The 72,089-nt window shown below is 36.5% G+C and overlaps 3 protein-coding genes and 3 non-coding genes across 6 annotated transcripts; 1 reads left to right on the top strand and 5 right to left on the bottom strand.

The window, feature by feature from the left end:
* Positions 1 to 23,516: 23,516 nt before the first annotated feature.
* On the top strand, positions 23,517 to 23,620 carry LOC127899555 (small nucleolar RNA R71). Its single transcript, XR_008051433.1, has one exon. It is a non-coding gene; the product is annotated as a small nucleolar RNA R71 (small nucleolar RNA).
* Positions 23,621 to 32,357: 8,737 nt separating this feature from the next.
* Positions 32,358 to 32,461, bottom strand: LOC127899516 (small nucleolar RNA R71). Its single transcript, XR_008051393.1, has one exon. It is a non-coding gene; the product is annotated as a small nucleolar RNA R71 (small nucleolar RNA).
* A 14,112-nt stretch (positions 32,462 to 46,573) lies between these two features.
* On the bottom strand, positions 46,574 to 47,008 carry LOC127899313 (uncharacterized). Its single transcript, XM_052432662.1, has one exon. The coding sequence runs from the start codon at positions 47,006 to 47,008 to the stop codon at positions 46,574 to 46,576; it is 435 nt and encodes a 144-aa protein (XP_052288622.1).
* A 79-nt stretch (positions 47,009 to 47,087) lies between these two features.
* LOC127899312 (uncharacterized) lies at positions 47,088 to 63,004 on the bottom strand. The gene is made up of 3 exons (XM_052432661.1): positions 62,102 to 63,004; positions 61,148 to 61,918; positions 47,088 to 48,158 (listed from the first exon to the last, which is right to left on the bottom strand). The coding sequence occupies exons 1-3, from the start codon at positions 63,002 to 63,004 to the stop codon at positions 47,088 to 47,090; spliced, it is 2,745 nt and encodes a 914-aa protein (XP_052288621.1).
* LOC127899554 (small nucleolar RNA R71) lies at positions 50,924 to 51,027 on the bottom strand. The gene has a single exon (XR_008051432.1). It is a non-coding gene; the product is annotated as a small nucleolar RNA R71 (small nucleolar RNA).
* Positions 63,005 to 63,813: 809 nt separating the features above from the next.
* On the bottom strand, positions 63,814 to 64,695 carry LOC107178176 (uncharacterized). The gene has a single exon (XM_015533046.2). The coding sequence runs from the start codon at positions 64,693 to 64,695 to the stop codon at positions 63,814 to 63,816; it is 882 nt and encodes a 293-aa protein (XP_015388532.2).
* Positions 64,696 to 72,089: the final 7,394 nt, after the last annotated feature.

Below are 72,089 nucleotides of genomic sequence, written 5' to 3'. Positions count from 1 at the left end.
TGAAGGATAGCTTGTAATTTATTTCTTGAAACTGAAAGTACTTCAACATTTTTTTCACTCTTTCTTTTTTTGTATGTTGGAAAAAGAGGAACATATATTCTGATCTTATTGCGGGTTTGAGCTTTCTCATTGACCTCACTAATTAATTTATTCATTTAGATTTCTTTAGTTTGATTTATTTTTGTGTTAGTACACCATATAATTATTAGTTTTACCTTTTTCATTCTTCTATAAACTTTTTCAGGCAAAACGTAAGGAAGCATGGCTCATTGAGAATTTGACCAAATTCGAGCTTACGAAAGCCCCGGCTGAAGCATATGATCCTGAAATTTTAACCGACGAAGAGAGGCACTACTTAAAACGTACCGATGAGAAAAAGAAGAATTATGTCCAAGTTGGAAGACGGGGAATATTTGGAGGTGCTGTTCTTAATATGCATCTTCATTGGAAGAAGCATGAAACTGTGAAGGTTGTTTCCAAACCTTGCGAGCCAGGGAAAATTCATGAGTATGCTGAAGTGCTTGCTCAACTGAGCAAAGGCATTGTGATTGACATCAATCCGAGCAATACTATAATATTTTATCGTGGAAAGAACTATGTGTAGCCAGAAGTTATTTCCCCTCCAGATACCTTATCTAAGAACAAGGTAAATTTCTTCTTTTTCTTGTGGATAGTCTTTATCTATTTACTTGCTGTATTTTTTATGTTTACTCGTCCTTTTTATCTATGGTCTTGGAGCTGTTAATTTTCATTTTTCTTCTAGATTATAGTTTGATTGTAATACCTTCGAAGGTTTAATTGTAAGACACCAATTTTTATACTGAACAGAGCTGCATCATTATAAGGATTCCTATTGGATAGCAATAGCACAATTTTCCAGTCAAAGAAAGACGTGAAAAACGTTTGTGCTGATAAATCAATACTTGTAAAAACTTAGCTCCTGAACACAAAGTTGCATACTTTCTTTCTTTTTTCTTTTTTTTCCCCCTCCTCGTTGGGTTAGGTAGGGCATTCTTTTTGGCAGTTTGTCCTTTTTCGCTTATTCTCTTTTGTCTCTGCCCCATTTGTCATGAAAATAAAATAGATGATTGAAAGATTCTTGTTTTACAACTTGCTTTATCAAATGAACATAGGCCTCGTTACTACTATGGAAAAGAAGGTATAACTATGAAATAAAAGTTGATAATGTATAGTGAACATGATTTTTAATAATTTTGACAAAGAAAATAAAGATATCATAGTTTTTCATCATACAAGTGTGAGATTAAATTAACTTAGCTTCCAAGTTACAATAGCTAGTATTTACCAAATACTTTAGGGTGCGTGTGGCACATTGTATTGTACTACGTTGTATTGCATTATGTTGTATTGTATTATCACTGTATTATAACAATCTGTACAATATTTGGTGCCACACCGTACTGTATTAATTTTTTTTGTGATTAATTTAAATTATATATTATATTAGTATATTTAAATTGTATTAATATTTTATATTATTATAATTTTAAATTAATATTATTCAAATTTATTCATATTCAAATATTTATTATTAGTTATAGTAAATTATAAATTTTTTAATAAATTATGATGTAAAAATAAAAAAATAAAAATATTATATTATAAAACAAAAGCAAAAAAAAAAAAACCTTTAACCCATTCCCATGTTCTTCCAAATGTAGCACTAGCATTAATTTAATGTGAGCAGTATTTGAATACCCCATAATGCAATGCACCAAACATATCCTTAGTGAAGTTATAGCTGTCCAACCTCAATACCAAATAGGGCCTTAATAGTGAAAGCAGTAGATTGGTAGAAAACTGTGATTTCTATTGGATATTTGTGTCTTCACATGAGGCGGGAACATATTTGGGTGTCTATTAAAGCCTATGTAGGTGAAGCCAATTTCTCTGTAGTTGTGCTCTAATTACAAATTAATGCTGAGTGAATATGAAAGAACAGAGGGAACGCTGAGAAAGAGCGGAGAGATAGAAACTATAGGAAAAGGTAAGAATTAAAAAGCAGAGATAATCATGGAAAACTAAGTGAGAAAGTCAATATGTATTGGTCCATAATTATCAAGTCTACCTGTAAAAATCCAATCGTCCCCAGTATAATTTTAGATACTAATAGAAAATGAAAAGCAAATCATTAAATAATTCAAGTCAAATGTATTCTTTTAGTCATTAGTGTTTGGAATTTGAGAATACGAAGTTAATTCAAGTCCCAAAAATCTCGAGTCTTATTTCTTAAATAGTCCTAAATTGCATGCTATTTTCCTACATTGCTAGGCCAATAATTGGGCATCTATGAGTGCATATAAGTTAGTTTAATTAGACCCCTACCCACATACTAGGGATGGGTAGTTATAACCCCTATACAAGGTTAGAATTAGTTATAACTTTCTATTTCAAAACCCTATCCCAATTTAGGTGTATAAAGAAAAAGGATGAATCTTGAAAATCGTGAGAAACTGAAGCCCCCGGTGAAGTAAGAAAATGAACTCTATCTCGCATCCACACTTTTCTCCTTAAAAATGTGAACATTTCCTTCCTCCCATCTTACCCAAAACAGTGCTTCCCCCTGCACATTTACAAAGAATTTTAGCCTTTTTCACTCTACCAAAAGCTAAGGGATTCTCCATAATAAGGGAATCACAAGAACCCAGAATGACCCATAAAAAATTAGGGTGCGTTTGGTAACGTTTTTAGTTTGCTATTTTTTGTTTTGTGAAAAGAAAAATGGATAAAACTTGTTTGGTGGGCTCATTTTTTAGGAAAATTTTACAGTAACTAGAAATGAATCATTTCTGTTCTTTAAAGTTTGTGAAGAAAACTAGAAAACACCATATTGGCGTTCTCAAATTTTTGTTCTCTGCCAGTGGTCTGACAAATTTGATTTTGTATGATCATTGCAATAATTTTCATGGGTCTCACAATAAAGATGTCTTCTTTGCATTATTATAATATATAATAAGAATATAACAAATGTAATATTATTATAAATTGATTTAAATAATCTTAAATATTGTTATGTTATAAATATAATTTATATACACAATCAAAAATACATTATTATTTTAAAAAATAAAATAACTATTTTTGGGAATATTTATAATAAATTAAAAAGTAATATACAAAAAATATAATTTTTAATGACATATTATATTACATTATGATATTTATATAGACACTTTTGTATTTAAATAATAAAAGACCATTTAAAAAATATAGACACTTTATGACAATAACTCAGTAAAAAAAATTTAATGCAACTATAAAAAAATCATTTAATAATAAGTAATTCATTACTCTCTCTCATTGTTCCAACTTTTTAAGACAAACAACCAAACATATTTTCATTGTTTTCATTTTCATATATTATTTTAGAAATAAGTTACCAAACACATTTTTGTTTTCAAAAATATCATGTCAAAAACACAATTTTCCTTCTCTAAAACAGATATAAAAAACATCAATTAGAAAACAATACCAAATGCACCCTTAGCTTCTTTGCACAACTTATACCACAACTTTGAAGCCACGAAATGGTGAAGGAAAAGATGGTTTGAAGTTTCTGCACTTCTTTTACACATCGCACACCAAGAAGGAGAGAGACAAAAATTAGGAAACTTTCTTTGCAACACTTCTTCAAAATTTAATTGTCCTTGTGCCAAGGCCCACAAGAAGACTTGAATTTTAGGGGTAATTCTAACCTTCCAAATCATTTTGAAGTCTAAAAACTCTCTAGCGGGCCAACATATGACTTGCAAGTATACTGTCCAGAGACCTTGTCTTTGCCAACTGATATGCCTTTAACTAACCTGGCTTCAACAGCTCTAGTTATCAATCTGCTCAAACCATCAACCGCTAGGGTAAAAAGAAAGGGAGAGAGAGGATCTCCTTATCTAATTCCTCTAGATGCACCAAACTTTTGTTTAGGCCTTCCATTTATGAAGACTGAGAAGTTACTGATTGTAGGTGGCCCTTTATCCATTGCCTTCGCCCTTTTTCTTGAAAAACAAGATCAACAAATTCCAATCTATGTGATCGTACTCTTTCTCAAAAGTAATTTTGATAACCATCCCCTCTTTTTTCTTCTTTCTGCAATCTTCTACAACTTCATTTGCAACCAAAATAGCATTAAAAATCTGGTGCCCATTAACAAACGCTGACTGGGATGAAGATATAGTTTTGGATGGCACCTCCTTCAAACTCCTTCAATCTCAAAGAGAGAACCTTAACTATTATCTTGTATAGACTTGTCACCAGACTAGTAGGTCGAAAATATGTGATCTTGATGGATTAGGCAGATGAAAGTAGCATTGGTGATTTTATTGATAACCCTTTGTCATAAAAGTCATCAAAACTTTCTTCACATCTTCTTTGATTGTATCCCAACAACTCTAAAAAAAAAGCCAAGGAAAAAACATCTGGACCTGGAGCCCTATCCGGGCAGCATTCAAACACTGCCTTCTTAATTTCATCTTCATCAAATCTTCCCCCCAACTAGCTTGCCTGCTCTTCTTTAATAGGTACCTAATTTAGCCCTTCAATAAGAGGCCTTGAAAATCCTCCATCTGAGTACGAAACAGAAAAATATATGATTATTTTAGCTTTTGTGCCAGTATCATCTTCAATAATGTTTCTTTCCCAAGATTCTAGCTTCAATCTGTGTACCTTTCACGGATTAGACAGAATGCCAGAACAGGAAGCTAACATGTGGACTATAGTTTTCATCATCCACAAGCCCTACTTCCAGTACCCAGAAACATGAGACTACTGGACACAAGACATGGCATATGAATGGAGAACTTACCCTCATCCTTATACCCTCATCCATGATACATCGGTCACCTCCATTCTCAAAGCCTACCTCGTGGAACTTAACAATGTTACTCCACCTCTATTGGACCATCACACACCCTTAAAATAATTCCAAAAACACAAGGCTGTACCCCGGGTTCAAGTTCAAGTCCTAAAGGAATCCTTGTCATGGAACAACGCCCTGATTACACCAACATCTTATTCCAAGACGCTCAGGACCCATGGGAAGATTTTCAGTCCCTTCTCCATACTGAAAATCCCCATTATACCGTCACCAACCCCGACTCTCCTGCTGCCTCTACATCATAGCACATGACTGACGCTGATGAAGACAAATATCAGCAAGCTGAGGCGTATCTAGACTAAAGACATATACGTCGGCACAAGTGCCAATATGAGACAGAGACAGGACACGTGTCATCATCGCGCTATCCATCCACTCTATAATGACAACTTGTCGCCATCACACAACTTTTAATGCAATAAGCCCATGTGTCTCCCGTTTGCTTTGAATGCTTATGTAAAAGTCTTAGTCGGTGTGCTTTACTTTCTGTTTTACTTTGTCTTATGTAAAAGTCATAGTCGGTGTGCTTTACTTTCTAAAAAGGTGTGCTTTCCTTTTCTAAAAGCATGTGCCTATTTGTCGATTATAATCATTCAAGGGGTCCTATCCTTGATGATTTTCTATATAAGGCACCTTATGCTTCAGTTGTAGGCATGAGTTAATCAGAAATAAACATTAAGTTTCCTTACATCATGTTTCTCTAAATCTTTTCTCTCTTCTAGGGCTCAAAGAAATTATTTGGGTTAATAATGATACGCTCGCCTCTCATTTTCTATACTGAGTATGCTCTGCACTTGCCTTAAGCATACCATTTAGGTACGTGACTTGTTATTCGACAGTGCAAACCAGACTAGTGCCTATTCAGGATCACCTCTGGAATTTATGTCATCGGTTTCCCGTCGATATACTCAAATGGGGAATCAGAAAAACCTTTAAAACATTTTTCATCTCGGGCTATACAACCCAAAATAGACTTTCCTTTAGTCTAAAACAGGGTACCAAACCAGATAAGAAAACGATCAAAAGTTTTTTGATGCACAGGATCCTTGCAAAAGGCAAGTGCAGAGCATACTTCCTTAGGTTTCAAAATGAACAAATTTAATTCTTTATTCTTTTTCTTTCTCTAGAGAGCTTCATTTGCAGAGAGAGGAGAGAGGTTTAGAGATTCATGGTGATAAAACACACGAGAGTTTATTGCTTCAAACTTCTATATTCTATCTCTCTTACAAGCGAGGGGAGAATCCTTTATATAGGAGAATTCTCAGAGAAGATAGGACAGGACCCCTATCTTTTTTTCAAGAGTAAAAACAAAAGATACGACAACATGGGTCCTTGAGATCATGACTTCTCAAGTGATCATGACCTGTAGCACACCTTTTTAGAAAGCTAAGCCCACCGATCAAGACTTTTGGACAAATGGACAAAAGATAAAGCAGGCTTACAAAGACTTTTACAACTGGCAAAAACTAAAGCGTAAGGCAAGCCAAGACAAAACCATAAAGTAAAACATTATTACAACAAGACAAACTACTTTATTGAAAGCAACAAGACAAACAACTTTATGGAGAGCGGAGATTCATGTAATCGTCTTCGGATGAGCTTTCGGTTTCATCGGGGTCAGTGTCACGGTTGGATTTTGGGAAAAAGGTCTTGGAGAGCTTTGGATGCTTATAGTGGGGACCACGGCAAGGGGGATAAGGACAATCTCGTCGGTATCCTGGCCTTGGTGATGTTTGAGTGGCTTTGTCAACTTTGGAGGGTGTAGCGGTCGTGTCAGCATTGGGAGGTTGGGATGAGGATCCTAGTTCATTCATGGATGGTTGTGGAAACTATTGGAGATGTTGGCTGAGGGGAAGGAAATCTTCCCAGGGGTCTTGGGAGTCCTGGAAAAGGAAATCAGTGTAGTCTGGCTTTTCTTCTTTGATAATGATTCCTGTGGATTTCGGTTTGGATATGGCGGATGGAGTGGGGATCATGACGAGGTCATGTTGTGGGCCTAAGGAGGTGTGGAAGATATCTTTAAGTGGCGGAGGTTGATGGTTTAATTGACAAAGGTAGTTGTGAAGGACATCTTGGATTTCATTTTCAATGACAGCTAGATGTGGTGCAGTGAACCATTCATATACCTGGTCTTGAGTCCAAAAGAGTTTTGTGTCTGGATGTTGAAAGTATGGCCTGTGAACGATAAAGACTGAGGTAAATATTTGTGCTTCCGAGGCAAGCATACGTTCAAGGTTGTAAATTTCTGACAGTTGTTGGAGCTTCTTTCTCCACCATGGTATTGGGGAGAACCATTCAAATAATGTCCAGGTAAGAGAGGTGGCTTTGTCTGGGTCAAAAAGATGTTCCAATGTGGGAGTAATTGGTAGGACTAACTTAGTGGCATAAAGGACTGTTAGGCACCAGATGTACCGTAACACATCTTCAGTGGTTTCTCTGGATGGATCAAGGGTTAAACCTGTAAGGAACAGATTTTCTGGGTGGAAGGAGGAAAATGGAAAGGGTTCTGTTACAAGGTAGGCTTTCATGAAGAAGCGAAAGAGAGCTTTCTTTGCAAATTCTTGGATGGCAAAGACAGAAGAGAAGTTTTTGTTAAAGGGAAAAGTTTTCTTAGTGAGAGCTTCTGGGGGTAGTGATGTGGCCATGGAGATGATCAGAAAGTGGTATGTAGTGGAAAACAGGGTGAGAGGTTTTTCTGGTTTTGAGAGTCTGGATAGCATATCAGGGATGAGGTTCTGGGATCCCTTTATATGCTTGACCGAAAAGTCATATTTGGAAAACCAATCTTTTAATCTGAGTAACATTTTTTCGGGAACAATTTTACCTTTGAAATTGAGAATATTGGGGAAGGCTGAACTGTCCATACGGATGAGAAAGTGGTGTCCAATCAGATGATACTCAAATTTTTTGATGCCATTCTTTACCGCTAAGATTTCTTTGAACACGCTATGGTAATGCTTCTGTGTGTCAGAAAATTGTCCACTAGCGTAAGCGATAAAGTGTTCTTTTCCATTGATCTTCTCAAGGAGGATGGCACCCCATGAGTCATCACTTGCGTCTGTCTGCAATATGCGCTTTCCATCAGTGATCAACTTTAAAGGAGGCGGATTTTGCGCAATCCACTTGAGAGTAGTGACAGCATTTGTGTGGTCAGCATTCCATTCTAGGGGTTTCTTTTTCAATAAAGCTGAAAGGTGATGAGTGTAGTGATCCACATGTGGGATGAAGTCTCTGATGTAATTGATGATGCCGAGAAACTGTTGAACTTGCTTTTTGGAAAGTTGCTGATCTGGAAAATGAAGCAATTCTTGGGCAATGTGTTTTCCTGGCTGATAATGGCCATCTTTTATGATCATACCAAGGAATTCAATATTATCGGTAGCAATGATGCTTTTCTTGGCCGATAACATAATTCCATTACTTTGGACAATATCATAGAATTAAGTTAACAGCTGACGATGTTCATCATGTGATCCTGAAAAAAGCAAAATATCATCACTATAAATTAATGCATGATGCAGAATAGGCTGAAAGATGTTGACCATGGATTTTTGGAAAATGGATGGGGCAGTTTTGAGGCCAAAGGGTAGGACGGTCCATTGGAAATGGACATTTGGAATACAAAAGGCAGTTTTGTAACGCTCATAGGGTTCAATGCCTAATTGCCAGAAACCTGATTTTAAATCGAACTTTGAAAAGATCTGGGCATTTTTGAGAAAAGTAAACATGCTTTGTCAACAGGGCAAGGGAAACTTGTCATCTTGTAAAAACATGTTTAATGGCTGGTAGTCAATAACTAGGCGTTTCTTGCCTCTGATAATTTCAGAATGCTTTTCAACATAAAAGGCTTGGCAAGCCCATTGAGAATTTGTGGGCTCAATAAGACCTTGGGCTAACAGTTGGGAACATTCTTGTTGGGCTAGGAGTAAATCAGAAGGACTCATTCCTGGGTGAGTAGCTTTGGTTGGGTTAATGTCTTCATTGAGTTTGAAAGGTAACCTAATGAAGAAAGACTTATTTTTCCACAATGGGGTTGGATGGGTGAACTCAAAATGGGACTCTGGACAGAAGCTCAAAAGCTTGTGGGAAATATCCTGGTAGGGTTGAGGGGTTTCAGACAGATTGTAGAGTTTTAGAATGTCTGTGAAAGGCTTGAACATGGACTTGACTAGAATTCCATTGGGAAGGATTTGGAGGTGTTTGATCTGGTGAAGGATGTCAAAACCTAACAAGAGATCCTTATTAGGAAGGGTTGAACCAATAACTTTGGTCCAAATGACACAATTTGGGAAGATTTGGATACCAATGGGTTTTTTGGTAATCAAAGTGGTGGTGAAGAGTTTTCCATTGACAGTTTTGAAATGTTCTTCATAGTCTGTCCAGTATTCTGGTGGAAGAAGATGTGGGTTTAACATGCTGCGTCGGGTACCAGTGTCGATGAGACCAATTGCTGGAATGGGCCTTTGAAACTTTGAGGGCAAGATTTGGAGTTTGATGGATGGTATAGGAATAGTAGTGTCAAGGGACAGTAACTGTTGGTGGAAAATGAGTTGGGACTGATCACTGTCTGAATCATCAGAGGAGTTCTGCAGTGCGAACACTGTTTCATCATTGGGTTCATCTTGTTCAGAGAAATAGAATTCCAGTTCATCCTTTTCTGGAGAGTAATCTGTAGTTGCTTGAAGATGCTCAACTAACCGAATAGATTTTTCTCGCTTGTTGGGACATTCTTTAGCATAATGACCTTTTTTCTTGCAGATGAAACATCTACTTGATTTTCTCCGTTTAAAGTCTCTGGAAGAAGATGACTTCTTTCGGAAGAATCTGTAAGGCTTTCTGGATCGGCGAGGTCTGGTTGAAAATTCTGGATTTCTAAATTTCTTAAAATGCCTTTTCTTTTTAGGACTACAATCACAATCCTTTTTCTTTTTGCATTTGATCTGTAAATAAGGCTTTTTGCAAGCACTCCGAAATGGTTCTTTGAAAAACTGTTTCTGCTCGCAGAGTTTATCGAGACAAGTTTTGGCAAGCTGGAAGATTTTGCCAAGGGAGATGTTGTCAAGGGAAAGATTGGATGCTGTGAGTTGTCGCTGGATGTCGGGTTGGAGTTCATCTGGAAGAGAGGCTAGAAAGACATGCTTTAATGTCGGTTCATTGAATCCATTAAGCTTATAAAATAGCAAAGACATCCACTTGTAATGGAAGTCAAGATCCTTAGCATTAAGGGAACAACATTTCATGTTGAGATAGTCTCGTCATGCAGCTTCAAAGACTGCAGAGGGGTCTCCAAGGAATTGATCATGGATAACTGCACGGGCACTTGAGACTTCTGGTAATTGAACAAACTGCAATTGTCTGTAGTTGCCTAAAGAATCAAACCAATCTCTTAGGGCACCCGTAAAACGAGTAGCAAACTCTCTAAGGACTGATTGAGTTGTGGCTCCTGGACGTAGTATTTGAAGGTCAATCCAGGCAAACATTTCATTAAGGCGATCACGCCATTTATGAGATGGAAGATCATCAAATGTGAACCATGGGCCATTTGAAGATTTTTGACTAGGTGAACTGGTATGGGCTTGAGCTGGAGGGGGTTGGTTTGTGGCAGAGGATTCAGGCATTTCTTCTTCAACTTCTGAGGGAATATCAACATATGGTTCTGTATGGGAAGTTTGGCCTTGAGGAGGTTGATCAGGTTGGGCCATCAAGATTCTGGTGATATCAGCATAGGACTTTTCAGAATCACTAGTGGATACTGAGGATTCTGTGTCAGTCTCAGTATGGCTATCAGAGACAGCTAGATTTAAATCGGAAGTTGGGTCATCTGTAGTAGAAGAGTGGGCGACTGTATAGGCACTAAACTGGTGCATTGGTTGTTTATCTTTGGATTGAGATGGTGGTTGGGATTCAGTTGGTGGAGGAGGTACCGGTGGCGATGCCGGAGTATGACCAGGAGAGTGTTGGCCAGGGATGGTAATAGATGACTGATGAAATGTAACGGGTCGTGGTTGTGGTTTAGGCTTAGGTAGTGGTGGTAAGGGATTGTCTCTGAAAAGAGTAAGGGTCATGCAGAATAACTTGGAAGGATCATACTGTCTGATGGGTGAAAGCATAGAGGCAAAGGGGTGATAAGTTGGACCTATGGAAGGGATAGGCAGTGACGTGGTAAAAAGGGTAGGTCTTTGTTTTTCGGATTCAATCTGAGCAAGTTCAGCTTTTAAGCGTCTGATCTCCCTTTCCTTTTGGTCAAATTCTGGGCCATAATAGCGCTGGGCAAGCATAGCTCGTAACTCAGAATCGAGTTGGGTAACTCGGGACTAGAGATTTTGGTGGATCTGCTGCATCTGTTCAGAGATGGAGTCAACTTTTGTCTCAAGTTGTTCAGTTCGTAAACTGATGTTCTCAACTTTGGAGTTGATATTCAACAAATTATCATTCTGTGCTCTGGCATTTTGGGTTTGCCAGTTGAGGACTGATTCAAAAGGTTTGGGAGGTTCTAGGTGGCCAGATGAGATAATTAGTGAAGGGACAAAGGGTTTGGACACAACATTTCGTTGGGAATCGGTGTGGGTGTCTAAAGGAGGAAAGAGGAAGAATAGTCTGAAGAAGTGGATGAAAACATCATACAAGCCAGTGGTGGTGTTGGAAGTGGGATTGGTGATGGAGTCTCAGATTTGCAATGCTTTGCAATCCATTTGAATTCTTTTTGATAAAAGGGTAATGGAGCTGGTGGAGGTGGAGGATCTTGTGGTGGTTTGGGGTCACAGTGGTGACATGAGACAGGAGATTTTTTCTTTTTGGGTTTCTTTTTCCTTGTGGTGGCATAATCATCATCCTCTTCCCAATCATCCCAGCAGGGACAATTTGGGTCACACATGCCTGAGCCTGGGACATCCCATAGGAAATGTCCATTTTGCTTTGCTGGATATACAGGGTAGCCGTCAGAATTGAACCCTGTAATGGGCAGATCTTCTTAGGCTGTCTGGACAGCTGTGATCATTGAAGAATAGGTAAAAGAGAGCCGAGGAGGCTCTTGTGGAGCACTTGGAGGTGGTTTAAAAGTCATTCGCACTGTGCCATCTTGGCGTCTTTCAAACATGCTTTCAGAGGTCTGAATTGGAGCTGTATTGTTATGGAACTGTTCATAGTTGGAGATCCAGTCAAGAGGCATAAGCTTGATGAGCTCATGACGGGGAATTTGTCTTGGGATCTAGATTATGGTTGGGATCTGGTCAGATTCGGCTAAGACCATAAGGGTATCAGAATAATGTTCAGGAGTGGGTAGATTTAAGGCATGATTTTGAAGCCTATAGACCAATTGGTGGTGTAAGGTGGCAATTTTGGCAGAAGAAATTTGTTCAGCACCTTGGATTTGGACTTGGACTTTCAAGGTTGTGGGCAAGTTGGGATCTTGGAGAGAAAGGTTGAAGTTTGGATAAAAGGTAAGTAAAACACTTCCTGCATGGAGGGTTGTAAGAACAGTGCCAATAACAGCATCTTGGTACTGTTTAAACCGGGTGTCGAGCATAGCAAGGCGAGCTGTAACCGGTAATCCTTTTCTCCCGTGAAGGGTAAGGATTAATCTGATGCCTCTAAGATGAAGATGAGTATAACCTTCTCGTTTCCAGTTGGAGAGTAACTCGGAGGGAATCTCCAGAGTGACATATTGCTCAGCAGAGGTGGCTTGAAGAGCACACTGATCCAGGCGGGAAGACTGGATATATTCTTTAGGGTGAGGGCGTCGGGTAGAGATGAGGGTGCGGATACTGCGGGTAAAGGAGCTAGGTCGTTTGTACAACTGATAAGGGCTAATAAGAGGGTAGAAAGACTCACTGATTTGGGCTGATTCAGGGATATCTTATGCATGACGTGCTCAAATTAGCTAAGGGACTAAAATAGTCCTTAAATGGCCTCTCCTGTGGTGCTTGTAAATCCATTTTATTTTTAACGTGTTTGTGTGTGCGAAGTGTTTTTTCTAATTCAAGGTCTATAGGTTCAAGATTAGGTAATAATGACCTACGACCATGCATGCAAATAAATAAAATAAAAATAAAGATGCAAACAAAACAAAAAATAAAGATGGGAACAAAACAAATAAAAATAAAGAAGAGTGAGAAATTACGATACTAACCTTATTGCGCTATTACAACCTTTCTATAAAATTACACAAAAATAAATACGTGAAAGAAATTAACTAAAAATTAAATTAATAAGATAAACAAAAAAAAATTACAAAGAAAAATAAATGGAAAATTAAATTACAGAATTTTAAAGAAGAGAAAAAGAAAAGAAATACTAACCTTTAAATGTAGATTCACTTTTTTTTTCTTTTTTTTTTAATTTAATAAAAAAATACAAGAAAACAAATAAAAGAAATTATTCAAAAAAAAAATTAATTCTATGAATTAAAATTACTTACCTCCCCGGCAACGGCGCCAAAAACTTGTTGTGCAAATTTTAATGTACTCGCAAGCGCACGAATCTATTGTAGTATAGACTAATGGTGACGAGTGTCGATCCCACGAGGAGGTGGATTTTAATTGTGTAGAATTAATTTTGTAAATGGGTTGTTGGATTTATGGTGGAAATGATTTGGTATATGCTAAAACTTAAATTAAAATGGCGAGAATAAATTCTAAAATTGGAATTGCAATGGCGAGAATAAATTGAAGATAATTCTATTGAAATGACGTACTTGGGTATCTGGATCCGTATCAACATGCATCATGGGCTAAATAATCCGTATTAATGCCAATTAAATCATGAGGGGGGAATCCACACCTCATGAACCACGCTCTAATCAATATGGTGCTAAGGGCTTATCGTGCCAAATAATAATAACCTTATACTAGAGAGCCGGTGTAACCAAGGCGGTACTAGACAAGATTAGTATTATTTGTCGACGAGAAGTCAAAACATCCACAAAAACTAGAGGGGAAGAGAAAGTAAATTTACCAAATTAAGCCCATGACACATGTTGAGACTTCATCTTCAACCCAAGCTTGAAAGAAAATTAGCCACTCATAATTGAACTAGGGGCAAAATGGGAATTTATTAAAATACGAAGAAAATACAAGATGGAGAGGGAATTACAGAAAATGGATCCCAAAAATGGATTCAGAGATATCAAATTAGGGGGGGAGGCCCCCTTTTTATAGATACATGGAGTAAATCATGGCCATCGGATTAAAAACAGTTTGGACGCTCAGGATTGCGCCACGTCATCAGTCAACAGTCCACGGTTTGACCACGCGGATGAACAGTAACACGGTTTGACCCGACTTTGAACAGTAACGCGGTTTGACCCGGATGAACAGTAACGCGGTTTGGTTGAAAATAATCCTGTGTGATGCATGCACCGTACACGAGATTTTTCGTCCACTGATATGCTGCCACGTCACCATCAACAGTACATAAGAATTTTAGCCCAACAGGATCGTGACACCTCATCAGTCAATGCCACATCATCGGTCAATGCCACGTCATCGATCCGTCTATGTGAACAGTGTCGTGAACAGTAACGTAGACAGTACCGTATACGTGAATAGTACCGTACATGTGAATAGTGCCATTTTTCCTTTTATGCTCCTCCTAAGGTTTTCGACCGTCCTGAGTTCAAAAGTGATGTCCGTTTTGCCGTTTGATCTCTCCTTTATTGTGAAATGACTATAATGCCCCTAAAATACATAAAATACTTAATTAAAATAAAACACATGTAATTAAATCACAAGAAAGTTAAATATATAAAAGTAAGGGTTGTTAGTAAGACTTAAAATGTAAAATGACGGTTTTCTCCTTTATAAATATGCATTTTCTAATACTCAACACACCCCCCAACCAGCTTATTGCTAGTTCCTAGCAAATAAAGCGAAAACAAAATTCAAATTCAAAATAATTAATTTTTTTTTTGTTTTAATAGAAACACTCGTATTTATTCCATCAGATTAATGATAACACTCAAATAAAAGTATAAGCATTATCTCCAGTCTAAAGCAACATCACACCCACATCAACCATCCACATGAATTAGCCCAGTAGACTTTGTTTTAGCTACTCTCAAGAATGACATGTCAAACCCCAAAATCTCACTGGAAGTAGTGACACTCTCACAAATAAATTAATCCCAATAAAAATAGTCACTCCAATGAATGGTAATTGAGAGAGAAAATAATAAAGAAGTGATATCACATGCTCTCACCAAGATGAAATAAATATGCCCTCAGCTTAGAAATAATACGATCTCAAGTCAAATAAAATGTTAGTCAACCCACTTTATTTATCTTTTTTTTTTTTTTTTTTTATGCATCACTACATCTTTTTAGCCCATATAACTAGCTTCTACTTCAAACTATAGTTCCCTAAAATCAAGAAGGACTTTTATTAGGATGAAACGTAGGCTAGGGACATGGCTAACAAAGAAGGAAAATAAGGAAAACAAAGTGTATGTTTGAGAAAAATGCAGAGAAATTTTTTTTTTTTTTTTTTGGAAGTTGCAAGGTGGATTTCACCTATTTTTATTCTTTTGAAACAACAACTTTTGTTTTTGTTTTTTGTTTTTTGTTTTTTTTTTTTGGCATAACTTCACTGAACAACATAATTATTTACATTTTCTCAAACATAAATAGGTGATGGAACTTATAAGACATTGGGTAATACTCCAAATCGGAGTGGGTCAAGATAATAAGTTGACAAAGAAAATGTTTTTTTTTTTTTAAAGGCTCAAAAGGGTTAACTATGGATATTTAATAAAAGGGATGGCTAGAAAGGCTCAAACGGATCAAAGATGGCCTTTCCATCGTCTTTTAGGGCTCTGAATAACCTTCCATATCTACTAGTTAGATGGGCCTCCAAATGTAGCAACACACTCTTTTTTCTTTTTTTTTTTATTTTACAAATTTTTTTTTTTAGGGTTAACTCAAAAGTAATTTAGAGATCGTGTATAAAATAATAAACTACTAAGCTGTATAAAGAGTGGGCAAAAGGGTTATTCTCCAAGAAAAATAATAGGCTCAAAAACTCACTTGGTACTTATTATGACATGTTCATTCCTTCAAGCAACTCATATATGTCTCCGACATCAACATGTAGAGTAGCAAACATAATGTAACATCACTTAAGACCAAAGATAATACAAATACTAAAATTTAAAATTAATCATGTCACCCAATGTTAAAACAAATCACACAAAATTTTTTTTTTTTTTTTAAACAACATTCTACCCCCCAACCTATTCTAAACATAAAAAAAAAATAATATGCATGCAGAAATGTGAAAATGATGTAGAAAAATTAATTTAGAAAAGTTACAAAAATGATAGAAAAGAAAATGATTTTTTTATTATTTTTTTTAAAGAAGATGCGTTTCTAGAGGAACTACACTCCATATTCAGCCATCTTCGACTCAAAAGTTGGAAAATGTATATTTATAGAGGAGAAATTAAAAAGAAGAAAAATAAACATAAACACATAATAAAGAAAAAGAAAATGTCTGAATTTTTTTTTTTTTTTTTTTATAAACGATGAAGATGCGTTTCTAGAGTCACTACACTCCATATTCAGCCATCTTCAACACAAAAAGTTAGCAACAGTTAGTTTCTACAACAAAAATTAGTAAAAACTTAACCAAAATTCTACAATTGTCGACTATTCCCTCCCCCCAACCAGAACGAAACATTGTCCTCAATGTTTGAAAGGAAAGAAGTAGAGTTTAGAAGACATCACCTGGGTGGTGCAACACAGAAGAAAATATTTATAGGCGGAGAGTTAAATCTAATTTGTACTTCTTACTGCTGCTACTGTTACCATCATTATTTGGACGCTCCAACACGAAGGTCCAGGGGTCTGGCTCCGGTCTATAAGCTTGTAACAGATCAAGTAGCTCATTAGCAGTGTGAGCACAAATAAAAAGTTTTTTCACATTAGCGGGAATGAAATAGTTTTTTATTGCATGGTTAAGAAATGCGATAAAGCCATCATAAAAGTTATTGACATTTAACAAACCGATGGGCTTTTGGTGGATGTGCAGATGGGCCCAAGATGCTAGTGTCATAAGTGCCTCTAGTGTTGCAAGATCTCCTGGAAGGAAAATAAAAGCATCAGTATGATTAAGCATTTCAGTTATTCTTTCTTGCATACCTGAGACGACTAACTCTTCTCCAGTTGATGAGTCAGACGAACTGCCCAATGGTTTTAGGACTCTTGGGATGATGCCTAACACTTGACTTCCTCTGATAAAAGCTGCTTCTGAGACCATTTTTGATAACCCTCAGTTACCTCCTCCATACACCAAATGTAATTTTCTCGCTGCTATGCTTCGACCAAGATCTATAGCTGCCTCAACGAACTCTTTATGTTTGCCATAGGTAAATCCAGAAAACACACAAATGTTCTTGAATTGTCTATTGGGAGTAGCTGCCATTGTGATACTTCTCGAAAACAATTTGTGAGTGCTTGACAAAAAGGAAATCACATTTAAGAATCTTGGTGACAGTGGATCACAGTTATGTATGAGGTAACATGTCAGTGTCAAATAACGCGTAAAGCACGTGGCTCGCTAGTCAAAAAGGAAACAGTAAAAGGGAAAAAGAAAACAGTAATAAGGAAAAAGCAAACAGTAATAAAATTTTTAAAGACAATAATGCACACAATAAAACAATAGTGAAATAAAATAACAGTAAAGTGAAAGGATATTTACAGGTAGTTGCGACTGTGGCTCACATCTTCCTCTGGTTCTACGTCCAGAAACGGCTTGAACGCCCTCTATGGGTCGAGGATAGGCTTCCTATCCAGTTTTCTTATAAACTGGCAAACAGGGTCGTTTATAGTCAGATTCCCGAGACTATATCGTGCATGCTCTTTCTGGAATAATGGCCATAACTGGAGAATCGCTCCTTGCACATATCCACTGGGATGCGTTTCAAGAGACAAAAGGATATCATCCAATGACTCCTTATTCAAGCCATCCCTAATGAATTGAATCTTATCTTCCCTGTTATCAGACACCATTCCTAAAGAACATGGGTTTTTATTGCAACTCATTCTGGCACACTTATGACAAGCAACAGAAATTCTTCGAGCTCGTCGTTTTCTTGCATAATTTCCTTTACCACAACCAGGCATGTATGCAATAAATTTTGGAGGTAACTCACCTGCCGATCGTACTTTAGCCTCGATTAACCAACGGATGTCAGCAGGTATGTTATTCCTCATGAGTAATCGCATGCGTTCGGACCGAGCTTTATAGATCGTAAGGAGGGCATTCTGAGGAAGTGAAGGGAATCGCTTGTGAAGTTTCGCTAGAATCTCGTTTTTGTCCATACCTTCGCCTCAGAATATCAGTTATTATGGGAAACTGAAGTAACCGACTTGATTGTCACGGAGTACCGTTATCCGCCACTTCACCGGGGTAATAAACTAAAGCACACAAATAGAAAAACAAATTAAAACACACAAAGAAAATTAAAATCGTCCTCTTATTGAATTTACCTCAAGCTCCAACTGGATGTCGTAAACACTTCTCTCAATGTCTCTGAGTTGGTGTTCTAAACCCTCAACATAGGCTACTAACTCTGGTGGTTGTAGAGCCCAAATGCGATGTGTTTTACAAAATTGAATCTGTCTTTTGAGATGAGTTTTGACACGTTGAAGTGGTTTAAGAATGTTCAGGAGGAACGGTCTAAGTATGAGACTCATGATTAAAAATGATAAGAGAAAACTTAATGGTAAAATAAACACACTTATGCAAAAACAATTTCAATTAGCAAAAGAATAATAATAAAAAGAAAGAAAGAAAAATCAAATCAACGAAAAGAAAAAAAAATCAATTCAAATTTGGTGGGTCACTCAAATTTATTTCGGTGTCTTCTTCATGTGGTTGGTACTCTAGATATGGCTTTAATCTTTAACCATTAACTTTAAACGTGACACCATTCTTTGGGTCTTTAATTTCAATTGCCCCATGTGGAAAAACAGTATGAACAATAAATGGGCCAGACCAACGAGAGCGTAACTTACCTGGGAATAGGTGCAAGCGAGAATTGAATAAAAGCACTTTCTGACCTGGAGTGAACGATTTTCTCATAATTTGCTTATCATGGAAGACTTTCATTCGTTGCTTGTAAATCTTGGCATTTTCGTACGCGTCATTGCGAATTTCTTCAAGTTCTGCCAGCTGTAATCTTCTTTCTGAGCTGGCTTGCTGCATGTCAAAATTGAATTTCTTGATGGCCCAATATGCACGATGCTCGAGTTCCACAGGTAGGTGGCAAGCTTTTCCATACACTAGCCTGTAGGGTGACATCCCAATCGGGGTCTTGAAAGCCGTTCTATATGCCCATAAGGCATCATCAAGTCTTAATGACCAATCTTTTCTGTCCGGCCTCACCGTTTTTTCTAATATGTGCTTTATTTCTCGATTGGAGATCTCAACTTGGCCACTGGTTTGCGGATGATACGGGGTCGCCACTTTGTGTGTGATTGAATACTTTGTCAAAAGAGCTTTGAATGCTTTGTTACAAAAGTGGGCACCACCATCACTGATTATCGCTCGTGGAAATCCAAAGCGTGAAACAATGTTGCTTTTCAAAAATGCTATCACCACCTTGTGATCATTGGTCCTACATGGAATTGCTTCTACCCATTTTGAGACGTAGTCAACACCAACCAATATGTATTGATGGCCAAAAGAAGGGGGAAAGGGTCCCATGAAGTCGATACCCCATACGTCAAAAATCTCAACCACTAAAATTGGATTTAGTGGCATCATGTTCCTTCGTGTAATGCTCCCCATTCGTTGACACCTATCACATGAAGAACAAAAAGTGTAAGCGTCTCGAAATAGTGTTGGCCAATAGAAACCACATTGTAAAACTTTAGTCGCTGTTTTCTTAGCACTGAAATGGCCTCCACAAGCTTGTTCATGGCAGAATGAAAGGATATTCTGAATTTCATTTTCTGGGACACATCGTCTAACAATTTGGTCTGCACAATACTTGAATAAATACGGGTCATCCCAAAAGAAATTCTTTATTTCCGCAAAGAATTTGATCTTGTCTTGCTTGGTCCAATGCTCTGGAAGTTTACCTGTAACAAGATAATTAACTATATCAGCATACCAAGGTAATACTTCCACACTCATTAATTGTTCATCTGGAAATGACTCATTTAATATTAATGGCTCTGTAATTGTGTCAAAGTGAAGACGAGAGAGATGGTCCGCCACAACATTTTCTGACCCTTTCTTATCTTTGAATTCCAAGTCAAATTCCTGCAAAAGTAACACCCAACGAATTAGTCTAGCTTTTGCATCTTTCTTTGTGAGAAGATATTTAAGAGCAGCATGATCTGTGAACACAATTATTTTACAACCAATGAGATAAGATCGAAATTTTTCCAATGCAAACACTACTGCTAGCATTTCTTTTTCAGTAGTTGAATAGTTCAACTGTGCATCATTCAATGTCATACTAGCATAGTAAATAACATGGGGAATTCGATCAACTCTTTGTCCTAATACTGCTCCTACTGCATAATCAGATGCATCACACATGAGCTCAAATGGTAAGCTCCAGTTTGGGGCCTGAATGATGGGTGATGATGTCAACAACTGTTTTAATTTTTCAAACGCCATGAGACATGAATCATTAAAGATAAAAGGTACATCCTTAGCAAGTAAATTGCATAAGGGTCTAGAAGCTTTGCTAAAATCTTTAATGAAACGTCTATAGAAACCAGCATACCCAAGGAAAGATCTTACTTCTCTGACTGTTTTGGGTGGAGGAAGATTAGAAATGAGATCCACCTTGGCTTTGTCAACCTCAATACCTTTGCTCGAAATGATGTGACCGAGGACAATACCTTGTTTTACCATAAAATGGCACTTCTCCCAATTTAAGACCAAATTCTTCTCGATACATCTCTGCAGAACTAGCGTTAGATGATGTAAACATTGATCAAACGAGTCACCAAAGACAGAAAAGTCATCCATAAAGACTTCAAGGAATCGTTCAACCATATCAGAAAAAATGCTCAACATGCATCGTTGAAATGTAGCAGGTGCATTACATAATCCAAATGGCATTCTCCTATATGCAAATGTGCCAAAAGGGCAAGTGAAAGTAGTTTTCTCTTGATCTTTTGGTGCTATGGGAATCTGATTATATCCTGAGTAACCATCTAGAAAGCAATAAAATTCATGGCCTGCTAATCTATCAAGCATTTGATCAATAAATGGTAAAGGAAAATGGTCTTTACGTGTGACAGAATTCAATTTTCTATAATCAATGCATACACGCCATCCTGTAGTCACTCTAGTGGGTATCAATTCATTATCAGCATTGGTAACTACTGTGACTCCTGACTTTTTAGGGACAACTTGTACAGGACTGACCCATGAACTATCAGAAATTGGGTAAATGATACCTGCATCTAATAGCTTAAGGACCTCAGTTCTAACAACTTCTTTCATGTTAGGATTTAACCGACGTTGCATCTCCCTAGTAGTTTTAGCATTTTCATCAAGGTGAATGTAATGCATGCAATCTGCAGGGTTTATACCTTTTATGTCTGCTATGGTCCATCCTAATGCCCCTTTATGCTCTTTCAAAACATCCAACAACTTATCTTTTTGTTCGTCATTAAGGGATGATGAGATGATTACCGGCAGAGAACTTTCTTCTCCCAAAAACGCATATTCTAATGTGTTGGGCAATGGTTTGAGCTCGAGTTTCGGTGGTGATTCTGATGATGTGATGAGTTTCTTCTCTGATGGTGCTAGTTGTTCAACTCTTGACTTCCATTTATTAGTGTCCATAGATGGTGCTGAGTCAAGCAGGGCGTTGACCTCATCAACCGATCTGTCAATATCAAAATCAAAACCAAAGTGAGTTAAACATGTTTGTAAAGGATCATCACTAAGGTTTGAAACAAAAGTATCATCAACTAATGCTTCAATTAAATCCACATCAACAATTCCATCATCTGCACTGTGAGGTTGTTTGGCAATGTTGAAGATGTTCAGCTCCATAGTCATGTTGCCGAAAGACAACTGCATATTTCCAGTCCTGCATTGAATGTGAGCATCCGCAGTTGCCAAGAAAGGTCGGCCTAGAATAATGGGGATGTGCTTCCTTGAATCCTGTATTGGTTGAGTGTCAATTACAATGAAGTCAACAGGAAAATAAAATTTGTCTACCTGGATAAGCACGTCCTCCACAATACCACGAGGTATTTTCGTGGACCGATCTGCAAGCTGTAACACCACTGGAGTTGGGTGTAATTCTCCCAGTCCAAGTTTCACGAATACAGAGTAAGGCAAAAGATTTACACTAGCTCCTAAATCCAACAAAGCATTCTCAATTGTGTGGTTCCCTATACTACATGAGATAGTGGGGGAGCCTGGGTCTTTGCATTTTAAAGGAATTTTATGTTGGAGTATAGAACTAACGTTTTCTGTTAAAAACGCCTTCTTTTGAACATGCATATTTCTCTTTTTAGTACAAAGGTCTTTAAGAAACTTGGCATAAGATGGAACTTGCTTTATAGCATCAAGTAAAGGGATGTTAACACTTACCTGTTTGAAGATTTCGAGAATCTCACCTGTAGATTTTCCCTTTTTTCCTTTCGCTAACCTCTGAGGAAATGGAGCTTTCGGAACATATTCTCGTGGGTTAGTTTCTTCTTTCTCCTCCGGTGATGATTCCTCAACATTCACAGGTACAATTTGATTTTCTTTTGTCACCGGCATCTCCACTTTGTTGTCGACTTCTTTTCCTTTTCGCAAGGTCATTACTGTTTTGACTTCTCCATGCTGCTGTGGTGAACTGGTACTCGCTTCATGCACTCCTTTAGGATTAGGCACTGGTTGACTTGGAAATTTTCCTTTCTCAACAGTCATTGCCAAGGTCTGAACTGAAGAAGCGAGTTGTCCCACCATCTTCTCGAGGCTTGAAACTGATTGAGCTTGTGAGTTGAAGCCCGCTCTCAATTCATTTCGTAGTCCATCAATGGTGCGGTTCTGTTGCTCAATCGTGGAGTGAGTAACATTCCTAAAATTCTGGAATGCATCCTCCCATGGTCTAGGTTGAGAGTGGTTCTGGTTCTGATTGAATGGTCTAAATGGGGGCTGAGAGGCTTGAGGATTTTGAGGAATTTGTTGCATTGGTGGAGCTGGAGCTGCTGGTCCATTCTGTTGGAATCCTTGAGACCATGAAAAATTGGGGTGGTCTCTCCATCCAGGATTATATGTGTTGGAGTATGGGTTGTAATTCGATGGTTTTCTCATTACACCTATGGCATTGGCTTGATCTGAGTATGAGTCATGGTCATGTGGCTCTGTTGATTTAGCAGTCGATAATGATGCTATTTGTCGAGAGAGACCTTCAATTATCGCTTTGACTTCTTTAATTTCTGAACTTGATTCGCCAATTTGAACCTCATTCACTCCTTTAATTCTTCTAGTAGTCCTGAGTGATCGACTCCGTTGTTGGGAATTATCCGCTTGTCGCTGGAAGAATTCCCAAATCTCTGATGCACTTTTTGACATTAGCTCTCCTCCACTTGTTGCCATTAGCCATTCTTGCACATTTGGTAGTAATCCCTCCAAAAAGTATTGGCATTGATGCCATTTCTCGTACCCATGATGTGGACACTTCAAGAGTAGCCCATTGAATCGCTCCCATGTTTCGAAAAATTGCTCGTCCTCTCTCTGGGTAAACTCCGAGATTTCCCTGCGAATAGCGTTGGTTTTATGCACTGGGAAATATTTATTCAAAAATTTCGTTACCATTTGTTCCCATGATGAAATGCTATTAGCAGGTAAAGTATTTAACCATGAACGAGCTCTATCTTTTAAAGAAAATGGGAATAGTCTAAGTTTAACATCATCATCTGAAAAATTCTCATATTTGAATGTTTGACAAATGGCATGAAAATCATTCAAATGATTATATGGATCCTCATTTTCTAGGCCATAAAATGTAGGGAGACAATTTAACACACTAGGTTTTAATTCAAAACTCCTAGCAGCTACATTTGGGTATCTTATGCATGACGTGCTCAAATTAGCTAAGGGACTAAAATAGTCCTTAAATGGCCTCTCCTGTGGTGCTTGTAAATCCATTTTATTTTTAACGTGTTTGTGTGTGCGAAGTGTTTTTTCTAATTCAAGGTCTATAGGTTCAAGATTAGGTAATAATGACCTACGACCATGCATGCAAATAAATAAAATAAAAATAAAGATGCAAACAAAACAAAAAATAAAGATGGGAACAAAACAAATAAAAATAAAGAAGAGTGAGAAATTACGATACTAACCTTATTGCGCTATTACAACCTTTCTATAAAATTACACAAAAATAAATACGTGAAAGAAATTAACTAAAAATTAAATTAATAAGATAAACAAAAAAAAATTACAAAGAAAAATAAATGGAAAATTAAATTACAGAATTTTAAAGAAGAGAAAAAGAAAAGAAATACTAACCTTTAAATGTAGATTCACTTTTTTTTTCTTTTTTTTTTTAATTTAATAAAAAAATACAAGAAAACAAATAAAAGAAATTATTCAAAAAAAAAATTAATTCTATGAATTAAAATTACTTACCTCCCCGGCAACGGCGCCAAAAACTTGTTGTGCAAATTTTAATGTACTCGCAAGCGCACGAATCTATTGTAGTATAGACTAATGGTGACGAGTGTCGATCCCACGAGGAGGTGGATTTTAATTGTGTAGAATTAATTTTGTAAATGGGTTGTTGGATTTATGGTGGAAATGATTTGGTATATGCTAAAACTTAAATTAAAATGGCGAGAATAAATTCTAAAATTGGAATTGCAATGGCGAGAATAAATTGAAGATAATTCTATTGAAATGACGTACTTGGGTATCTGGATCCGTATCAACATGCATCATGGGCTAAATAATCCGTATTAATGCCAATTAAATCATGAGGGGGGAATCCACACCTCATGAACCACGCTCTAATCAATATGGTGCTAAGGGCTTATCGTGCCAAATAATAATAACCTTATACTAGAGAGCCGGTGTAACCAAGGCGGTACTAGACAAGATTAGTATTATTTGTCGACGAGAAGTCAAAACATCCACAAAAACTAGAGGGGAAGAGAAAGTAAATTTACCAAATTAAGCCCATGACACATGTTGAGACTTCACCTTCAACCCAAGCTTGAAAGAAAATTAGCCACTCATAATTGAACTAGGGGCAAAATGGAAATTTATTAAAATACGAAGAAAATACAAGATGGAGAGGGAATTACAGAAAATGGATCCCAAAAATGGATTCAGAGATATCAAATTAGGGGGGGGAGGCCCCCTTTTTATAGATACATGGAGTAAATCATGGCCATTGGATTAAAAACAGTTTGGACGCTCAGGATTGCGCCACGTCATCAGTCAACAGTCCACGGTTTGACCACGCGGATGAACAGTAACACGGTTTGACCCGACTTTGAACAGTAACGCGGTTTGACCCGGATGAACAGTAACGCGGTTTGGTTGAAAATAATCCTGTGTGATGCATGCACCGTACACGAGATTTTTCGTCCACTGATATGCTGCCACGTCACCATCAACAGTACATAAGAATTTTAGCCCAACAGGATCGTGACACCTCATCAGTCAATGCCACATCATCGGTCAATGCCACGTCATCGATCCGTCTATGTGAACAGTGTCGTGAACAGTAACGTAGACAGTACCGTATACGTGAATAGTACCGTACATGTGAATAGTGTCATTTTTCCTTTTATGCTCCTCCTAAGGTTTTCGACCGTCCTGAGTTCAAAAGTGATGTCCGTTTTGCCGTCTGATCTCTCCTTTATTGTGAAATGACTATAATGCCCCTAAAATACATAAAATACTTAATTAAAATAAAACACATGTAATTAAATCACAAGAAAGTTAAATATATAAAAGTAAGGGTTGTTAGTAAGACTTAAAATGTAAAATGACGGTTTTCTCCTTTATAAATATGCATTTTCTAATACTCAACATCCATCACCAATCCCACTTCCAACACCACCACTGGCTTGTATGATGTTTTCATCCACTTCTTCAGACTATTCTTCCTCTTTCCTCCTTTAGACACCCACACCGATTCCCAACGAAATGTTGTGTCCAAACCCTTTGTCCCTTCACTAATTATCTCATCTGGCCACCTAGAACCTCCCAAACCTTTTGAATCAGTCCTCAACTGGCAAACCCAAAATGCCAGAGCACAGAATGATACTTTGTTGAATATCAACTCCAAAGTTGAGAACATCAGTTTACGAACTGAACAACTTGAGACAAAAGTTGACTCCATCTCTGCACAGATGCAGCAGATCCACCAAAATCTCCAGTCCCGAGTTACCCAACTCGATTCTGAGTTACGAGCTATGCTTGCCCAGCGCTATTATGGCCCGGAATTTGACCAAAAGGAAAGGAAAATCAGACGCTTAAAAGCTGAACTTGCTCAGATTGAATCTGAAAAACAAAGACCTACCCTTTTTACCACGTCACCGCCTATCCCTTCCATAGGTCCAACTTATCATCCCTTTGCCTCTATGCTTTCACCCATCAGACAGTATGATCCTTCCAAGTTATTCAGCATGAACCATACTCTTTTCAGAGACAATCCCTTACCACCACCACCTAAGCCTAAACCAAAGCCTAAACCACAACCACGACCCGTTACATTTCATCAGTCATCTATTACCATCCCTGGCCAACACTCTCCTGGTCATACTCCGGCATCGCCACCGGTACCTCCTCCACCAACTGAATCCCAACCACCATCTCAATCCAAAGATAAACAACCAATGCACCAGTTTAGTGCCTATACAGTCGCCCACTCTTCTACTACAGATGACCCAACTTCCGATTTAAATCTAGCTGTCTCTGATAGCCATACTGAGACTGACACAGAATCCTCAGTATCCACTAGTGATTCTGAAAAGTCCTATGCTGATATCACCAGAATCTTGATGGCCCAACCTGATCAACCTCCTCAAGGCCAAACTTCCCATACAGAACCATATGTTGATATTCCCTCAGAAGTTGAAGAAGAAATGCCTGAATCCTCTGCCACAAACCAACCCCCTCCAGCTCAAGCCCATACCAGTTCACCTAGTCAAAAATCTTCAAATGGCCCATGGTTCACATTTGATGATCTTCCATCTCATAAATGGCGTGATCGCCTTAATGAAATGTTTGCCTGGATTGACCTTCAAATACTACGTCCAGGAGCCACAACTCAATCAGTCCTTAGAGAGTTTGCTACTCGTTTTACGGGTGCCCTAAGAGATTGGTTTGATTCTTTAGGCAACTACAGACAATTGCAGTTTGTTCAATTACCAGAAGTCTCAAGTGCCCGTGCAGTTATCCATGATCAATTCCTTGGAGACCCCTCTGCAGTCTTTGAAGCTGCATGACGAGACTATCTCAACATGAAATGTTGTTCCCTTAATGCTAAGGATCTTGACTTCCATTACAAGTGGATGTCTTTGCTATTTTATAAGCTTAATGGATTCAATGAACCGACATTAAAGCATGTCTTTCTAGCCTCTCTTCCAGATGAACTCCAACCCGACATCCAGCGACAACTCACAGCATCCAATCTTTCCCTTGACAACATCTCCCTTGGCAAAATCTTCCAGCTTGCCAAAACTTGTCTCGATAAACTCTGCGAGCAGAAACAGTTTTTCAAAGAACTGTTGAAAGACAAAGAACCATTTCGGAGTGCTTGCAAAAAGCCTTATTTGCAGATCAAATGCAAAAAGAAAAAGGATTGTGATTGTAGTCCTAAAAAGAAAAGGCATTTTAAGAAATTTAGAAATCCAGAATTTTCATCCAGACCTCGCCGATCCAGAAAGCCTTACAGATTCTTCCGAAAGAAGTCATCTTCTTCCAGAGACTTTAAACGGAGAAAATCAAGTAGATGTTTCATCTGCAGGAAAAAAGGTCATTATGCTAAAGAATGTCCCAACAAGCGAGAAAAATCTATTCGGTTAGTTGAGCATCTTCAAGCAACTACAGATTACTCTCCAGAAAAGGATGAACTGGAATTCTATTTCTCTGAACAAGATGAACCCAATGATGAAACAGTGTTCGCACTGCAGAACTCCTCTGATGATTCAGACAGTGATCAGTCCCAACTCATTTTCCACCAACAGTTACTGTCCCTTGACACTACTATTCCTATACCATCCATCAAACTCCAAATCTTGCCCTCAAAGTTTCAAAGGCCCATTCCAGCAATTGGTCTCATCGACACTGGTGCCCGACGCAGCATGTTAAACCCACATCTTCTTCCACCAGAATACTGGACAGACTATGAAGAACATTTCAAAACTGTCAATGGAAAACTCTTCACCACCACTTTGATTACCAAAAAACCCATTGGTATCCAAATCTTCCCAAATTGTGTCATTTGGACCAAAGTTATCGGTTCAACCCTTCCTAATAAGGATCTCTTGTTAGGTTTTGACATCCTTCACCAGATCAAACACCTCCAAATCCTTCCCAATGGAATTCTAGTCAAGTCCATGTTCAAGCCTTTCACAGACATTCTAAAACTCTACAATCTGTCTGAAACCCCTCAACCCTACCAAGATATTTCCCACAAGCTTTTGAGCTTCTGTCCAGAGTCCCATTCTGAGTTCACCCATCCAACCCCATTGTGGAAAAATAAGTCTTTCTTCATTAGGTTACCTTTCAAACTCAATGAAGACATTAACCCAACCAAAGCTACTCACCCAGGAATGAGTCCTTCTGATTTACTCCTAGCCCAACAAGAATGTTCCCAACTGTTAGCCCAAGGTCTTATTGAGCCCACAAATTCTCAATGGGCTTGCCAAGCCTTTTATATTGAAAAGCATTCTAAAATTGTCAGAGGCAAGAAACGCCTAGTTATTGACTATCAGCCATTAAACATGTTTCTACAAGATGACAAGTTTCCCTTGCCCCATAGACAAAGCATGTTTACTTTTCTAAAAAAATGCCCAAATCTTTTCAAAATTCGATTTAAAATCAGGTTTCTGGCAATTAGGCATTGAACCCTCTGAGCGTTACAAAACTGCCTTTTGTATTCCAAATGTCCATTTCCAATGGACCGTCCTACCCTTTGGCCTCAAAATTGCCCCATCCATTTTCCAAAAATCCATGGTCAACATCTTTCAGCCTATTCTGCATCATGCATTAATTTATAGTGATGATATTTTGCTTTTTTCAGGATCACATGATGAACATCGTCAGCTGTTAACTCAATTCTATGATATTGTCCAAAGTAATGGAATTATGTTATCGGCCAAGAAAAGCATCATTGCTACCGACAATATTGAATTCCTTGGTATGATCATAAAAGATGGCCATTATCAGCCAGGAAAACACATTGCCCAAGAATTGCTTCATTTTCCAGATCAGCAACTTTCCAAAAAGCAAGTTCAACAGTTTCTCGGCATCATCAATTACATCAAAGACTTCATCTCACATGTAGATCACTACACTCATCACCTTTCAGCTTTATTGAAAAAGAAACCCCTAGAATGGAATGCTGACCACACAAATGCTGTCACTACTCTCAAGCAAATTGCGCAAAATCCGCCTCCTTTAAAGTTGATCACTGATGGAAAGCACATATTGCAGACAGACGCAAGTGATGACTCATGGGGTGCCATCCTCCTTGAGGAGATCAATGGAAAAGACCACTTTATCGCTTACGCTAGTGGACAATTTTCTGACACACAGAAGCACTACCATAGTGTGTTCAAAGAAATCTTAGCGGTAAAGAATGGCATCAAAAAATTTGAGTATCATCTGATTGGACACCATTTTCTCATCCGTATGGACAGTTCAGCCTTCCCCAATATTCTCAATTTCAAAGATAAAATTGTTCCTGAAAAAATGTTACTCAGATTAAAAGATTGGTTTTCCAAATATGACTTTTCGATCAAGCATATAAAGGGATCCCAGAACCTCATCCCTGATATGCTATCCAGACTCTCCAAACCAGAAAAACCTCTCACCCTGTTTTCCACTACATACCACTTTCCGATCATCTCCATGGCTACATCATTACCCCCAGAAGCTCTCCAAAACCTTTTTCCCAAAATCCAACCGTGACACTGACCCCGATGAAACCGAAAGCTCATCCGAAGACGATTACATGAATCTCCGCTCTCCAAAAAGTTGTTTGTCTTGTTGCTTTCAATAAAGTAGTTTGTCTTATTGTAATAATTATGTTTTACTTTATGGTTTTGTCTTGGCTTGCCTTACGCTTAGGCTTTTGCCAGTTGTAAAAGTCTTTGTAAGCATGTTTTATCTTTTGTCCATTTGTCCAAGTCTTGATCGGTGGGCTTAGCTTTCTAAAAAGGTGTGCTACAGGTCATGATCACTTGAGAAGTCATGATCAATGTTGTCGTATCTTTATCTTTTGCTTTTGAAAAAGATAGGGGTCCTGTCCTATCTTCTCTGAGAATTCTCCTATATAAAGGATTCTCCCCTTGCTTGTAAGATATAGAATATAGAAGTTTGAAGCAATAAACTCTCGTGTGTTTTATCACTATGAATCTGTAAACCTCTCTCCTCTCTCTGCAAATGAAGCTCTCTAGAGAAAGAAAAAGAATAAAGAATTAAATTTGTTCATTTTGAAACCTAAGGAAGTATGCTCTGCACTTGCCTTCTAGTAAGGATCCTGTGCATCAGAAAACTTTTGATCGTTTTCTTATCTAGTTTGGTACCCTGTTTTAGACTAAAAGAAAGTCTGTTTTGGGTTGTATAACCCGAGATGAAAAATGTTTTAAAGGTTTTTCTGATTCCCCATTTGAGTATATCGACGGGAAACCGACGACGTAAATTCCAGAGGTGATCCTGAATAGGCACTAGTCTGGTCTGCACTGTTGGATAACAAGTCACGATTTACTCAATGTATCTATAAAAAGGGGGCTCTCCCCCCTAATTTGATAGCTCTTAATCCATTTTTGGACTCCATTTTCTGTAATTCCTTCTCCATCTTGTATTTTATACATATTTTAATAAATTCCCATTTTACCCCTAGTTCAATTATGAGTAGCTAATTTTCTTTCAAGCTTGGGTTGAAGGTGAAATCTCAACATGTGTCATGGGCTTTATTTGGTAAATTTAATTTCTCTTCCCCTCTAATTTTTGTGGATGATTTGACTTTTTGTTGACAAATAATAATAATCTTGCTTAGATACCGCCTTGGTTTCACCGACTCCTTAGTACAAGGTTATTATTATTTGGCACGATAAGCCCTTAGCACCATATTGATTAGAGTGTAGTTCATGAGGTGTGGATTCCCCCCTCATTATTTAATTGGCATTAATAAGGAATATTTAGCCCATGGTGCATGTTGATACGGATCCGGATACCTAAGTGCTTCATTTCAATAGATTTATCTTCAATTTATTCTCGCCATTTTAATTTAAGTTTTAGAATATTCCAAATCAATTTCATCAGAAATCCAACCACCCATTTACAAAATTAATTCTACACACAATTAAAATCCACCTCCTCGTGGGATCGACACTCGTCACCATTAGTCTATTCTACAATAGATCCGTGCGCTTGCGAGTTCAATAAAATTTGCACAACAAGTTTTTGGCGCCATTGCCGGAGAGGTAAGTAATTTTAATTCATAGAATTAATTTTTGTGAATAATTTCTTTTAATTATTTTCTTGTATTTTTTTATTAAAAAAAGAAAAAAAAAGTGAATCTGCATTTAGAGGTAATAATTTCTTTTCTTTCTCTATTCTTTACAATTCTGCAATTTAATTTTTAAGTTATTTTTCTTTGTAATTTTTGTTTATCTTATTAATTTAATTTTTAGTTAATGTATTTCACGAATTTTTTTTAGTGTGTTTTTATAGAAAGATTTTAATAGCGTAATAAGGTTAGTACCATAATTTCTCCTTCTTGTTTATTTTTATTAATTTTGTTCCCATTTATTTTTGTGTTCTTTGCATGCATGGTCGTAGGTCATTATTACCTAATCTTGAACCTATAAATCTTGAACTAGAAAAAACACTTCGCACACACAAGCACGTTAAAAATAAATTTGAAATAGATTTGCAACAACAACAAGCACCATAGGAGAGGCCATTTAAGGACTATTTCAGTCCCTTAGCTAATTTGAGCACATCATGCATAAGATACCCAAATGTAGTTGCTAGGAGTTTTGAACTAAAACCTAGTGTGTTAAATTGTCTCCCAACATTCTATGGCCTAGAAAATGAGGACCCATATAATCATTTGAATGATTTTCATGCTGTTTGTCAAACATTTAGATATGAGAATTTTTCAGATGATGATGTTAAACTTAGACTATTTCCATTTTCTTTAAAGGATAGAGCTCATTCATGGCTCAATACATTACCTGCCAATAGCATCACATCATGGGAACAAATGGTAACTAAGTTTTTGAATAAATATTTCCCAGTGCGTAAAACTAATGTTATTCACAGGGAAATTTCAGAGTTTACCCAGAGAGAAGACGAGCAGTTTTTCGAAACATGGGAGCGATTCAATGGGCTACTCTTGAAGTGTCCACATCATGGGTATGAGAAATGGCACCAATGCCAATACTTTTTGGAGGGATTATTGCCGAATGTGCAAGAATGACTAATGGCAACAAGTGGAGGAGAGCTAATGTCAAAAAGTGCATCAGAGATTTGGGAATTCTTCCAGCGACAAGCGGATAATTCCCAACAACGGAGTCGATCACTCAGGAATACTAAAAGAATTAAAGGAGTGAATGAAGTTCACATTGGCGAGTCAACTTTGGGAATCAAAGAAGTCAAGGAGATGGTTGAAAGTCTCTCTTGACAAATAGCATCGTTATCGACTGCTAAATCAACAGAACCACATGACCCTGACTCATATCCAGATCAAGCCAATGCCATAGGTGTAATGAGAAAGCCATCAAATTACAACCCATACTCCAACACATATAGCCCTGGATGGAGAGACCACCCCAATTTTTCATGGTCTCAAGGATTCCAACAGAATGGACCAGCAGCTCCAGCTCCACCAATGCAACAAATTCCTCAAGTTCCTCAAGCCTCTCAGCCACCATTTAGACCATACAATCAGAACCAGAACTACTCTCAACCCAGACCATGGGAGGATTCATTCCAGAATCTCAAGAATCTTACTCACTCCACGATTGAGCAATAGAATCGCACCATTGATGGACTACGAAATGAGTTGAGAGCAGGCTTCAACTCACAAGCCCAATCAGTTTCAAGCCTCGAGAAGATGGTGGGACAACTTGCTTCTTCAGTTCAGACCTTGGCAATAACTGTTGAGAAAGGTAAATTTCCAAGTCAACTAGTGCCTAATCCTAAAGGAGTACATGAAGCAAGTACCAGTTTATTACAGCAGCATGGAGAGGTCAAAGCAGTCATGACCTTGCGAAAAGGAAAAGAAGTCAACAACAAAGTGGAGATGCCGGTGACAAAAGAAAATCAAATTGTACCTGTGAATGTTGAGGACTCACCATCGGAAGAGAAAGAAGAAACCAAGCCACGAGAATATGTTCCCAAGGCTCCATTTCCACAGAGGCTAGCTAAAGGAAAGAAGGGAAATCCACATGTGAGATTCTTGAAATCTTCAAACAGGTAAGTGTTATCATCCCTTTAGTTGATGCTATTAAACAAGTTCCATCTTATGCCAAGTTTCTTAAAGACCTTTGTACTAAAAAGAGAAACATTCATGTTCGAAAAAAGTCATTTTTAACAGAAAACGTTAGTTCTATACTCCAACACAAAATTCCTTTAAAATGCAAAAACCCAGGCTCCCCCACTATCTCATGTAGCATAGGGAACCACACAATTGAGAATGCTTTGTTGGATTTAGGAGCTAGTGTAAATTTGTTGCCTTACTCTGTATTCATGAAACTTAGACTGGGAGAATTACACCCAACTCCAGTGGTGTTACAACTTGCAGATCGGTCCACGAAAATACCTCGTGGCATTGTAGAGGACATGCTTATCCAGGTAGACAAGTTTTATTTTCCTGTTGATTTCATTGTAATTGACACTCAACCAATACAGGATTCAAGGAAGCACATCCCCATTATTCTAGGCCGACCTTTCTTGGTAACTGCGGATGCTCACATTCAATGCAGGACTGGAAATATGCAGTTGTCCTTCGGCAACATGACTATGGAGCTAAACATCTTCAACATTGCCAAACAACCTCACAATGCAGATGATGAAATTATTGATGTGGATTTAATAGAAGCATTAGTTGATCAACATAACGTCTTTGTGAGGCAAGTGCAAGTCCCCTTAAACTCTCGAGTTATTAATGCCTTCTATGACTTAGCTACTGCTGTTGAGTGTGAATATACAAAATTTGCTGAGAAAATGACGATAAAGAAATAAGGGGAGGTTTTTAAAACCTTGACTGTTCTGGGTAGTGAATGGATTAATAAAGAGGGGCGAGTGGTTAGTAGGATGGATTTAAAACCTATTGCCAAGGTTTGGATAAAGTTCTTAAAAGCTATATTAATGCCAACCACTCACACTATCATGGTTTTCCAAGATAAACGTGTACTTCTTTATGCTATAGTCAAGGGTTAGCCAAAGATGTAGGTAAGATCATTGAGAAAGAAATTAGAGAGTGTGCAATGAAAAAATAAAAATTTGCTACATTGCTATTCCTGTCTTTTAGCATGGGAATTTGTGAGGTCTTGGGAGTGCAATTTAAGGAAAGTGATGAAAGAATTAAGAATGAAAAGGCCATTACAGTGCAACCGTAGAACGGCTTGCTACAACTACAGAACAATCTACAGGGATTGAGAATATGCTTTAGGAACTCAGTGAAGCCGTGAAGGCATGTGTCCAAGCGCAAATGGAAGAAAATCAAAGATTTTGGACTTACTTACGACATCTGGAAGCACAAAAGCACTAATTTGCCGAGTACATGAAGAGTAAAGATGCATATTTTCCTGAGTCATTACTGTAGCAGTTTAATTTTAAAAAGAGCTAAAGAAGCTGCTCTAGTAAAAGGGAGTGAAGATGTAGAGGCTAAAAGAGAGTCTGGGGATGAATAGTAGCCAAAGCAAAGGGAAACAGAAGATACTGAGGCAGCAGAGGAGTCCAAAGGTGAAGAGTGCGAAACAAAGAAAGAGAAAGAGAAAGCACAAAAGAGAAGGAAATGGAGGCGAAACCTCCAATGGTGACTCCCACAAGCAAAAGAAAAAAGAAACTTTTGGTAGAAGAAGAGTCAGAGTCAAAGTAGGAAGAGGATATTGAGGCAGCCATAGAGGAAGCCATTAGTAGAGTTGTTAGGATAGAAGAAGCAAGAAACAAATTGAGAGACCTTATTGCAAGTATCATTGTTGTGGAACCAACAACAACTCATACACAAGTTGTTGCCCAATAAAATCCTTAGTCCCAGCTCTTAGGGCTTCCAACAAAATAAAAATGGCATGACCTTCTGGAGGTGTTACAGCACCGGTAAAGCCAGAACACAAGAAAACAAAACAAACTCAGCCCAAAACTACTGAACCTACTAGAACCCCTCCAATTAGTTGAACTCAGAGCCGAAAAAAGAAACAACCAGTAGTTGTATCAGTAGGTTCTCCTAAAGAACGTTTGCGAAGTGGATCTAAGAAGAAGTGAACATTTTCAGCAAGTGCTGCAGTAGAACATCCAACACAAGGGAGTATCCCCTACCTGCCCAATTTGATTTTCACATTTTTAAAAATTTTCTTTTCTTTTCTTTATTTCATGTTGTTTATTTTTCTATTATAGTAAGATCAACGCAACATCTTTGTGAGGCAAGTGCAAGTCTCTTCAACTCTCGAGTTATTAATGCCTTCTATGATTTATGTACTGTTGTTGAGTGTGAAAATACAAAATTTACTAAGAACATGACGGTAAAAAAATGGGGGACTGTTCTGGGTAGTGAATGGATGAATGAGGAGGGCCGAGTGGTTAGTAGGATAAATTTGAAACCTATTGCCAAGGTTTGGGTAAAGTTCTTGAAATCTAGATTAATGCGTACCATGGTTTCCTAAGATAAACTCGTACTCCTTTATGTTATAGTCAAGGGTTGAGCCATAAATGTAGGCAAGATCATTGAGAAAGAAATTAGAGTGTGCAATGAAAAAACAAAAAATTACTGTATTGTTATTCCTTTCTTTTATCACGGGAATTTGTGAGGTCTTAGGAGTGCAATTTGAGGAAAGTGATAAAAGAATGAATAATGAAGACAATTGAGAGGATTGCTGGAGAATCTACAGCTGTAGCAACCCCAGACCAACTTGCTACAGCTAAGACAGAACAAGCTACAAGGATTGATAATATGCTTTAGTAACTCAGTGAAGCCGTGAAGGTATGTGTCCAAACATAAATGGAAGAAAATTAGAGATTTTAGACTTACTTACAGCATCTTTAAGCACAAAGCACCAGTTCGCCCTGTATATAAAGAGTAAATATACAGATTTCCTGAGTTATTGCTGCAGTATTTTAATTTTAGAAGAGCTGAGGAAGTTACTCTAGCAGAAGGGAGTAAAGATGCAGAGGTTGAAGGAGAGTCCAAGGAAAAATAACAACCAAAACAAAGGGAAACAGAAGATGTTGAGGCAGCAGAGGAGTCTGAAGATGGAAAATGGGAAACAGAGGAAGAGCAAGAAGAAGAGGTGGAAAGAGAGAAAAAGCCTTGAACAAAGAAAATCCAAAAAAAAAAAACAAAGATTAAGAGAGATTTGAGAGCTGCAACAAATGATTCAAGGAGGAAATAGTGGAGACATAAAAAAGACCAAGCGAAACTAAATTCTTCTTCGTATTTTCTTGTTTTTATTTGTTTATGGGAATGTATTTGATGGCTAAATCTATTTTTGATTTTGTTCTATCACAAATCATGAACTAAATTTTATTATGGCTGAGTGATAAACAAGTTTAATGAATGTTTGACTAATATACATGTGTTGCTCGTGATTTGTTACAACATTTTGACTTAATTTTACTTTTTTCAATTCCTTATTTTGGTTGACTACGCATTTAGTGGATACTGTTAGCATTTATGTATCCATAATGTTGATTTTGATGATAACAAGACATTTAGGGAGAGTAATTTGTGCAATCATTCTTTAAATACAGGCAAGGTTTGTAAACATAAAAAATGGGGAGCTTGTTAGCATTTATGTATCAATAATGTTGATTTTGATGATAATAAACAAAATTAAGAATGATTAATTTTTTAGAAGCTCAAATTACTTTTTATACATTTTAAATGTTTTTCAAAATAAAGCATTCATGGCCTTGGAATTTAAAGTCATATTCTTCCTACCCAACTCACTTAAAGCATTCTTCCTAATGAATGAACCATCACAAACCATTTCCCATATTTCATAGTCTAAGGCTTGTAAAAAGACTCTCATCTTAGTTTTCCAATAAGAATAGTCATTACCATCAAAGAATGGAGGTCTAGTGGTAGATTGGTTTTCCATGAAGGTTGAGCTAATTTGGGTTGCTATGAATCTTTAACTCTAGACGGTTAAGTCTACACAAGAGCACCCCGCTCTGATACCAAATGAAATACTATCTAAACAACCCAAGAGGGGGGTGAATTGGGATTTTAAAACTTAAGTTAAACAAAACACATAACAATTCAATCTATTCCCTTAATGAAATAAAAAAATTTAATAAAGCATAATAATAAAAGATAAGGGAAGAGAGAACAAACACAATGATTTTTACGTGGTTCGCCAATCCCCGCCTACATTCATGCCTCCAAGCTCATCGGGCTTCAGGATTTCACTAAGCAAGCCTCCAAGGCTTCAAATACTTACAATTGACTTTCAAGGTGTCAATGGACCTTCTCAACAAGAGATTATCCTCAATCTCTTAACCCAAGTGTATCCCAACACTTACAATCTCTTAACTTGATTTTACAAAAAGGATTACAAATAAATTTCTCTCACACAATGTGTTTGATCACAAATGAAAGCCCAATGTGTGAATGAATGAGATTAATACAAGGATTTAAAATTCAATGAAAGTTGTATACTCAATATTTTGTTCAATGATAATCGTCGGAATTGTTTTTGTTTGAATTTGATTGAGCTTATTTATAGTTGGACCTGAAATATATAGCCGTTGTTGACTTTCTGCTCATTGTCGAATCACCGTTAACTAGATGTGGGATCGCCGTTTTGACTTTGATCAAGTTACCGTTGGACAAAATTTCAAATTGTTGGATCGCCATTTTCAAGATGTCGGATCGCCGTTAGTGTCCAGAGGCTAAACTTTAATTATGTTCAATGTCGGCTAGCCATTATCAAGATGTCGGTTAGCTGTTTGCTACAGTGATTGCTACAGTGAACTATTTTTCATAATTATACTTTTATCCCAAAACTTTATAAAATTATTTTGTGGCCCAAAACTATATGAAACTTTTCACATAAGTCCTTCTCCAGAATTCCAACCAATACTTGTTGATTTCAAAGTTCTCAAAACTCTTTCAATTATACCATAAATTTGAAAAACAACCAATTTCATAAAATCATTTTTCCATTAAATAAAAAACCTTTATAATGTGAAAATAATGATTTATTTAAAATGTATAAAAAGTAATTTGATCTTCTAAAAACTTAATCATTCTTAATTTTATTTATTATAATCAAAATCAACATTATGGGTACATAAATGCTAACAATCTCCCATTTTTTATGATGACAAACCTTGCATGTATTTAAAGAATGATTGTACAAATTGCTGCCCCTGAATGTTTTGTTATCATCAAAATCAACGTTATGAATACATAAATGCTAACAATCTCCTCATTTTTTATGATGACAAACCTTGCATATATTTAAAGAATGATTGCACAAATTGCTCCCCCTAAATGTAAGCTCTCCTTACAATTTGAGCTTAAAAGATTAATCATTTTTAATCTTGTTTGTTATCATCAAAATCAACTTTATGGAAACATATTTGTTAAAAATTTCCCCATTTTTTATGATGACAAACCTTTCATGTATTCAAAGAATGATTCCACAAATTGCTTCCCTTAAATGTAAGCTTCTCTTATAATTTAGCTAAATTAACAAATTTAAATACATGTATTCTTCTCCCCCTTCATCATCCAAAAGAAAATTTAGTGGAAAAGAAGAAGAGTAGCAAATTTGTTACCCATGTTGTCAGAGTAGAAATTTCAATAGAATCTCCCTCTAACAACAAGTATCACTTCAAATACAAGTTTAATAATATTACTCTCAAATTATTATAAATCATGATACAAGCCAACTCCATATACAAATCATCACACAATCCATCAACCATAAAAAGATCATGAACCATCATTCTATCAATTACCAAATTAGCAACTCATAACATAAAATCATCATATAAAACAACCATGTAATTAAATCATCATCATATCTCAAATTCATCATAATCACATATCAATCATCAAAACAATACTCAAAGTGCATATTATTCTCCTCCTTTTGATAACATCGAAATGATATATTACTTTGTCTCCCCCTTTGGACAACAAAAAAGTTCAAAATGCATATTATCCAAAATCATATTATATGTTTCCCCTAAATATATGGCCAATTTAAAATTTTAACCAAAATGATTTTATCCAAAAACATATTATATTTATCTCCCCCTTCATCGTAGAAAAGAAAAGATAGATATATGCAATCGAAACATAATCATTAAAAATAATTCGATGAAGATATTACCCATTTTGTGCACATAAAAATTTCGACAGAGTTTTCCCTTAAAAATGAACAAATCCTCAAATACAAAAAATGGTTAAAAACACTTCCATATAAGCTTAAATAATTCTAACAAATCAACAACTCCATCAATTCATCAAGCAACGCACATATAATCATCAATCATCAAAATCATCAAGAAATCAAATCATCCCAAGTTCATACCGAATTTTTGAAAATTGCTCTTCGCAAAGAAGTTTTGATTTGTTTACCAAATTGGCATGCATATTATCAACTATCTAAGCTCCATAATTACTAATCACATTTTAGAAATCAAGACAACTAAACTCATCAAAGATCTAATGTGACATTTCAATATAACTTAAAAAATCTTATATGCTTAAAATTCTTGAAATATATGTATTTTTCCCCTTTTCGATATCATCTAAAACAAATAATGCATATTCAACAATACATCAATAAAGTACAAAAAAATACATCCATTCACCAATCATAAATTGCATAAGATCAAAGCTTCATCAAATACAATGTAATCATCAAGGCATATTCTTTATCATCAAAACTTAAGTAAAGCATAAGTACATAATGACAATATATAGATCATCAAAATCAACATAGCTATTAAGAAAAGCCATCATTATAAGTAAAAAACAAGTGATCAAATCCATTATTACAAATGCTCACATAGGCCAATTTAATGAAATGATGATATAATACAATAAATGACATATGATACATAAGTGATGAACAAATAAGGAAGATGAATAAATGACATGAAACATGATGATAGACAATTAAAAAAAATGAAATCAAATATCATACAATCATCAAAATTAAACAAAGGCATCATGATTACACACATTAATAATTCAATTATGTAAACATATGAGCATGCTTTCGCAAATTCAATCTATTATCGATCCATCATGATCAACTCAACATAATCAATAGGCAAGATAATCTTATCCACATCATGCTAATGCACTTAATGTTATGATGAAATATGAAATACTTACTAAGATTAAAAGACCACCACTTATAATTAATAAGGCAATAATTGTTACCAAAACAATTAAATTATCTTGTCTCATCATTTTCACTTAAACAATGATCAAGTGATTATTCTCATAAGCTTTCATCAAGGAACTCTCCATCATTCGTTGATTGTGGTACCTATAAAAAAAACATTCACGTTGTGCCCTTTGGTACCCAAATACTCTTGGGTCCTTGAGTTTTAGATTTGATTCCTTTTGGAACCCAAATACATTTGACTCCATAATATACATTTCTCTTAACTGGATATATAAAACTCATATGACCATTCTGATTGCAATAATGACATACAATTTGATCTTTAATGGTGGTACTCTTTACAAAGTAATTCTTATAATACTTTTTTTTTTCAAATTAGGCTTCTAGCCAATAACTCCTTTGTCAAATACACATTTTTGTAAATTAAGCAAGTTATCTAACATCTTTTGCCCATTTATAAATTTTTGGACAATCTCATTTAACTTATTGCTCTTCTTCTTAAGCACTTCATTTTCTTTCATTAATTCATCAACATGTGATTTCTCATGCTTATATGAAGTACTTTGTTTACATTTAAATGATGCAATCCTATCATGTAACATTTCATTATCTAATTCCAATTCTTTGATCTTTTCATTTAGTGAAACATCGCATTTTTGCAGGGAATCTTTTTCATTTTTCAAGTCATCTACATGTGATTCTAAATGCTTATGCGAAGTGTTAGGTTTCTCATTTGATTATGCAACTCTATCATGCAATGTTTAATTTTCTAATTCTAGGCATGTAATCTTTGCACTTAGAGAATCATTTTTATTTGTGAGCTCCACCGTTTTCTTTTTAAGACATGCATTCTTTTTACCAATTTTTATCCACTCATCATGTGATTCTTTAAAAGCATCATGTAATTCATCATAGGTAGAAAGATTACTTACCTCATCAAGTTCATCATCCGATTCATCTCCAATTGCTATAAGTGCCAAATTTGACATTTCATAAGATTCCTCCTCGTTTGTAGTCTCCTCATACACAACTTCAAGTTTTCTCCAAATTTCATAAGCATTAGAATAATTTGAAACTCTATGAAATTCCTTTTTATCTAAGACAAAATAAAGCATTCATAACCTTAGAATTTAAAGACATATTCTTCCTATCAGACTCACTTAAAGCATTCTTCCTAATGAATGAACCATCACAAACTATTTCTCATATTTCATAGTCTAAAGCTTGTAAAAAGACTCTCATCCTAGTTTTCCAAAAAGGATAGTCATTACCATCAAAGAATGGAGGTCTAGTGGTAGATTAGCCTTCCATGAAGGTTGAGTTAATTTGGGTTATTATGGATCTTTAACTCTAGATGGTTAAGTCTACACAAGAACACATCGCTCTGATACCAAATGAAATACTATCTAAGCAACCTAAGAAGGGGGTGAATTAGGATTTTAAAACTTAAGTTAACCAAAACACATAACAATTCAATCTATTCCCTTCATGAAATAAAATAAATAAATTTAATAAAGCATAATAATAAAAGATAAGGGAATAGAGAACAAACACAATGATTTTTACGTGGTTCACCAATCCCCGCCTATGTCCACGCCTCCAAGCTCACCGGGCTTGAGGATTTCACCAAGGAAGCTCCAAGGCTTCAAATGCTTACAATTGACTTCCAAGGTGTCAATGGACCTTCACAACAAGAGATTATCCCCAATCTCTTAACCCAAGTGTATCCCAACACTTACAATCTCTTTACTTGATTTTACAAAAAGGATTACAAATGAATTTCTCTCACACAATGTGTTTGATCACAAATAAAATCTCAATGTGTGAATGAATGAGATGTATACAAGGATTTAAAGCTCAATGAAAGTTGTATGCTCAATATTTTGCTCAATGATAATCGTTTGAATTATTTCTGTTTGAATTTGATTAAGCTTAACTATAGTTGGAGCTGAAATATAGTCGTTGTTGACTTTCTGCTCACTGTCGGATCGCCGTTAACTAGATGTCAAATCGCCATTTTGACTTTGAGCAAGTTACTGTTGGACAAAATTTCAAATTGTCGGATTGTTGTTTTCAAGATGTCAAATCAATGTTAGTGTCCAAAGGCTAAGCTTCAATACTGTTCGATGTCGGCTAGTCATTTGCTATAGTGATTGGTACAGTGAACCATTTTCCATAATTATAGTTTTGCCCCAAAACTTTATAGAATTATACTGTGGCCCAAAGCTATATGAAACTTTTCACATAAGTCCTTCTCCAGAATTCCAAGCAATACTTGTTGATTTCAAAGTTCTCAAAACTCTTTCAATTATACCATAAACTTGAAAAAAAACCAATTTCATAAAATCATTTTTCCATTAAATATAAAACCTTTATAATGTGAAAATAATGATTTATTTAAAATGTATAAAAAGTAATTTGAGCTTCTAAAAACTTAATCATTCTTAATTTTGTTTATTATCATCAAAATCAACATTATGGATACATAAATGCTAACAAATACTAGCTAAGAAAAAGTCTAAAAAATGTCTGATTTAGTGGAGCAAATTAAGACAAAATATAGTTTTAAATCGGGTTTCCCATGTTGAGTTAGTCTCGATTTGAATATGACCATGCTTGATCTAAACTTTTTGAAGAACTAAACATAGGGATTCATCTTGTAGGGTAACTGGAACCTAACATGTATATTGCTATATCTCGTGCTAACGTAACAACTAGTCATTGTTATGTTGCATTTAGATATAAGATCTCCAACAGGCGACAACTAAGGATGCATAAGGGATTTTGCCAAGTACTGTAGTAGATGTTGTAGCAACAAAATCTTAATTGGCAAAGTAGTCAATACCATTAAGTGAATTTGATCATTCAACTCATCTATTCCCATTGAGTTTGACCTTGTGTTTGGCTTGAGAATTTTCCTTATTGAATTTTGTTATGTGCTTTATTTTTATTTATTTAGTTTATTTATTTCATCACTTATTTTATATTAATTTAAACTGAAATTGCAGTATTAAAGTTACGGTAGCAAATCCTATAACATCAATCCCTGTGGAGACGATCTGAATACTCATCGGTATATTACTTGTTGTGTACACTTGCACATTGACACCCATAGCAATAAGCATACAACACATCAACCATTAACTACAGAGAAGGCCATGTGTAGGAGGCAAGGGGCAAAAGGGTGGTTGATTGCTCTTTTACTTCCTTTGCATAACTATGGCACCATCTTGGGACCACAAGAGTAATCTCCAAAATGCCAATCAACAATTACTATGTGTTTAGAATTATGAAAAGACCCTCAAGCACACTCCACAAATGGTAAGCAACTTTCATCACTGAAAAATATTGCTATCATCTTCTTATTTAAAGTTTTCACATAGTATATTCATTATTTTTCATAGCTTCAAGGTCTATTATTGACTTTGAAGCAACCTCTTATTACTCAAAATCTAGCTTAAGTATCAGAGTGGGACCAGCTCCAGCTGCAGCTTCAAGTTGGCCACCTCCAGATCTACCTCTAACGTCCATAGTTGTGCTATTTTGTAGGATATGTGCAGCTAGAGTTTGGTGGTCTTCATTTTGGTTTTTCATCACTTCTTTCTCTCTTTATCATCAAACACTTGACCCACATAGCTAACCTCCCCATCTTGTGATTGAACACCTCCAAACATAACAAGACAAACTCTCTCACTCTTACTCACCTTTTAAGCCACACTCTTATTGATTTATTTGGAATCATCCAAAGTCCCACTAAAGCAATTGGAGATGTCTTATTGGGGGGCGCAATAAAAAGCTACGTAATGGTTGCCAAGTTATTTTGTTTTGTGTTTGGTACAAGATGGAAGAAAGTCTTGCTATCACTAAGCAAGATGATGATTATAGAATAATCCAACCACTAAGCACACGAAGAAGATAATAAAAATAGACAAGGGAAAGCCTATAAAATCCTCAACTAGTATTCATTATAGTGAGGATTTTATCACTAAGAGGCACTTTGATGAGTTCGCCGATAAGATTTGTCGTGCTATTAGCTTGCAAGTTCAAAACCTAGAAAGTGGTTCAAGCAAACAAACCACCACACAAGCCTTGGGTGGTAAACGTATCGTCTAACACCAATAGGTTTCTGAACTAAACAAACAACTCAACCTTACCACAACAAGATCAAAAGCCCACCTCGTTTGCTCTAAAGATGAAAAATCCACTACCAATAGTAGATCCAATGATAGTGGGGGCAGAAAGTGTGCTATAATGGTTGAAGATTTGCGGGGTAAGTTGAACGCTAGGAGATCTTCTCATGATAGGGAGGATTCCTCTTACAACCAGCGGATACCTTAAGAAATCCTTGACAAGATGTCTTTACTAGAGGAACAAGTAAGAAAACTCTCCTAGAAGGATAGCGTCAATGCTAGTGATTAAGCACTGATCGTGTATCAATCACCTTTCACCATGGAAATTCGCTAAGCACTTCCCCAACTAACTTTAATATGCCTCAAATTTCTTAACATAGGGTTACCTTCAACTCCCACTAAGTAAGCTGAGTTATGCCGAGGTCAAATGCCCATAAAAAAAGTTAGGAAAAACGCCAGGTGTTGTATGTTCACTCGTACTTTCACGAATCTAGCCAAATCCTAGTTTCAGTTCCTTAAGTTAGGAACTATAGCTAGCATTGATCAATTACTCTCCGAGTTCATCCATAAGTTCTGCTATGCTTATTGTCAGAGAAGCCCTCCTTGAAGTTGGCTTTCATGAAGCAAGGCGAGATAGGATCACTAGTTCTTTTGTCAACCTTTTTTTCTAAGAAGTCCTCTAAATTGGAGCCTTTGGTTATAAAAATACATTCGCTCACTTTACAAAGAATCTTCGAAAAAGGAAGTTGTGAAGGTCCGTTCAAAAAGCCGAACCATTAACATATGCGGTGGTTAGAGCAAGGGCTCAAAAATAGATCGAATATAAAGACAAATATTGACTAAATCTCTAAGAGGACAACCCTAATGCAATAAAGATTAAGGATTAACCTAATAAATAAGAGGCAAACTCCTGTAGGGTACCTCTAGTGCGCCTACCCTAGTAGCCCGGCAACGGGGTGGAGGATTCCACCTTCAACATATCTTAAAATTTCTGTGTACCCTTGGGTAAAGAGTCCTGAGAGAGAGGAACCACTGGAGAAGTCACGGTACGACTCTTACCACCCTCTTAACAAGTATTTAGAATAGATTTTCTATTAGATTAGTGATAGTGGTCTCTTGAGGCCTCCCCGAATAATAAATAAATACCCTAATATGAAGAGAAGTTTAAAGTATTGCGAGGTCCACTAAGTCTTTAGGTATAGTACCATTGAATGCTTTCAATTGCCAAAAGAGATAGAGGTCTTGATTATCATGGGTACTTGAAAGAGTTTGTTGCTGGAATCAGAGATCATAGAAAGACTATAAAAAAAAAAAGCTAAGGGGAAAGAACCTCGGGAGGGAAGCCCTAAAGAGGAAGAGCCTTACGGTCCCAAGAAAGGTACTTACATAGGAATAATAGCGAGAGGTTCCACTCTTGCTAGTAGTTCTAAAAGGTCAATCAAAACCTATAGAAGGAATATTGTCGTTAGTAAGGAAGTTAATAGACCAACTGGAGCTCACCTCCCCCAATTACACACATAATTCTGATTATCTTTACTAAGCAAGATATAGAAAATGTTATCTATCCACATAATGACGCTTTGGTTATCACCTTGAAAGTTGTTGCAGATAGGGTAGCTCGAACACTGATTGATACGTGGAGTTCAATAGATATCATCTTCAAGCATGCATTGGATCAATTCACTCTCGAGCCTATTCTGGTAATTTCTAATCACACTCCTTTAGTTGGTTTGCTGGTGAAATTGTTATTTCGAAAGGGATAGTTACCCTGCCTATTTTTTTTTTTGAGAATAAAGTAGATCTTTCATTTAAAAGAAGCCATCAAACAAGCACAAAACATCGGCTGGGAATTCATCTCGCCAGATGACAGAACCTGAGCTTTTTAAAGCTCTTTTGGCTAGAGAGTGAGCACTAGTATTACATTGTCTTGGTACATGCTGGAAATCTATCGATTGGAAGTCTTGCCTGCTGCTTTGAATTTCTGCTATCGTCCACCATATCTCTGTTTTGTTGCTAACTTTGTTGTTGGCTAAGTCAGCCACCATGCTGCAATCAGTTTCGACAATCACATTTGTGAAGCTAGCTTTGCTTGCCACCTCCATTCCCCATTGGACAGCTTTGGCTTCTGCTATTGAGACATCTCCTTGAAAATTAATGCTTTTCACAGCTGTAACTACCACTTGGCCTTGCGAGTTTCTGATCACAGCCCCTAAGCCTGCCATTTGACTCTCTGCATGCACCATCGCATCAACATTGATTTTCAGCTTGGAACTAGGTGGTGGATTCCATCTTTGCGCCTCCTTTTCCTTTATGCTTCTTGGACTATCTTGCTCTTTTAAATTGCATTGACTGATACGCGACCACAATTGCTTTGGCCTTAGCCACTGTCTCCCTTGGATCTGGCTTTTTCCCCTCAAAGAGCAATTTGTTCCTTGCATGCCAGGTCGCCCGCCAGATAGATGCAACATAATCAATCTCAAACTTGGCCCCCTTCCTCATTAGACTGTGCATAGTACTCAGCATATCATCCCTCCTTATTGACTGTACTGTAGCCTCCATATCAGTGCATCTCCATATTTTCCTAGCCAATTTGCATTCCATAAGAGCATGGAATACGTCTTCTCTTCCCTCTTTGCAGATTGTACAGATTGGTTCCTGTAGTATTTTCCTCCTCCAAAGGTTTTCGGCTGTTGGAAGGAAAGTTTTGGCTGCTTTCCACACAAAAATTTTAATTTTTCCTGGCAAGTTCAGTTTCCATAGGTTCTGCCACTCCTGAGAAGCTCCTGCAGAACTTGTTGGTGGTTCGGGAAACTTAATCTTGAGCGCTAATTGATAACCACTTTTTACTGAGTACAAGCCTTTCCTATCATAGTGCCAGATTATCTCATCTTCTTGGGGGGTTCTCGGTAAAAGAATACTCTTAATAATGTCAGCATCCATCCTTGCAAAGCTTTGGTTGATCATACTTTCGTTCCACTGCTGATTTGGGAGGATGAGTTCTGAAACTTTAGCTCCTGTAGGCAGAGAGGGTTCAACAATTAGCTTAAAAGTTGTTGGCCTAGGTATCCAGTTGCTCGCTTGAATTTGTATTTTCTCTCCATTTCCTATCCTCCACCTCGTACCCTTTTGCAGCACCTGTCTCCCCCATAAAATGCTCCTCCAAATAAACGATGGACTTGAGCCTACTTTAGCATTTAAAAAGTCTGTGTTCTTGTAGTATCTAGCTTTTATCACCTTAGCCACCAAGGACTCTGGATTTTGCAGTAATCTCCAGCCTTGTTTTGCTAAAAGAGCTTGATTAAAGCATGAAACATCCCTGAAGCCCAACCCCCCTCTGATTTTGGCATAGCTCAATTTCTCCCATTTTCCCCAATGAATTCCCTTCTTGTCTTCCTTGGATCCCCACCAAAATCAGGCCATTGCTCTTTGGATGTCATTGCACAATCCTAGAGGTATTTTGAACACGCTCATGGCGTAAGCTGGTACTGCTTGAGCTACAGCCTTGATGAGAATTTCCTTTCCCCCACTCGAAAAGAGCTTGTGTTGCCAATTGGAGATTTTACTGAGCACTTTAAGTTTCACGTCATTGAAGAAACTTGTTCTCTTTTTTCCCACCATTGAAGGTAAGCCCAAATACTTTTCATGTCTCGATACCACATTGAGCTTGAAGATATTTTTAATGGTTTCCCTCTGCTCTTCTGGAATTTTGCCGCTGAAGAACATAGATGATTTCTCGTAATTAAAGATCTATCCATAAGCCATTGCATAGCAATCAAAAACCTTCTTCAAGTGCATACAGTCTTCAACGGCTGCCTTTGTGAAAACTAAGTTGTCATCCGCGAACAAAAGATGGGAGATTGTGACATTTTTTGCAAATCTCAAGCCATGGATTAGGTTGTGTCTCTCTGCCTGTTGTTGAGTGTTAGAAAATGCATATTTATAAAGGAGAAAACCGTCATTTTACATTTCAAGTCTTACTAACAACCCTTACTTTTATGTATTTAACCTACTTGTATTTAATTACATGTGTTTTATTTTAATTAAGTATTTTATGTATTTTAAGGGCATTATAGTCATTTCACAATAAACGAGAAATCAGATGGCAAAACGGACATCACTTTTAAACTCAGGACGGTCGAAAACCTTAGGAGGAGCATAAAAGGAAAAATGGCACTGTTCACATGTACGGTACTATTCACGTGTACGGTACTGTATACGTTACTGTTCACGACACTGTTCACATAGACGGACCGATGACGTGGCATTGACTGATGAGGTGTCACGATCCTGTTGGACTAAAATTCTTATATACTGTTGATGGTGACGTGGCAGCATATCAGTGGACGAAAAATCTCGCATACGGTGCATGCATCACACAAGATTATTTTCAACCAAACCGCGTTACTATTCATCCGGGTCAAACCGCATTACTGTTCAAAGTCGGGTCAAACCGCGTTACTGTTCAAAGTCGGGTCAAACCGTGTTACTGTTCATCCGCGTGGTCAAACCGTGGACTGTTGACTGATGACGTGGCGCAATCCTGAGCGTCCAAACTGTTTTTAATCCGATGGCCATGATTTACTCCATGTATCTATGAAAAGGGGGCCTCTCCCCCCTAATTTGATATCTCTGAATCCATTTTTGGGATCCATTTTCTGTAATTCTCTCTCCATCTTGTATTTTCTTCGTATTTTAATAAATTTCTATTTTGCCCCTAGTTCAATTATGAGTGGCTAATTTTCTTTCAAGCTTGGGTTGAAGGTGAAGTCTCAACATGTGTCATGGGCTTTATTTGGTAAATTTATTTTCTCTTCCCCTCTAGTTTTTGTGGATGTTTTGACTTCTCGTCGACAAATAATACTAATCTTGTCTAGTACCGCCTTGGTTTCATTGGCCCTCTAGTACAAGGTTATTATTATTTGGCACGATAAGCCCTTAGCACCATATTGATTAGAGCGTGGTTCATGAGGTGTGGATTTCCCCCTCATGATTTAATTGGCATTAATACGGATTATTTAGCTCATGATGCATGTTGATACGGATCCAAATACCCAAGTACGTCAATTTAATAGATTTTCTCTTCAATTTATTCTCTCTATTGCAATTCCAATTTTAGAATTTATTCTCGCCATTTTAATTTAAGTATTAGCATATTCCAAATCATTTCCACCATAAATCCAACTACCCATTTACAAAATTAATTCTATATATAATTAAAATCCACCTCCTCGTGGGATCGACACTCGTCACCATTAGTCTATACTACAATAGATTCGTGCGCTTGCGAGTACATTAAAATTTGCACAACAAGTTTTTGGCGCCGTTGCCGGGGAGGTAAGTAATTTTAATTCATAGAATTAATTTTTGTGAATAATTTCTTTTAAATTGTTTTCTTGTATTTTATTTTTTTTATTAAAGAAAAAAAAGAGTGAATTTACATTTTGAGTTAAGAATTTTATTTTATTTTTCTCTTCTTTAAAATTCTGTAATTTAATTTTCAATTTATTTTTTCTTTGTAATTTTTTTTTATTAATTTACTTTTAGTTAATTTATTTCACGTATTTGTTTAAGTGCGTTTTTATAGAAAGGTTGTAACAGCGCAATAAGGTTAGTATCGTAATTTCTCTCTCTTCTTTATTTTTATTTGTTTTGTTCTCATCTTTATTTTTATTTTATTTGTTTTGCATGCATGGTCGTAGGTCATTATTTCCTAATCTTGAACCTATAGACTTTGAATTAGAAAAAACACTTCGCACACACAAACAAGTAAAAAATAAAATGGATTTGCAACCACAGGAGAGGCCATTTAAAGATTATTTCAGTCCCTTAGCTAATTTGAGCACGTCATGCATAAGATACCCAAATGTAGCTGCTAGGAGTTTTGAATTAAAACCTAGTGTGTTAAATTGTCTCCCTACATTTTATGGCCTAGAAAATGAGGATCCATATAATCATTTGAATGATTTTCATGCCATTTGTCAAACATTCAAATATGAGAATTTTTCAGATGATGATGTTAAACTTAGACTATTCCCATTTTCTTTAAAGGATAGAGCTCGTTCATGGCTTAATACATTGCCTGCCAATAGCATTTCATCATGGGAACAATTGTAACTAAATTTTTGAATAAATATTTCCCAGTGCATAAAACCAATGCTATTCGCAGGGAAATCTCGGAGTTTACCCAGAGAGAGGACGAGCAATTTTTCGAAACATGGGAGCGATTCAATGGGCTACTCTTGAAGTGTCCACATCATGGGTACGAGAAATGGCACCAATGTCAATACTTTTTGGAGGGATTATTGCCGAATGTGCAAGAATGGCTAATGGCAACAAGTGGAGGAGAGCTAATGTCAAAAAGTGCATCAGAGATTTGGGAATTCTTCCAGCGACAAGCGGATAATTCCCAACAACGGAGTCGATCACTCAGGAATACTAGAAGAATTAAGGGAGTAAATGAGGTTCACATTGGCGAATCAAGTTCAGAAATTAAAGAAGTCAAAGCGATAATTGAAGGTCTCTCTCGACAAATAGCATCATTATCGACTGCTAAATCAACAGAGCCACATGACCATGACTCATACTCAGATCAAGCCAATGCCATAGGTGTAATGAGAAAACCATCGAATTACAACCCATACTCCAACACATATAACCCTGGATGGAGAGACCACCCCAATTTTTTATGGTCTCAAGGATTCCAACAGAATGGACCAGCAGCTCCAGCTCCACCAATTCCACAAAATCCTCAAGCCTCTCAGCCACCATTTAGACCATACAATCAGAACCAGAATTACTCTCAGCCCAGACCGTGGGAGGATTCATTCCAGAATCTTAAGAATCTTACTCACTCCACGATTGAGCAACAGAACCGCACCATTGATGGACTACGAAATGAGTTGAGAGCAGGCTTCAACTCACAAGCTCAATCAGTTTCAAGCCTCGAGAAGATGGTGGGACAACTTGCTTCTTCAGTTCAGACCTTGGCAATGACCGTTGAGAAAGGTAAGTTTCCAAGTCAACCAGTGCCTAACCCTAAAGGAGTGCATGAAGCAAGTACCAGTTCACCACAGCAGCATGGAGAAGTCAAAGCAGTAATGACCTTGCGAAAAGGAAAAGAAGTCGACAACAAAGTGGAGATGCCGGTGACAAAAGAAAATCAAATTGTACCTGTGAATGTTGAGGAATCATCACCGGAGGAGAAAGAAGAAACCAACCCACGAGAATACGTTCCGAAAGCTCCATTTCCTCAGAGGTTAGCGAAAGGCAAGAAGGGAAAATCCACAGGTGAGATTCTTGAAATCTTCAAACAGGTAAGTGTTAACATCCCTTTGCTTGATGCTATTAAACAAGTTCCATCTTATGCCAAGTTTCTTAAAGACCTTTGTACTAAAAAGAGAAATATGCATGTTCAAAAGAAGACATTTTTAACAGAAAACGTTAGTTCTATACTCCAACATAAAATTCCTTTAAAATGCAAAGACCCAGGCTCCCCCACTATCTCATGTAGTATAGGGAACCACACAATTGAGAATGCTTTGTTGGATTTAGGAGCTAGTGTAAATTTGTTGCCTTATTCAGTATTTGTGAAACTTGGACTGGGAGAATTACACCCAACTCCAGTGGTGTTACAGCTTGCAGATCGGTCCACGAAAATACCTCGTGGTATTGTGGAGGACGTGCTTATCCAGGTAGACAAGTTTTATTTTCCTGTTGATTTCATTGTAATTGACACTCAACCAATACAGGATTCAAGGAAGCACATCCCCATTATACAAGGCCGACCATTCTTGGCAACTGCGGATGCTCACATTCAATGCAGGACTGGAAATATGCAGTTGTCCTTCGGCAACATGACTATGGAGCTAAACATTTTCAACATTGCCAAACAACCTCACAATGCAGATGATGAAATTGTTGATGTGGATTTAATAGAAGCATTAATTGATGACATTTTTATTTCAAACCTTAGTGATGATCCTTTACAGACATGTTTAACTCACTTTGGTTTTGATTTTGATATTGACAGATCGGTCGATGAGGTCAATGCCCTGCTTGACTCAGCACCATCTATGGACACTAATAAATGGAAGTCAAGAGTTGAGCAACTAGCACCATCAGAGAAGAAACTCATCCCATCATCAGAATCACCACCGAAACTCGAACTCAAACCATTACCCAACACTCTGGAATATGCATTTTTGGGAGAAGAAAGTACTCTACCGGTAATCATCTCATCATCCCTAAATGACGAACAAAAAGGTAAGTTGTTGGATGTTTTAAAAGAGCACAAAGGAGCATTAGGATGGACCATAGCAGACATAAAAGGTATAAACCCAGTAGACTGCATGCATTACATTCACCTTGATGAAAATGCTAAATCTACTAGGGAAATGCAACGTCGGTTAAATCCTAATATGAAAGAAGTTGTTAGAACAGAAGTCCTTAAGCTATTAGATGCAGGTATCATTTACCCAATTTCTGATAGTTCATGGGTCAGTCCTGTACAAGTCGTCCCCAAAAAGTCAGGAGTCACAGTAGTTACGAATGCTGATAATGAATTGATACCCACTAGAGTAACTACATGATGGCGTGTTTGCATTGATTATAGAAAGTTGAATTCTGTCACACGTAAAGACCATTTTCCTTTACCATTTATCGATCAAATGCTTGATAGATTAGCAGGTCATGAATTTTATTGCTTTCTAGATGGCTACTCAGGATATAATCAGATTCCCATAGCACCAAAAGATCAGGAGAAAACTACTTTCACTTGCCCTTTTGGCACATTTGCATATAGGAGAATGCCATTTGGATTATGCAATGCACCTGCCACATTTCAACGATGCATGTTGAGCATTTTTTCTGATATGGTTGAACGATTCCTTGAAGTCTTTATGGATGATTTTTCTGTCTTTGGTGACTCGTTTGATCAATGTTTACATCATCTAACACTAGTTCTGCAGAGATGTATCGAGAAGAACTTGGTCTTAAATTGGGAGAAATGCCATTTTATGGTAAAACAAGGTATTGTTCTCGGTCACATCATTTCGAGCAAAGGTATTGAGGTTGACAAAGCCAAGGTGGATCTCATTTCTAATCTTCCTCCACCCAAAACAGTCAGAGAAGTAAGATCTTTCCTTGGGCATGCTGGTTTCTATAGACGTTTCATTAAAGATTTTAGCAAAGTTTCTAGACCCTTATGCAATTTACTTACTAAGGATGTACCTTTTATCTTTAATGATTCATGTCTTATGGCGTTTGAAAAATTAAAATAGTTGTTGACATCATCACCCATCATTCAGGCCCCAAACTGGAGCTTACCATTTGAGCTAATGTGTGATGCATCTGATTATGCAGTAGGAGCAGTATTAGGACAAAGAGTTGATCGAATTCCCCACGTTATTTACTATGCTAGTATGACATTAAATGATGCACAGTTGAACTATTCAACTACTGAAAAAGAAATGCTAGCAGTAGTGTTTGCATTGGAAAAATTTTGATCATATCTCATTGGTTGTAAAATAATTATATTCACGGATCATGCTGCTCTTAAATATCTTCTCACAAAGAAAGATGCAAAAGCCAGACTAATTCGTTGGGTGTTACTTTTGCAGGAGTTTGACTTGGAATTCAAAGATAAGAAAGGCACAGAGAATGTTGTGGCGGACCACCTCTCTTGTCTCCATTTTGACACAATTACAGAATCATTACCATTGAATGAGTCATTTCCAGATGAACAATTAATGAATGTGGAAGTATTGCCTTGGTATGCTGATATAGTTAATTATCTTGTTACAGGTAAACTTCCAAAGCATTGGACCAAGCAAGACAAGGCTAAATTCTTTGCAGAAATAAAGAATTTCTTTTGGGATGACCCGTATTTGTTCAAGTATTGTGCAGACCAAATTGTTAGATGATGTGTCCCAGAAAGTGAAATTCAAAATATCCTTTCATTCTGCCATGAACAAGCTTGTGGAGGCCATTTCAGTGCTAAGAAAACAGCGACTAAAGTTTTACAATGTGGTTTCTATTGGCCATCTATATTTCGAGACGCTTACACTTTCTGTTCTTCATGTGATAGGTGTCAACGAATGGGGAGCATTACACGAAGGAACATGATGCCACTAAATCCAATTTTAGTGGTTGAGATTTTTGACGTATGGGGTATCGACTTCATGGGACCCTTTCCCCCGTCTTTTGGCCATCAATACATATTGGTTGCTGTTGACTACGTATCCAAATGGGTAGAAGCAATTTCATGCAGAACTAATGATCACAAAGTGGTGATAGCATTTTTGAAAAGCAACATTGTTTCACGCTTTGGATTCCCTCGAGCAATAATCAGTGATGGTGGTGCCCACTTTTGTAACAAAGTATTCAAAGCTCTTTTGACAAAGTATTCAATCACACACAAAGTGGCGACCCCGTATCATCCGTAAACCAGTGGCCAAGTTGAGATCTCAAATCGAGAAATAAAGCACATATTAGAAAAGACGGTGAGGCCAGACAGAAAAGATTGGTCATTAAGACTTGATGATGCCTTATGGGCATATAGAACGGCTTTCAAGACCCCGATTGGGATGTCACCCTACAGGCTAGTGTATGGAAAAGCTTGCCACCTACCTGTGGAACTCGAGCATCGTGCATATTGGGCCATCAAGAAATTCAATTTTGACATGCAGCAAGCCAGCTCAGAAAGAAGATTACAGCTGGCAGAACTTGAAGAAATTCGCAATGATGCATACGAAAATGCCAAGATTTACAAGCAACGAATGAAAGTCTTCCATGATAAGCAAATTATGAGAAAATCGTTCACTCCAGGTCAGAAAGTGCTTTTATTCAATTCTCGCTTGCACCTATTCCCAGGTAAGTTACGCTCTCGTTGGTCTGGCCCATTTATTGTTCATACTGTTTTTCCACATGGGGCAATTGAAATTAAGGACCCAAAGAACGGTGTCACGTTTAAAGTTAATGGTCAAAGATTAAAGTCATATCTAGAATACCAACCACACGGAGAAGACACCGAAATAAATTTGAGTAACCCACCAGATTTGAATTGATTTTTTTTTTCCTTTCGTTAATTTGATTTTTTTTCTTCTTTCTTTTTATTATTCTTCTGCTAATTGAAATTATTTTTGCATAAGTGTGTTTGTTTAACTATTAAGTTTTCTTTTATCGTTTTTAATCATGAGTACCTTACTTAAACCGTTCCTCCTGAACATTCTTAAACCACTTCAACGTGCCAAAACTCATCTCAAAAGGCAGATTCAATTTTGTAAAACACATCGCATTTGGGCTCTACAACCACCAGAGTTAGTAGCCTATGTTGAGGGTTTAGAAAGCCAACTCAGAGACATTGAGAGAAGTGTTTACGACATCCAGTTGGAGCTTGAGGTAAATTCAATAAGAGGACGATTTTAATTGTGTGTTTTAATTTGTTTTTCTATTTGTGTGCTTTAGTTTGTTACCTCGGTGAAGTGGCGGATAACGGTACTCCGTGACAATCAAGTCGGTTACTTCAGTTTCCCATAATAACTGATATTCTGAGGCGAAGGTATGGACAGAAACGAGATTCTAGTGAAACTTCACAAGCGATTCCCTTCACTTCCTCAGAATGCCCTCCTTACGATCTATAAAGCTCGGTCCGAACGCATGCGATTACTCATGAGGAATAACATACCTGCTGACATCCGTTGGTTAATCGAGGCTAAAGTACGATCGGCAGGTGAGTTACCTCCAAAATTTATTGCATACATGCCTGGTTGTGGTAAAGGAAATTATGCAAGAAAACGACGAGCTCGAAGAATTTCTGTTGCTTGTCATAAGTGTGCCAGAATGAGTTGCAATAAAAACCCATGTTCTTTAGGAATGATGTCTGATAACAGGGAAGATAAGATTCAATTCATTAGGGATGGTTTGAATAAGGAGTCATTGGATGATATCCTTTTGTCTCTTGAAACGCATCCCAGTGGATATGTGCAAGGAGCGATTCTCCAGTTATGGTCATTATTCCAGAAAGAGCATGCACGATATAGTCTCGGGAATCTGACTATAAACGACCCTGTTTGCCAGTTTATAAGAAAACTGGATAGGAAGCCTATCATCGACCCATAGAGGGCGTTCAAGCCGTTTCTGGACGTAAAACCAGAGGAAGATGTGAGCCACAGTCGCAACTACCTGTAAATATCCTTTTACTTTATTGTTATTTTATTTCACTATTGTCTTATTGTTTGCATTATTGTCTTTAATAATTTTATTACTGTTTGCTTTTTCCTTTTTACTGTTTTCTTTTTGACTTGCGAGCCATGTGCTTTACGCGTTATTTGACACTGACATATTACCTCATACACAACCATGACCCACTATCACCAAGACTCTTAAATGTGATTTTCTTTGTCAAGCACTCACAAATTATTTTTGCGAAGTATCACAATGGCAGCTACTCCCAATAGACAATTCAAGAACATTTGTGTGCTTTCTGGATTTACATATGGCAAACATAAAGAGTTCGTTGAGGCAGCCATAGATCTTGGTCGAAGCATAGCAGCGAGAAAATTACACTTGGTGTATGGAGGAAGTAATCGAGGGTTATCAAAAATGGTCTCAGAAGCAACTTTTATCAGAGGAAGTCAAGTGTTAGGCATCATCCCAAGAGTCCTAAAACCATTGGGCAGTTCGTCTGACTCATCAACTGGAGAAGAGTTAGTCGTCTTAGGTATGCAAGAAAGAATAATTGAAATGCTTAATCATGCTGATGCTTTTATTTTCCTTCCAGGAGATCTTGCAACACTAGAGGCACTTATCACACTAGCATCTTGGGCCCATCTGCACATCCACCAGAAACCCATCGGTTTGTTAAATGTCAATAACTTTTATGATGGCTTTATCGCATTTCTTAACCATGCAATAAAAAACTATTTCATTCCCGCTAATGTGAAAAAACTCTTTATTTGTGCTCACACTGCTAATGAGCTACTTGATCTGTTACAAGCTTATAAACCGGAGCCAGACCCCTGGACCTTTGTGTTGGAGCATCCACATAATGATGGTAACAGTAGCCGCAGTAAGAAGTACAAATTAGATTTAACTCTCCGCTTGTAAATATTATTTTCTGTGTTGCACCACCCAGGTGATGTCTTCTAAACTCTACTTCTTTCATTTCAAACATTGAGGACAATGTTTCGTTCTGGTTGGGGGGAGGGAATAGTCGACAATTGTGGAATTTTGGTTAAGTTTTTACTAATTTTTTGTTGTAGAAACTAACTGTTGCTAACTTTTTGTGTTGAAGATGGCTGAATATGGAGTGTAGTGACTCTAGAAACGCATCTTCATCGTTTAAAAAAAATTAAAAAAAAAACTTTAAAAAAAAATTCAGACATTTTCTTTTTCTTTATTATGTGTTTATGTTTATTTTTCTTCTTTTTAATTTCTCCTCTATAAATATACATTTTCCAACTTTTGAGTCGAAGATGGCTGAATATGGAGTGTAGTTCCTCTAGAAACGCATCTTCTTTAAAAAAAATAAAAAATCATTTTCGTTTTCTATCATTTTACGTGTAACTTTTCTAATTAGTTTTTATGCATCATTTTCACATTTCTACATGCATATTTTCCTTTCATGTTTAGAATATGTTGGGGGGTAGAATGTTGTTTAAAAAAAAAATTGTGTGATTTGTTTTAACATTGGGTGACATGATTAATTTTAAATTTTAGTATTTGTATTATCTTTGGTCTTAAGTGATGTTACATTATGTTTGCTACTCTACATGTTGATGTCGGAGACATATATGAGTTGCTTAAAGGAATGAACATGTCATAATAAGTACCAAGTGAGTTTTTGAGCCTACAATTTTTCTTGGAGAGTAATCATTTTGCCCATTCTTTATATAGCTTAACAGTTTATTATTGTATACACGATCTCTAGATTTCTTTTGAGTTAACCCTTAATAAAAAAAAAGAAAAAAAAAGTGTGTTGCTACATTTGGAGGCCCATCTAACTAGTAGATATGGAAGTTTATTTAGAGCCCTAAAAGACGATGGAAAGGCCATCTTTGATCCGTTTGAGCCTTTCTAGCCATCCATTTTATTAAATATCCATAGTTAACCCTTTTGAGCCTTAAAAAAAAAAACATTTTCTTTGTCAACTTATCATCTTGACCCACTCCGATTTGGAGTATTACCCGATATCTTATAAGTTCCATCACCTATTTATGTTTGAGAAAATGTAAATAATTATGTTGTTCAGTGAAGTTATACCAAAAAAAAAAGTAAAAAAAAAAAAAGAACAACAACAAAACAAAAGTTGTTGTTTCAAAAGAATAAAAATAACAATAATAGGTGAAATCCACCTTGTAACTTCCGAAAAAAAAAATTCTCTGCATTTTTCTCAAACATACACTTTGTTTTCCTTATTTCCTTTCTTTGTTAACCATGTCCCTAGCCTACATTACATCCTAATAAAAGTCCTTCCTAATTTTAGGGAACTATAATCTGAAGTAGAAGCTAGTTATATGGGCTAAAAAGATGTAGTGGTGCATATAAAAATAAATAAATAAATAAATTGGGTTGACTAACAGTTTTTATTTGACTTGAGATCGTATTATTTTTAAGCTGAGGGCATATTTATTTCATCTTGGTGAGAGCATGTGATATCACTTCTTCATTATTTTCTCTCAATTACCATTCATTGGAGTGACTATTTTTATTGGGTTTAATTTCTTTGTGAGAGTGTCACTACTTCCAGTGAGATTTTGGGGTTTGACATGTCATTCTTGAAAGTAGCTATAACAAAGTCTACTGGGCTGATTCATGTGGATGGTTGATGTGGGTGTGATGTTACTTTAGACTGGAGATAATGCTTATACTTTTATTTGATTGCTATCATTAATCTGATTGAATAAACACGAGTGTTTCTAAATTTAAAAAAAAAATCATTTTGAATTTGAATTTTATTTTCGCTTCATTTGCTAGGGACTAGCAATAAGCTGGTTGGGGGGTGTGTTGAGTGTTAGAGAAAATGCATATTTATAAAGGAGAAAACCGTCATTTTACATTTCAAGTCTTACTAACAACCCTTACTTTTATGTATTTAACCTACTTGTGATTTAATTACATGTGTTTTATTTTAATTAAGTATTTTATGTATTTTAGGGGCATTATAGTGATTTCACAATAAACGAGAAATCAGATGGCAAAACGGACATCACTTTTGAACTCAGGACGGTCGAAAACCTTAGGAGGAGCATAAAAGAAAAAATGGCACTGTTCACATGTACGGTACTATTCACGTGTACGGTACTGTATACGTTACTGTTCACGACACTGTTCACATAGACGGACCGATGACGTGGCATTGACTGATGAGGTGTCACGATCCTGTTGGACTAAAATTCTTATATACTGTTGATGGTGACGTGGCAGCATATCAGTGGACGAAAAATCTCGCATACGGTGCATGCATCACACAAGATTATTTTCAACCAAACCGCGTTACTGTTCATCTGGGTCAAACCGCGTTACTGTTCAAAGTCGGGTCAAACCGTGTTACTGTTCATCCACGTGGTCAAACCGTGGACTGTTGACTGATGACGTGGCCCAATCCTGAGCGTCCAAACTGTTTTTAATCCGATGGCCATGATTTACTCCATGTATCTATAAAAAGGGGGCCTCTCCCCCCTAATTTGATATCTCTGAATCCATTTTCTGTAATTCTCTCTCCATCTTGTATTTTCTTCGTATTTTAATAAATTTCTATTTTGCCCCTAGTTCAATTATGAGTGGCTAATTTTCTTTCAAGCTTGGGTTGAAGGTGAAGTCTCAACATGTGTCATGGGCTTTATTTGGTAAATTTATTTTCTCTTCCCCTCTAGTTTTTGTGGATGTTTTGACTTCTCGTCGACAAATAATACTAATCTTGTCTAGTACCGCCTTGGTTTCATCGGCCCTCTAGTACAAGGTTATTATTATTTGGCACGATAAGCCCTTAGCACCATATTGATTAGAACGTGGTTCATGAGGTGTGGATTTCCCCCTCATGATTTAATTGGCATTAATACGAATTATTTAGCCCATGATGCATGTTGATACGGATCCAGATACCCAAGTACGTCAATAATAGATTTTCTCTTCAATTTATTCTCTCTATTGCAATTCCAATTTTAGAATTTATTCTCGCCATTTTAATTTAAGTATTAGCATATTCCAAATCATTTCCACCATAAATCCAACTACCCATTTACAAAATTAATTCTATATATAATTAAAATCCACCTCCTCGTGGGATCGACACTCGTCACCATTAGTCTATACTACAATAGATTCGTGCACTTGCGAGTACATTAAAATTTGCACAACACCTGTATCAATAAGTTTGAAAAAACCTCTGCACATAACAAGAATAAGTAAGGGGACAACGGACAGCCTTGCCTCAGGCCCCTTTGAGGATGTATTAATCCATTCGCAGCTCCATTTATAACAACAGAGAAAGTGGGAGTGGTTATACAATTCATGATCAAGTTTATCCATTTGCTGGAAAAACCTAACCTCTCTATAACATGCTTCAAAAAAGACCACTCTACTCTATCGTAAGCTTTACGTATGTCTAGCTTCAAGGCCACCGAACTATTTTTCTTTCCCTTGCTATGTCTGATTTTGTGCAAGCATTCATAACCAATAATTATATTATCAGTTATTAATCTATTTGGAACAAATGCACTCTGCACAGGGGATATGATTTTGTGGAGCTCTGATTTCAATCTATTGGCAATGGCTTTAGCAACCAATATATATATGACATTGCAGAGACTGATGGGCCTATATTCTGTGACTCTCCTAGGCTTTGCATTTTTGGGAATAAGAACAATATATGTATGGTTAAGGGGAGCTATGGTTCCTTGCTGATTTAGCACGTCAAGACATGTTGCAACCACTCCATTTCTGACACTTTTCCAATGCTTTTGGAAGAAGACAGCCTGCAATCCATCAGGCCCGGGAGCTTTTGTCGGACACATTTGATCAAGAGCTGCTTCAATTTCTTCGGCTGTAAAGGGTTGCTCCAAGTGTGTGTTCATTGCTGCATCCACCCTTGGGGCCATGCCTTGGAGAGCCGCATTAATCTGATCCGTGCTTGGATTCGAAGTAGTGAACAAATCCTAAAAATATTCACAAAATCTGCTTGCAACATCTTCTTTTTCCCCCATCCAATTTCCTGCTTCATCTTCGACTCCTTCAATTTTGTTTTTCCTTCTCCTTGCCGAAGCTTTGGCATGGAAAAATTTTGTGTTTTTGTTCCCTGCCTTTAACCAATCAGCCCTTGACCTCTACTTCCAATACACCTCCTCTTCCATCAAGTGCCTCTGAATTTGCGTTTCCAAATTTCGAATTTCCCTACCGCTATTGAGTTGATCATGGTTCTCCTTAGCTTTCTTAAGCTTTCCCAACAGCACTTTTAGCTTCTTGTCCCTCTCTCCAAACTCTTCTTTGCTCCATAAAATCAGCCGAGCCATTGACTTTTTAGCTATTGCTTTAAAGACTTGTGCTGGACTTTCTTCATTTCTTATATGCCATTGAAGCCATTCCTCTTTTACTATCTTCTTGCAAGCTTCGTACGAGCTCCACATGTCTTCATAATGCAGTCTAGAGAAGGTTTTTTTCTCAAACAACAAGCTTCTTTGCCTCTCCCGAATCTCCATCATTACTGGACAATGGTCAGACTCCCAATGAACTAAGTTGGTGGCATAATCATCATAAAATTCAGCCTTCCATTCTTGGTTGCATAGAAATCTATCTAACTTCTCTTCTATAAGTTGTGATCCGAATTGCCTATTGGACCATGTGAATGAATAGCCTCGACTTCCTAAATCAGCCAACTTACAATCTCTTACAGCTTCTCTAAACTCCCAAATAGCTCCAAAATTTCTCTCGAGCCCTCCACTTTTCTCATTTAAATTTAAGATTTCATTAAAATCTCCGAAACACAGCCATGGGAGTGTAGACAACCCTGCCAATCTTCTTAAAAGAGTCCATGTATGTTTCTTTTGACTGCCTTGTGGATGCCCATATATCCCTATACCCCTCCAAGCCTTCCCTTGAGCACTCCTAACTTGAAAATCTATGTGGTGTTTGTTGTATGAGTTAATCTGAACATTTGTGTCTGCATTCCATAACATGGCTAGGCCTCCGCTTTTCCCCTCACTGTCTACTGCAAAAAAATTTGTTACGGCTACCTGTCTGCACATCTCGTTAATCTGCCCAGACCTCACTTTAGTTTCACATATAAAAAGTAATTGAGGTTTGTGCAGCTGGAGAATTTTCTTGATAGCTAGACGCGTCCGGGGATTCCCCAAACCCCGAACGTTCCAGCTTATGATTTTCATGGCTGTCGGCGGGGCTGTTCGCCAGCCTCCGCCGATATCATTTCTTCTGCCGTTTCTCCAATGTGCATCCCCATTTGTGTTTCCTCTTCCCGCTCCATTCTGAGTTCTGCTAATGTGGAGGAGAAAAGAGTCTGGTTTGCCCGCGAAATGATTGAGCTTTCCATTCTTAATTTTTTGCTTTTTGGGCTTGGGCTCCTTCGTTCCCTCATACTTCTCTTCAAAGATACTGGCCCAATGTTTTGCATTTCCGTCATTGCCCTTTCTCTAGCTTGAAATTTCCATTTCTTTCCTTTGACCTTTGACTGACTCTTTGTCCCTTTTTTACCTCCGCTCGTACTTCCCTCTAGTTGGCCCTCTATAACTCTTTCTTTGGTATTTTCTTCTCGGCCCATTGAGTCCATAATTCCTTGTGCCACCAACAATTTGTTTTCCCGCTTATTTTCTTTCGTTTTCCCTCCACAGTGCTCTCTTCTCTATGTAACTGCTTCACCTCTGTTTTAGCTGCAAACTTGTTGCAGTCAATCTGTTTCAATCTCTCTCCATTTAATGCTCCCCCACCTACTTCTTCCACCTGGCTATCTCTCATTGGATTTGAGCTAATCCCCATATTGGTTTGGGTTGACTTGGAACCACCCCCACTCTCATCCGGATTGGCCCCGACCCGTATTTTTTCAGATTTGTTCCTGTTGTTCCTGGCTTCCAAGTGCTGTGTTTGATGGCTCTTTGTCTCCATTCCCGCGATCCTTGTCTCTTGCATGTCTTGCTCTTTCGGCCCTTGTTTGAGCTCGCATCCAGGCTCCATACGTTAGATCATCTTTTGACTGACCTTTGTAATCAAGACATTCTCTGTACTGGTGACCTATTAATCCACAACAAAAGCAGAAATCCGGCAGTTTTTCATAGGCTATTCTTAATGAAATCTGTCCCCTATCTTCCAGTTTCAATAGCAGTCTTTTTGGCAATGGCCTTGTGACATTCACCATTATTCTAACGCGGACAAAAGAGCCCATGCATTCCCCTGCATCATCTGTTTCTACTTCCTGCACCTTCCCAATTCTTCCTCCAATTTCTTGGATTATTTCTTTGTCCATGCACATAATGGGTATGTTGTGTATTTGCACCCAGAAAAGGGCGTGGGTGAAATCTTGCTTTTTCACATCTCCAATCCCCATTGGTTCTGTTACTACCATTAGAGACCTATCAAAATGCCATGGACCCCCGAATAAAATTCTCTTCTTTTCGCTTTCTGAGGCAAACTTGAAGAGGAATATGTTGTCTCCTAGACTCTCCACTTTCGTTTCTTTGGTGGTTCTCCATGCTTGCTGCATTGCGGCCCTTAGTCCCTCCCGTGGCACACTACGTGTTTGAAGGATTTTCCCCACGAGACAGTGGGCTACAAGCCTTTCCCCCCTCACTTTCATGTTCCTCCCAAAACTGATGATATTATCTTCTTCTGATTGTAGCGTTATGGCTTCACACTTGCGTATAAGCTCTTCTGCATCAATTGTTTCCCTCTTTAAAGCTCTGATTGTAGTAATAATTGGACTTATCATCTTCTCACTAACTGTCTTTTCTTCATCACTTATACCCTTCCTCTCTATTTAAAGCCTCCAAACTATCTCTTTCTGTTCCTTAAGAGAGCCCTTTTTTTCTTGATTGAAATTTTACACCCAACCTGTAGGTGACAAATGCGGATCCAGTACAGATCCCTGTATGATTCCTATCTGGGTTTCCTTCCTCGGAGGAAAGGGATAGAGCCCAGAGGAAAAGTAAAGTTTTGTTTATTATTTTTACCCTGCCTATTTCAATGGGCAAAGACCACTACAAAATGGTATGCATGGCCAATTTCCAAGTGGTGGATTATCCACGCGCTTACAACATTACTTTTGGCCTACCATTGTTGACTACCACTATAGAAGCGGTTTTCATGCACTATTTTGCTATGAAAATCCCAACTTTGAAATATGTAATCACTATCAAGGGAGAGTGTTACATAACAACATCAATGATTAGCTATTAGATAGTCTCTAATGACCAAATCACCAATTTTCTTGCCAAAAAGCACCTCGTCACAGCAGGACTAGCTCTTAAAATGACCAAACGTGGTATTATCATAAGGAAGAGGAATGTCAATAAGAAAGTAGTGAAGTTGGTATCAGAAGAACACCATGGGGAGGATACCTCCACAGAGGTAAACTCCATTGATCTCCAACAAGCTCCAAAGGGTAATAGTCACCATGATTCACCAGAGCTGATCTAAGTACCATTAGATCCCCGAATCATTAAGGATGAAAAGCAAGGTACAAGGTACTCCACAAAGGTAAACTCCATTTAGTCCAACTATTGATCTAGATCAAGTTTACAATGACTACAATCGTGAACTATTTGAGACTATAAGGAATTTAGATCTATCGTAAATAGATGTAGGCAATTAAAAACCAAAATTAACAACTTAATTAATTTTGGAAATATTGTTCACAATTATTGTTCACGATTACTGTTTACGATTACTGTTCATCCGCATAAAAAATATTAATTTTTTGAAAACACAAGAAATTGTAGAAAATAAATGACACAGAGATTTTTACGTGGTTCGGATTAATCAATCCTACATCCATGAGGTCACGCCCATATGAAAAGCAATTTACTAAGTTGAGATGTTACAATCTATTGATTAACCAAATTTAAGATTCTCACTTACAATTTATCACCATACAGTTTACTCAACCTTAGACTAAATCTACTTCTCTTGAATAATTGCTACCCCTCTTGATCCACGATCCTCAAAACTTTTCGCAAAGTGATCAATAGCAATTCTTTAATTCTTCAACGTCTAGTGATCCAAAATCCACATAGACTCTCCACAGAGATGAAAATAAGATAAATAAATAAATCAACACAACATTATGTGCCAAATCTAGATTCTCTAGGGAAGAGGCTGAATTTTGCTTTACTGCTTTATGCTCTGTGTTGTGTGTACCTTTAGTTGTAAAATACCTCTCTTTATATAGGCACTAGGGTTTCACCAAAATAGCAAGTCTTAAAAGACTTGGATTCTTTCGAAAAAATAGTTTTTTTCCTTTTATAATTCCCATGAATCTGAATAGAAATAAATATGATCTTCTTGCCTTGCTTGTCTCTCAAGAAATGTCTAGAGCATTTAATGAGCTTCCTGTTTAAACTAACTTCTTGATCTAAATAGATCTCATGCGCCAATTATAGAATCTCATCATTAATAGACTTTCTAAATTAGACATCTAATTAAATTAGGAAACAAATATTCCTAATAAATTGGAATCTCACTAAATTAGGGAATTAATAAATTAATCCCTATTACGAGATATGTAATCAATAAATTTCCAATTTAACTAGACTTGCCATAAGATGCCAACTCTATACATAATGGACTTAACAGAGACTAAAGCTGTCAATAGCAAAACGTCCATTGGAATGAAAGTCCTCTATGAATCACTTGAGAGGATGAGTAAAGAAAAATTGTTGCTCCACGAGGCCACAAAAGAACATATAATATTTATAAGTATAAAAAAAAGCATATTAGGCTATATTGAAAAAGGAAAAGGCAACATATAAACATCTTGTAGAATCCAACTTGCTAACAAACTGCAAGATATGCGAGATGTTAAAGCATGAATCAAAAATTGGCTTTTGTGATAAAATATCTAAGGAATGATCCAGCAAAGAGGATATGCCCTAGATAAGGAGCTCATAATTGACATGGACATTTTCCTCTGAAAAGGATAAAATATACTAGCAAAAAGCATTAATAATTTAAGAAGAAAGGGCCTAAGAGAAGGAATAAGCCTTATCTTTAAAAGCAATCAGGCTGTCGGCCACCAGAGAAAAGAGAGTGCAGCTGTCTTAAAGGATAGAGAGAAGAAGGCTCCCTATATCTTAAAATAATTAGGGATCCACTATGAAAATATAACAAGTGTCATGTACAAGGAGATAACTTTATCTCTTGAAGCTTATAAATAGAATCATGTAAAGAATGATAAAGTATCCTTTGCCCGCATTTGTATTTTTCTTCCAAAAAATCTCCTTTGTAAAAATCTAGTAATAAAATAAATAAACTCTTTTAATTATCATCTTCTGTATATTTTATATATTCTTAAAATTAACCAAGAATCTTACATTACAACACTTGTGCCAAATGAAGAAGATTTCATATTACTAATTACTCTTCCATAGACAATTGCAAGAAGTTCACTTAGATAAATCTTACTAGGCCAGTCTGCTCTATTTTGCATTAGGTCATATGGAGCAGTCGCTAGAGTGATCTTGCATGATGTGTGGAGCTATGGCAGTGCTAACCATTGACCAATTTATGATTTATCTTCTTATATTTTAGTAACAAATGGAAGCATGTTGGCCTTTGTTTGTTTCTAAGATCTTATAACATAGGAACTGATAAAAGTAACTCAAATTTATAAAAAAAAAAAGAAAGATCTACTAACAAGTTTTTAGATGCAATTGATAATTTAGACTTTAATCAAGAATATCAAATCATTGTACGATCGTTATTGTTAAAACTACATTAATTACGAGCAGACACTTGTATGAAGAAATGAAAAAGATAAACTTGGAGGATAACAGAGAATTATTTGATTATTCAAAGAAGAAAATAGGATAGCATTAATGAATCCATATTAACTAGTCTTGAAATAATTCAAGACAGATGCAGAACTAATAACATGATGCAAAATTGTCTATAATGGATAATAATAACAATCAAATGAACTTTTTAATTCAAAATGCTGAATTTAGATTACAATATCTATATGAAGACATAGATGGAATGTACCTTGGTCGGGAAGATAGCTTAGATATATATATATATATCTGTTGGAAGAAAAAATTTGGTCCATGTCTCAAAAGAGACAAATAGTTATAAATGTAGGATCTAATCTAGAATTCGTAAATCTATATGAATGTGATAATCATTTAGATCTATATAAAAATATTGTTAAAACTTTAAAGAACTTTAAGAATAGATGTAACAAAGATGGAAGAAGAAATAGTCAAGTTGTTCAAAATCAATAAAAATAAAGAAAAAAACCTTGAATTTTAAAATTTCACAAAAATTTAGCATATTTTGCAAAAGGGTCCCTATTGTACTAAATGGAGTACTCATTATTGTAAGCATATTGATATTGTAATAAAATAGGATCCAATCCTCTCATTACCTTTCATAGACTATCACATATCTAAAGATACGCGGCATTCGAAATTTATATGGTTGAGATTGAATCTTATCTTCGTTACTCTTACTTTTCAACTCACTGTAAATCTGTAACCTAAGAACTATCGTGAATATAAACGTAATGGCAATTTTCTTAATCCTCACAAATAAAAATTTTGATCAGTCTTCTTTTTTAAATCATCAATTAATCTCTGATTCTATAAGGAAAAATGATGTGGGATAATTTGAGTGTTAGTGGTGGGTTTAAGCTTGATTGATGAAGAAGAAGGAAATGAGAACAAACTAAATGAAAAAGGAAGTGGAAAATGCAGAAGTTAGTAGCATTGAAATTGAAACTTGATTTAAACAATTTGTAGGGCTGTAGAAAAAAACAGACGTGCAAATTACTGTTATTTTGAAATGGAAAGTTCTTATGTTATTAATAACAATGAAAATGGAGAGCTGAATGTAAAATAAGTGATAAGAATATTTTTTTCCACTTTGCCACTGCAGGGAATTTAAATTTAGTGCTAAGTTGGCTATTTTATTAATTTTTTAGAAATATACAATTAATAGTTATTAAATAATAATATAAAATTAATCATATATTAATCGCATATTGCTATACATGCACGTGTTATTGAAGATTATGAAGAATTTAGAACATTATGAAGAATTTAGAACATGCCAGCTTAGTACTAGATCCAAATATAATTGCTTTGATTGAGACATAAAAGAAAACGAGTTAGAGGGAGAAAGACATAGCAGAAAAAATGAAGAGAACAATTTAGCTAATTGGAAGTAGAATTTGGATTCCAGAGACTCAGAAGCTTTTAAAAGAATTGCTAGCCCATCGATCCAATTAATGCTGGACAGATCGTGTCATGTTTTTGAGTTCACATGCACCTCGTTATGCTAAATTTAACACTTATCAATCTAATAGTTCAATTGCCTTGACAAATGAGCCAATAGAGTGTCCCACTTTGACTTCATTTATAGCCATTCATTTGTTGAATCAATGATTCATGATGGTTACAATCTTAAACCCTTGGATTGTATTACTAGAACTCATCTAAAAGTTGTGGTTGCAAGCTCATAAAAAATATCATGTAATGTCTACACTTGATCAACTCAAAATTTAACTATATAAAGGCAAGACCTCTTACAAATCTGTGTTGAGATTTGTAACGAGAATTATAGCATTTGAAGAGAAATTTGAGTAGTGAGTTTTGTAGACAAATTAGGGGTAAATCTAAAGTGAATTCTAGAGAAAGATCCCTTCACTTTTTCTTTATTTTTAGTTTTCATGTATGTATTTCATAAATTTATTAAGCAAAATGAGTATTTTGACAGTCAATATGAGTGATTGATTTTCTAAGATAAGGTGAAGGGTGAAGCTCAACGATTTAAATTGTGGAATTAATAATCATTTTAAGTAAGCTTTAAATTCTTTGTTTTTAACTACATGTTCATAAGTTACATTTTCTACGAACTATTTTCATTCTATGTTAATTTACAGATTTAAATCAACTTTAAATCTATACGAGTATTTAGACATAATGTTGACACGCTAATACAATAGTGATAATACTCCAAAAAGACTGTTGCACATATGTAACCAATCCCAATATTTATCCATAGAGTGGTTAGTTAAGAACTAAGTCACATAATAGTTAAACTGGTAAGAGAATACAAAATATAAATATGGGAGAGTATTATGACCATAATTTGAATATCAAGAGTGGATCCTACAACCTTGGCATTTTTTTTTAATTTAGACTATTCCTTACTAATTTCCTTTATACAATTATTACATTTTTATTCAATAATTGATTACTAGAATTTTAAATTCCCTGTGGTTTGACTTTGAACTCACAAGATTATATTAGGACTAGGCACTCTTAGATAGCTCAATATCATGAGAACTTTTCTTCTCTTTGATTTTACTTATTGTGGAAATTAAGTGTCATTTTATTACTTGTTTTAGTTTTAGTTTTTATTTTGTGTCTTTGTGTTCAATAGATTATTTAACTTTTCCACCTAGTTAATATGTGACTCTCAAATTTAGTTTTTGTTAGTTTTCTCACAATAATTGATACCATTTGATTATAAACTAGGAGAAACTGTTAGGAAATTGCATTTAAATTTTCCTTTTACTCTCTTTACACTCTTTTATCAACATTACTTGTTTGTTGGATTATTGAATCTAAAGTTTGATTAACTAGTAAGATCTTTAATGTATCATTTATTTCTGACATGCTTGTCTTTGAGAAGAGCACCTACGCCAAAAAGTTGAGCATAGATGCTGGTTGTTTGTTACAAATGTGCACACCAGACTTAAAACAAAAATTATCATTCCTTTGGGTACATATGTGATAATCGTGTGAATAACATTCAATTCATTAGGCATGGCTTGAGTAGGGAGTTTTTCAATGACAACATCGTATCGACTCTTGAGACACATCCTAGTATATATATGCAACACGAGATCTAATGATTAATGACATAATTCCAATATGAATGTGCACAATCAGTCTTTGGAATCTGACTTTATTCATGAATGTATGTATTAGCATACAAATCTTAAAATCAATCAACAATAATACATACTCAAGCCCATAGTCACACAATAGAAAACATAATAGTCTCAGTATCATGCAAAGATGTGCTAATGTGAAAATTTCATCATCTCAAGTTCATGTCTAATTTTGATAGATTGATCCTTACTAAGTGGTTTTGTAAAGATATCTGTAAGTTTTTTTTTTTTAAACAAATTCTAACACAATGTCCCCTTTCTGAATATGATCTCTCAAGAAATGGTGTCTAATTTTTGTGTGCTTGGTCCTAGAATGTTGAATAAGATTCTTTGACAAAGTTATATCACTAGTATTGTTGCATATAATAAGTAAATGATCAAGGTTAATCTCGTAGTCTCTAAGAGTATTTTTCATCCAAATGGCTTGTGCACAACAACTACCGACAACAATATATTCAATCTCGGTGGTTGAAAGTGCAAATAAATTTTTCTTTTTACTAAACCGAGAAATAAGTGAATGACCTAGAAAATGATAAGTTCCATTAGTACTCTTCCTATTGACTTTGTATTTGGCAAAGTCAGCATTTGAATAACATGTTAAATCTATATGAGTTCCTTTAGGATACTAAAGGCTATTGTTTCACTCAAATAACGAAAAATTCTTTTGACAGTAAGTAAATATTGTACATAAACATACACTAAACATGATATCAGGTCACTAACAATTAAGTAAAGCAAAGATCCAACCATACCTCAATACGTTTTGACATCAACTTCTTTACCTTTTTCATTTTTGTCGAGCTTGATTGTTGAGCTCATTAGAGTGCTTTAGCTTTTCCATCTTCAAAACCAAACCTCTTGAGTAGATCTTTCAAATACTTGGCTTGATTAATGAGGATTTCTTTCTTATTTTGTTTAATTTGTAGTCCAAGAAAGTACTTTAACTCTCCCATCATGCTCATTTCAAATTCTTTGCTCATACAAGATGAACATTCCTTACACAAAAGCTCATTAGTAAAACCAAAGATAATATCATTTACATAAATTTGAACAATGAGCAAATATTTATGCTTGTGCTTAATAAAAAGTGTAGTATTTACTCTATCCAATGAAAAACCATTTTTTAAAAGAAATCTACCAAGTTTTTCATACCATGCTCTAGGGGCTTGCTTTAAACCATATAAAGCTTTTGACAACTTGTAAACATAATT

This window comes from Citrus sinensis, chromosome 8 (assembly GCF_022201045.2).
Source record: "Citrus sinensis cultivar Valencia sweet orange chromosome 8, DVS_A1.0, whole genome shotgun sequence".
In the NCBI taxonomy this organism is placed as follows: domain Eukaryota; kingdom Viridiplantae; phylum Streptophyta; class Magnoliopsida; order Sapindales; family Rutaceae; genus Citrus; species Citrus sinensis.
This window is presented reverse-complemented; position numbering and strand designations above follow the sequence as displayed.

Coding starts and splice junctions, on each gene's coding strand:
- LOC127899313 (XM_052432662.1), bottom strand. CDS start 47,008: ATGGTGCATGCAGAGAGTCAAATGGCAGGCTTAGGGGCTGTGATCAGA.
- LOC127899312 (XM_052432661.1), bottom strand. CDS start 63,004: ATGTGCAGACAGGTAGCCGTAACAAATTTTTTTGCAGTAGACAGTGAG. Junction 61,919..62,101: donor GGCACTTGATGGAAGAGGAG/GTGTATTGGAAG, acceptor GAATATTTTTAG/GATTTGTTCACTACTTCGAA. Junction 48,159..61,147: donor TATTCTTGTTATGTGCAGAG/GTTTTTTCAAAC, acceptor TGGGGATCCAAG/GAAGACAAGAAGGGAATTCA.
- LOC107178176 (XM_015533046.2), bottom strand. CDS start 64,695: ATGATAAGTCCAATTATTACTACAATCAGAGCTTTAAAGAGGGAAACA.